A 72,089-nucleotide genomic window follows, 5' to 3' on the forward strand; every position below is an offset into this window, starting at 1 on the left:
AATGCTTGGTCTTCTATATCAAACTAGTTTATATAATTTTTTACACAAACATACTCGTATGAGAGTATATTATATACTTTTAGTATTCATAGTATAGTATATATACTTTTAGTATATTGTATTATATACTTTAGTATTCAAAAAAATATTTTACAGAAGTCTTTTTATTATAATTAATAACTTAAAAATGGACAACAACAAAGTTCTGAAAGATGACAATTGTAAAGTTAGTTTATTTTACAATGTTGTGTAGTTTATAAAAACTTAAATAAAGAACAGTACTAAAATTTTAGACTTGTTTTCTGTTTTTAGTGCATAGCTCGAAGTAAGTCGCAAATGAAAATTTTCTATTAAGTTGTAACCGAATATAAAAGAACATACTTTTTTTAAATAGTTTAATAAATCAACAGAATAAATCTACCCTTGGAGAGGATTTAGCTGTGTGCGAGCTTAAAACCTGTGGAAAGCGAGATATTAAAAGTAGTTTTTATGGAAAGAAAAGATTCTGTTCAAACACATGCGCTCATGCTTATTCAGCTAGCTGTCGCAAGAAAAAAGCAGAAAAGAAGGATGTTCAATCGAAAAAGGTAAGAAAATAGTTTTACTACTTTGAAGAAATTTGTTTGAGGTAATTATCTCGAAAAACGTAGGAGGAGATAGAATTTTATTAATTTCTATTTGTTCGCCATGTTAGTTTGCGCCTCCTCAAGCAAACTTTGACCGGCTATATCTCAAACGTTATTTTTAGTTTTAAAAATCTTTATAAAGTTTCAATTAGCTTAGTTAAAGTTCAAGAATAAAAAACTAAATACCTAATTCACATTTCCCCTAACCCACATTATATATATTTTAAGTTTTAAAATTATAACTACCACGAATTTCAGAAAGCTGATAGAAAAAGGGAAACGACAGCAACTGATGGTAGTAACTCACAAAGACCACCTATCAGCATGACTATATCTAGGGTTAGTTTAAATTCTAAAGTTGTCGTAAAACTAAAAAAATATCTAGAGACAGTTTTTCATGAAACCTTCTATTTTCCTGAATATTGTAGTTAACTGATTAGATGTGTATAATTACTGTTTTAATACTATTTCAATCGTAAAAACTTCTAGGTTGCTCGTAAAAAGTGGAAAGTGACAAGAATCGTTAGTGACATCCATTCAGATAGACAAAATGACGAACCAAAAAAGGCAACAACTTCAGCGGATGCACAGGTGATTTAAAAAAGTTGTTTCTGTGTTTGTAGTTGCCTCCGTTATATAAATAAAAACATACACCAGCAGTAACTAATAACTATAATTGAAAATAAATTCAATATATAAAATTTTCAAAATGCTGATTAGTTATTTTTTAAAGCTTATAGTTATTATTAGTTATTTAGTTTCGATACTTTAAATACTTATTATAAAAATAACTAAGTGTTTTCTTGATCCATTTTTCAGATTGGTAGAAGAAAAAGAAAAATAAAAGAAACAGATATTAGTAATTCAGTACAATCTACTACCGAAAAGGTAATTTAAAAACTATTTTATTTTTAGTTCACTTGATAACTAACTTTTTACTACTATTATTTTTTAACAGTTTTCTAATGACTAGTAAAACAATTTTTATTCATTCATTATCATTTATAACAAGATAATATCATTCATGCGTATAGTTACATACAACGAAAGACTTATAGTTTTAAGCAAACTAATGTAAACTAAACTATAGTATTTAAACTAAAACGAAAATCAAAAACAACAGCAAGAAAACGTTTATGCAACATGTGAGTGGCACAAATGTGGAGTGAGAAAACTCAGGAAAGATTTTATCGGAAAAAAGAGATTTTGCTCAACACAATGTGCACACGCGTTTTCAGGAAGCAGAGGGGGTAGAGGTGGAAAAGATAAAAAGAAAATTAAACGAGAAATAAAAATTGTAAAGAAAAGTGAACCACGATCAAGAGTAAAAAGGCAGCGATTAAATAAAAGAACATTGGCTGAAAACAACGCTACACAAGAAGTAGCAGAACAACTAAATATGGAAACAGTGGCTGATCAACAAGAAACAGCAGATCAAATTGAAACTCCTGCAGATAAGTAAGCTGCTTAATTTTTTGTTAGAACAAATTTTTTAAAACAATGTAGCTAAATTTAGAAGCTACTTATGTACATTAAATATATACTATAATACTGTATATATATATATATATATTTAAGTTTTAACAAGGTTTTCTATTAACTCACGTAAAACAAAAATCTTTAAAATTTTATTTTTGCATATAGTTTTTTTTTTACATTAAAAGCCTAAAAGAGTATACAACGACTTTTCCTTAACTTATATTTACCTTTTGACTTTTTTCCAGTGAGAACGACCATTACCAAAGACAATATCCTGATTTACCAAGAAAATCTGTTTTCTGGAAAGAAGTATTTCACAATGGATTTCATGGTGGTGATTATTACAATGATTATTTAGATGGGCATTGTCATGAAATTCTTGATCGAATTTATATGGTCCTTACACAAAAATTTTACAAGAACGCTTTCAAATCAGTCTTTGAGGTTAGTACAAAACTTAATGAAACATTTGATAAAAAATTGTTTATAAAACTGATTAAGCTAAAAATTATTTGCTTTTAACAGCCGCTCTTGAAAAGTATGAAGTCACATGAACCAGAACTCACTAAGGAAGAGTTGAAATTGCGAAAGTACGAAATATTCGATAGAATCGTCGTGGCAATGATAGGAGCCTTCAACAAATATGGTGTTGAGTGTTACAACTTGTTCAGCAACAACGGAACCCATCAACCAAATCCTGACTTTGACGAAAGCAAAAAGGATGATCTGGCTGATCAACTTTATTCACACCTTAGAGACGATCTCATTGATTTACTCGAAAACCAGCCAAGTGCAGACAAGCTCAGTTCAGATGAACTCTACAGATGCCTGCAAGGATTCACTGACCTTGTTGACAGTGATGCAATTTATCAGACTTCCATCATTATGAACATCATCAAAGGTATTATTAAAATTTATACAATATGTCTTTTTATAAAAATTAACTACACTTTTACTAATGTTTTATCAAATTTTGCATAGTCTATCATTTCAATATTATTATTGCATACACATAATATAAAAACCCGTTTAGCGGTGAAACTGAGTAACTATAATTTAGGTAGTAAACTACATTTTAAATATAAGAATCTTCAATTTGAATTGATTCCTGTGATAAACTTGTTTAAACCATATATCTCATCAGGTTACCAAATTCCTGCTGATCCAGTAAGACACCTTAAATTTGCAGTCGCCAGCATCTTGATGGAAAATTTCAAAAAACAAAGGTTCTTTGCAAAGCGCTCGAAACAAAAAACTACTGCTGTTTCTAAGAAAACCAGGAGTTCAGGATACCTGTCAGATTTCGCTGACGGGGATTGCTAACATGACTAAGTATTAATACTTTTAGCAACAAAAATATTTCCAAATTAGCATGAAGTTGTAGAATTAGTAATTTCTTAGTTTTTATAGTTTATAATACAAGTTTTTGTATAAATACTTTTTCTGAAAGACTTTCTATTGTCACGTAAAAATTGCTATAGTTTAAGTATTAACAACTAGTTTTCATAAAGTATGCGATGTTTTAATACTGGTTAGATTTTCTATTGTCTTATTTAGTGCTGGTGTGTTAATGTATCGATAAATAAAAATATAAAAACTCCACGGCATATTTCGTAAATTTATAAAATATCTATAAAAGAACATATTTCTAATATAATATAAAGTTTTAGTACAAGATCTTAAACTTTGAAATTTTACCTTGAAACATTTGATTAAATATCTTAAAATATAATTTAGAACTTCTTTTCAAAAAATTTCATTTAAAATGGAAGGTGTAAAACTGTTTAACCTATTGAGTTATCCTTATTGTAACTATAACTTCACTTAGTAAAAACTTACATATGTATTTGTTTTATGACCTCTAACCCTAAGTTTTATGCTAATAAAAATATTTAAGTTAAAGATTTCAAAGCATAAGCTTAATTGTTAGCTTTTGAATAACAACTTATTTCTAGCTAGCTGGGTACAAGATCGACCATTTCTTTTAAAGTTTTAACAATAAATTTCTAAAGAGCTTCACACTTAAGGAGCCTTTATACAATTAAGTCAAAAATTAATTTGAATTTATTACTTAACAATTGTTTCACGCTAGGCTAGAGTGATGATCACAAGTAAAAAAGTAATAAATTTTACTTTTTGTCTTTGTTTTTGTCTTCGTTTGTTTACTTTTTTTTTACTTGTGATCATCGCTTTAGCGTTAAACTTTTAATAAACTGGTAATAAACTCAATTTAACTTTTGTCTAAATCGACCACTTATATACAAAAAGATACTTATATTATTTTTTTTAGTATTTCATCACCATTTATTATGTATAAAAACTAAAGTTTCCGTTTTTAAAACGCGTGAAGTTTTTAAACCTGATTTAGCTAACCCATCTAACAAAAGTTAAGTTTATTAAAGTTTTGAAAATTTTTATTTTGTAGTTCTTATTAAAAGTCAGCAAACATATAATTATAAAAAGTTTTCTATAAGCTTTTTGTTGCTTTTTTTTTTGTTTTATACCACATAGACAATACTTCTTAAAAGCAAGTTTTAAAAAATTTTCAAAGTGAATTAACTAAAAATAATCAAAAGAAATAACTTAAACTAAAGAAGCATGAATCTATAAGTTAATTAAAAACAGTTCACTTGTACTAATTAGTCCTTAAACAAAGGCTACCTTTACACAAAACAAATTTCTACGTTTATCTGCTAAATGGTAGGAGTTTGCTCGCATAAACTTTTTATGACGCTTCCTAAGCGCTTGGTGACGTCATGCGATTTAATTTCGCGAACTGAAGCTACGATTTTGTAAAAATATATTTGCTAGAAAATAATATTTAATGAAAGATTTTTCTAGGTTATTATTTTCATCGTAATTTTGCATCAAGCTTAAGCTTGTTGAAGTTATTCAAGTCTTAAAATGTTCTCACCCTTTGCTTCAAATTAAAATTCGTAACTAAACATGCATTTAAAAAAAATACCGTTCTGAAGTAGAATTTAAAATTTTCAACAAATTTAGAAAACTAAATTTATATAGCTAAAGCTTAAAATACATAAACTGAATTAACTAACTATATTAAATATTTTGTTTGGTTTTTTAAGGTCACGAAGCTTTTTTTTTTCGTAAATAAATAGAAAATAATTTTTGAATAATTCTGTTATTAAATAGTAAACAATTTAAAAATTAAAGTAAAGTTGCTTATTACGATAATCTATGTTTTTAGTTACTTAAAATTCGAAATTTTTATTATTTTAAATGGTTTAGATAGATTGTATTTTTTTAGTAAACAGTAATGGTACGGATTTAAAAAGCTGATAAAACTAAATAATCTTAAAGCTTTATAAATGAAGTTGTGTTACTGTTTAAAATCTTAAAAACATTACAGAATGTGAAAATTTATTTTAAAACTTTGCTAAGTAAGCGTTATACAAGGCTCAAAATGTACACTAAATTGTTTTTTTTAAGGTTTTTGTCCTTAAACATAAGTTTATGTGAACCTTTATACAACATTTACAAAACAATTTTATAAAAAATTGAAAATCGGGTTTAGTTTGGTGGGCAGAGTTATATTTGTAATCTACTAAAATGAATTATCATTTCAGTAGATTACAAATATATGATAAATATAACATTCTTGTTAGAATTTTTTAGTGAGTAGAAGTCTTCTAAATTTCTTTATTTTTTTACAGTTCTTTTTTAAATCTTTATAACAAAACTTTTTTTTAATTACTTTTACACTTTTATAAACTTTTACTTATTATCAAACAAAACTATGCTTTGTATAAAATTTGTTTTAAAGATGTGAAGGAAAACATTAAGAAAAAGAAGCTATTAAACATTGTAAATGTCTTCAATTAAAAGTAATTTTTGTAATAATTATATTTGTTTCTTAATAGATTTTTTGTAGTTTAGTTTTGAGTTAGTTTATTTTTTACTTAAGTTATAATTGCGTTTAAAAATAATCATAACTTTAATTGGTATTGTATGATTACTATTGTATACTTTACTTTGTTTGCAGTGTTTAAATTTATACCAAGTTTTTTTGTTCTAGTTTATTTTTTGCTAACCTTACCGAAAATTTAATACAATTTTCGAACCAAATTTAGATGAAAAAATGAAGAAGTTAAATGTAATGTTTAAATTTAAGTCATTTAAGCAACTTAATAATGTAAAAAAGTATATATATTTAAAGCACAGCGTTAAACTTGGAATCATTTCATTAAAAACTTTTTGCACAATTATTTTTTTTAATATATAAACCTTAATTTATATGTTGAAGAAAACTAAAATTAAAGTGTCAAGTAATTGTATTGAATAAAGTAAAAACGAATCGAAGAACTTTATGCTAACACTAGAAGTTGGTTTAAAATTTGTATTAATAAGCATAACAATTACGTTTCTTGATAAAAATTTGTTTAAAAATAGTAAAGTTAGTAATTGAATTTTTAAAAATATTCTTGAGTTTTGGCAACTTGAAATTATCATGGACTGTGTGAAATTTTGCAAACATGAATTTAATAAAAGTTATAAACATTTAAATAATATAGAAACAAGAAATAGTTTTTACAGGTTTAATTTTCGAACACTAGATGAATTGTTGAATATTAACACACAAAATCTTATTTATTAATTTGGATGACAAAAGCTGCAAAATTTTAATGTTTGTTTTAATTTATTGAATTATAACTATTGAAAAATTAGTTTTTTTTGTAGTACTTGATTATGCCAATATTGCTAGATTTATTATACTTGAGCTTTGAGTTTGATTCCGTCTTTATACCTTTATACTTCACAAATTTTTATTTAATCATATGAAATTTCTTAATGATTCAAAAAAAATAAAGCAAAAAAAATATAATAGAGCTTTTTATTTAAACTAGAGTTTATTTTTAACGGTTTGAATTATTTTTTAAAAAATAAAAACTATTAACTTTTCAAAATGTAACCTACTTTTTGAAAACATTTAGATTATTACACTTTATCACTTCAAATCTACAGTATCTACAACAGTTTCAATTTTTGTTCATATATAATTACAATAATTAATTTTTCGTTTAAACCAACAACTTAGTGTAAAAACAACTTAAGATTTTACTTAAAGGGATTTAAAAAGAAGTAAGATATTTAAAATCAGACTTATTTACTACGATGTTTATAAACACATTTACTAAAGTTGATTGAGTTTTGTATATTTTAGCTATTAAATTTGAAACCTAGCTAAAATATACAAGTGTTTTGCTAATGAAAATGTAAAAACTTTGAAAGCTAATTTACGTATAAAAAACTTTAATTTCAAAAAAATAACTTTTAAATATTTATTTTAATAAAAACTTTCAATAAAGTATTTTAAGTTTTATGTCGCTTGTTATGATATGAATATACATACATTCTTTTTGTTTTCTAATAACTTGCTTTTTAGCTTAGTTTTATAACTACATACTTTTGACAACTTAAGCTATAATCTTGTTTAAGAATATAGAAAGTAGGCAGTCGTATTATGTTATTTTAACATTTAAAATTTTATAAATAAAAAATTACAGTGTATTTATATTATAAAACTGCAAACATATTTCTAAGTCGAGTAAAAAGTAAACCGTTACTACTTCCAAAAAGTTTAACATTCTTATAATTATAGCTTATACTTATTCTACTATCACCAACGTTTATAAGGTTGCTTAGATTTTATAATTTTACAATAAATGTTGTTAATAGCAATCTTTTAAAAGATCTTTACTTAATAAAACAAACAATAAAAAACAAACAAAAAAACATTTTCAAGTTTTCATGACTATATATGTAGAGATATGTTTATAAAAGTACTTTACAGGTACTTGTACGAATTACTATGTTGTATTTAATATTATTTGCTTTTTAACTACGCAAAAACAAATATAAAATGTGCAGTTAAAAAAGTGTACAGTTTTAATATAAATACTTGAAATACAAAACTTTTACAAAGATTTATAGTTGGAATTAAATAAAATTTATTGTTATATTATTTTCTCTTAATTTTTTCAAATTTACACGTGTTATGTATTTTAGTAGTATTAAACTTAATGTACTTATTTGAATTGTTGTACAAAAACTAATCTATAAGTAGTTGAATACTTAAAAATACTTTAGGTACTGTTTTGAAAGTCTTAATAAATATAAAATACGATAATTTTTTGTATAAAGATAGTACATCTGATAACTTTTAGTTTGGTTTGAGCTATGAATTTTGAATAGATTAAACATTTTATCACTTACTTAGTTATCATATTTATCACTTACAGATACTTAAAAACATTTTTGGAAAAAGTAACGGAAAAACACAAATCTGGTAAAAAACTGTATTTCTTACTACTTTTATGCTAACTTCGATAATTTGTTGTTCTTAAAAAACTTTAAATTATGCCTTATGCGAGTTAGAAACCAATCTCTCCAAGACGATTACTTTAAAAACTACCATCAAAAACGCCGAAGACCTTTTTTGCTTTTATTATCAACTCCAGAATATCTAGTGTAAGTTTCAAATCATGGCATTTCGGCCAATTTGGCTCCTAAATTTCTGTTTTGGACCCGATAGGGCCACTTTGCCCTGCTCTTAGGAAACCCTGTTTTAAACATTATTGAGTGAAGATAGCTTCATGAACAAGTTTTAAATTTATGTTTACTGAAGTTTACAATAGTTGTACCCTGTAGTATTTATTAAAAGTCAGCAAACATATAATTACAAAAAAACTTTCTATAACCTTATTGATTCTGTTTTTGTTTCATACCACATAGACAATACTTCTTAAAAGCAAGTTTAAAACACTTTTCCAAATGAGTTAACTAAAAATAATCGAAAGTAATATTTTAAACTAAAATAGTATGAATCTATAAGTTAGTTAAAAACATTTTAAATGTACAAATTCGTCCTTAAACACATGCCACCTTTATATAAAACAAATTTATACGTACAGCTCCTAGTTGGTAGGAGTTTGCTCGCGTAAACTTTTTATGACGTATTCTGAGCGCTACAGTGACGTCATGCGTTTTTATTTTGCGAATCGAAGCGTCGGTTTTGTACAAATATATTTGCGATAAAGTAATAAAGTTAAAAACTTTTCAAAGTCTATATTTTCAATATAATTTTGCAGCGAGCGTAAGCTTGTTAAAATTTTCATGTGATTCTCCCCCTGAATACTTTGTTTGCTCTAAATTAGAATGGGTAACTAAACATGCGTTTTGAAAAGTTATTCTTCAGTAGTAGAATTTTAATTTTTCAACAAACGTTAAAAAAAAAAAATAGAAATTTTTAATTTGTGTAACTAAAGTTTTAAATACACTGGTTTTGCAAATAGTACGCATTACTATGTTTACTTTATTTAGGCACATATGTATGATTAAATCTTATTTCAATAAACAAATAAATTTTGTATGTTTAAAACAGAAAGTTTTAAAATTGAAACCTGAATTAAACCTGAAAAATGTTTATTAGTTGATTTAAGAAAAGATTAAGATAGACTGTATTTTTTTTGTAAATAACAGTGGTACACTTTTAAAAAGCAGATAAAACTGTACAATTTTTAAAACTTTTAAAGAAAAGATTTGTTGCTGTTTAAAAACTTTAAAATATTACGGAGTGTGAAGAATTATTTTAAAACCTCGCTAATTAAGCGTTATAAAAAGCTCAAAATGGATACTAAAAAATAGAAAATAAAACTTAGTATTTTAAACACAAGTTTATATGACCTATTTAAAACATTTACAAAATTATTTTATTTAAAATATAAAATTGGGTTAAGTTAGTTTAAGTAAGTACAATTAATTTAATTCAGTAGATTACAAGAGTATAGCAAATGTAACATTCTCAATTGAGTTTTTTTTGTGGGTAGAAGCATTCTAAATTTATTTAGATTTTATAAAGTTTTTTAATTGCTTTTTAATGATATGTTACTTTAAAAACTTTTATTAAGTATTTAACAAAACTATGTTTTATAGAAATTAAATTATGTTTCTTGAAGATTCGACCAAACAACGTTAAAAAAATTGTATTAAATATTGTAAATGTCTTCATATAAAATGTACTTTTTATAAACAGATTAATTTTTAAATAAGTTTTTGTATTTAAGTTTTGTGTTATTTTGTTTTATATTTTAGTTATATATGCGTTTTAAAAAAACATAGTTAAATAAGTATTGAATAAATATAATTTTATTTTACTTTGTTTGCAGTAATCAAATTTATGCAGAGTTTTTTTTTTCTAGTTTATTTTTAACCAAGTAAACTAAAAAAAATATTATAATTTTTCAAAATCGAATTTAGATAAATACCTAAAGAAGTTAAATTGTTTCGTTTAAATATAAGTATTTAAACCATAATATAAACAAACTAAAAGCAAAGGTGATATGTTTATAGAGTATGTTTGATTCAAAAACATTTGGTTAAAATAATTTTTTGCCCAACTGGTTTTTGATAAAATAATGTATACAAACTTATACATTACTAAAAAGAAATGTAAAAATGTTAAGCTATTATTTTGAATCAAATAAAAACGAGACGAAGAATTTTATAGTAACAATAAGATTTGGCTTTAATTTGTATTAAAAATCATAATATTTACCTTTCCTGATAAAAATTTATTTAAAAATACTGAAGTAATATTTGAATTTTTAGAAAGTTTTGTTGCTTTCTTGCAACTTGAAATTATCATGGACTGTGTGAAATTTGTCAAACTTGTATTAAACAAAAAATCATAAACAATTAAGATATCGAGAGAATAAATTGTGTTTATGGGTTTAAATTTGGAACACTAGATGTATTATTGAGTATTAACACTCCACATAATAAATTTTGAAAAAAAAAAACAAACAGTTTAAAAATTTTTACACAATTATATTTAATTTTAAGTATGAATATAATTATTTTGTAAGTGTTTTTTGTGCTTCACTAAACCTATATTGCTAGATTCGTTAAATTTAAGCTTTAAATTTAGAATCCGTTTTTCTTTGTTGTACCTTTGCAATTTTTAGTTTAATAATAAATAATTGTACACAAATTTAAAGAGTAGTTATGCAGCAAAATACAATACAGCTTAATATTAAAAATTTTTTTTAACAATTTAAAACAGTTTCTGATTTAGTGAAACTTATCAATTTTTTTCTTGTTAACAAACTTGTTCAAAACGTTTAAGTTATAACACTTTATCGCCTTATAATAACACTACTTATATCAATTTCCTGTTTCGTAAATATATAAATATAAGTTTGAAAACTAATTCGAACAATCTGAAACTACTAGAAGGTTTAGTATACAGTAAATTTTTTACAATGGTATTAATTTTGTACTATGGTATTATTTTAATGTATTTTTGTTTAAACCAATAATCTAGCGCATTAAAATCTAAAAATAATTAACTTGATGTATTACTTACTTCAAATTATTTGAGTTTGATTACTTAAAACCAAACTTACATACTTCAATGTTTGTAAAAACTTTTACCGAGGTTTACTGAGTTTTATTTATTTTAGCTTAGCATGCAAACTATTTATAGATTAATATAAGATATTTAGATAATGAACTTTTGTTTAAAAGCTTCAAATTCTAACAAAGCGAATTGTAAATGTTATTACCAAAAAAACAACTTAAAGTGTTAATACATGCAAAAAAATAAAAGTGCGAAATTTTATTATAACTATAAATATATCTAATGGTGAAAAAAACTTCTAAACAAGTATATCGTAATTACTTTTAAACAAGACATATTTGTCTAATAAGAATTTATTTTTGAATGTTAGTCATAGGTATTTGTTAAATTCAACAAAACATTCAGAGTTTATTTTTTTATTTAGTGTGATTTGTAGCAGCCCTTTAAACAGTGTTGACTTAATTAAACAAACATTAAAACGCAAACAAAAACACATTGTAAGGTGTTCAAGATCATATTTTAGAGCTTGTGTTTATAAAAACATAAAACATATACTCATACGAAATACTATTTTGTATTTTCTAGAAGTGGTTTATAATTATACAAAATATAACAAAGTTTGTCAATTTCCAAAGGATTTGTACATTTTTGTTGTAAAATAAGCACTTTTCCGCCTAAACTTTTAAATTTAATATTTATTATGTTTAAAATAGGTATATGTACAACATAAGTTTTTTTCAAAACATATGTTGTTTAAAATTTGTAATAAAAAAGTTTTCTACGATATTTTGTTTAAACTTTTTGTTTCTAAATGTTTATGACTATTAATAGAAATAACTTTTTTTTAAATTATCAGTTAAGTGTACATAAACTATTTTCAAAGTAATTGAATGTTTTAAGTTATTTTAAATAATGTTTTGAAACTGTTAACAGAGCTAAAATTATGATAGAGTGTAGTAATTATTTCGTATGTCTGACAGTTTTGATAATTTTGGCCACTATTTCAACAGACTATATTTTTTATTTACTGTTTAATGATAGTTTAAAACTGAAAAAATTCAAGTTAAAAGCGTCGCAGAATATTTAACGGATTAATATAAATTTGATGATAAAATAGGTTTTTAAATTATATTTTATTTACTTGAGATTTTTGTTGCTGTTGATTTTAAACAACTTTAAATTATGCATTATACGAGTTGAGAATCACAATCTGCTAGTTTTAATTTTTAAAAGTTATTTTAAGTAAACTATACTGTATAAAGATTGTTTAAATTGCTTATTATAATTATTGCCGCTTGAAATGTTTGTAAAAATTGTATGCTATATGTGATACTGAATAACTGGTTAAAAGCGAGTTAATTGGTAATATTAAACTAAAGTACAAAAAAAAATTTAATTTTATAAATGTAATTTATGTAAATCCTTTTACAATCACGTAATACTTTAACCTTAAACAATAGGAATTTTATTTAATATAGTATATTTTCAAACAATACTTCATTTAGAATTTACTAGCTAATTGTCATATTATTTTTATAGGTATTAAAAACTATAAAGCATTTATCGTTGTTAATTAAATATTACCAAAATATCTCAAGTTAGGTCATGTTAATAAATTTAACACTTATCTGAATATTTTCTATTTTTGTTTTCTATGCTATTGTATATAGTAAAAATACTAACAATTTTTGTGTTATAATTTTACTGTTTACTATTTTGATTTATATAATTTTACGATCAGAATGACATAAGCCTTAAAAAACTTCTACAATTTATAAAACAACTTTGTTGACAAAGTATTTAATGTTTTTACCCCTCTATTTTTTTTAATTGTATTATCCTAATTAGATGAGTTATTAATGAAACTTCCCTCTTAAAATAGCTAGAATGCTAGATACTGAACTCGTTGAAAAGTCTTAAAAAGTTTAAGTTAAGTTTTTCTAGATTACCACTTGCCTTTAAATAGATATGCTTTTATGATAAAAACATCTAATACTGTTTTTAAACAAAAATTGAAAACTTTATATTCTTAAATTCTCGTTATAGTTTTTAATGACATTTAAACATGTTATAATGTTTAACAAGTTTCCTACAATTTAAAAACAATATTTTGAACTAAAGTTATTTGAACATTTTGTGTACTGTTACTATAGCTGTAAATGTTAGCAGTAACATATATTAATAAAAATATAAAAAATTTAAACTTTATAATGTTAAGTTGTATTTGATTTAACAACTAATAGACTAAATACTACTTTTTACATAATCTTGATTATTTACAAAATCCAAAACAGTGCTACAACAAAAATTTATAATCTTTTAAAATCATATAGCTATCGTAAGTTTTTTTGTATGAGGTTTAAATAAAACTTAATATAAGTCTCTTAGTTGTTATATTCTTCAACGTTTTTCAAAAACTTTTACAATACAAAAAGTATTTTCTACATATTTTTAAATAACCTTAATGAATTTACATTTAGATATTTATCCCAAACAATAGATAAACAGCAGAATAAAGCTTGGTATCTTTATGCAACTGTATATAATTATACTAACTAGACTCTAGAGAGTTGTATATTTCTAAGGTCATTGATATGTTTAAGATTTGTATTGTTGACTACTAACCAATGATAATCTTGTGATCAATGTCACAACAAATTTTGAAGTGACGTACCTGTCAAGAAAACAAAAAGTATTTTGAAAATTGTTAGAAATTATCTTCACTATAGCCTTTTTAAAGTAAGCTAAGTATTTTTTTAGGTATAGACCGTTTCTGTTTTTTCAGCTTTCTTTATTAACTTATATGGTAAGTAAAACACATCGTTTTTATGTTTTATAACAACTTATATAAATAAAACCATCTTGAAAAGTGTACAATAGTCTGCTTGTTTTACTCAATGCTATGTTTACTTATTTAGAAAAAATATATATTTTTAATTACTAATTGATCCAACATTATAATGTTAGTATAATAATATTTTCAGATTACTTATCAAAAAAGCAATTAATGCAAGTTTTAAAATATAAAAAGGTTTAAAATTTGTTTTACAAGACTAGTTTTAAAGATTAATGTGGATTATGTAACTGTTTCAGATTTTAGTAACATATTATATAAGAAATGTTTGTTACACTGTTTATACATAAATTAAACTAAATTAATTTCTTATTGTTTATAAGAGAAGGTCTAATCTATAATTTTTTAAATGAAACTACAATACAACTATAATTTTTTTAAATATGTTTTATATTTTTACTTGAACTAACATTAAGTAAATAAGTTTATTTACCGAAAACAAGGAAAAAAATAATGAAACAATTTTTAAAGTTATTACATACAGTTTAGATATAACTTTACTCAATATTATAAGCAAGATAAAATACTAATACTTACTAAACTTCGTTTAGTTTGTTTCAAGTTCATTTTAAAAGGTAGTTCAATTAATTTTAAAATAGTTATTCCAACTAGGTTAACAAGCATCATCTTAATTTGAATTATCTAAAGATCTATTCTTAACTTTAGACTAAAATCAACGTGTTTAATTTTTGTACAAATTTATGACACATCATTTTTCAAACAATTAAATAGAAATTTATATAAACAAGAAAATTAAATTTTAATCACTGTTTAGCAACTTCAAAATTATACGGAAAAAGTTAGAAATTTACCTGTTAATAAGAATATAAATCTCAAAGTAGAAACTAATAAATGAAATTGAATGTGTCAAAGACTTTTACTTTTTGAACGCTAGCTGTGGTATTCCTTATAGATAGTTTGTTTAAAATAGGTTTAGTAGCTTAAGTTAGATAGTAGATCATTTCTAAAAACATAAGATTTATACTTTTAGTAGTTTTCGAGGTATATTTGCAATTATACACATTAGAGCGCTCGAATTAATGTATGGAGATACAAATTTTTATTACAACTTGATGAGATTAAGATCTGTCCATCGAAACAATTCTTTAAAATTAAACAAACATTTTCACTTCTAATGTATTTTACTTTCATTAGTATGCAAAAACAGTCAAAGTTCAACTTTAATTAAAGAACATTAAGAACACAAGTCGTTAAAAGGCATTCGTGGTTTTCGACTTGATAACCAAAAAGTTCTTCGTGCACCAGGTCCTAGGACAAGATATTTCGACAAGATATTTCGAGGGTTTTTTGTCGTTTAATAAATTATAACTACAACAATATTACTACGCGCACGACTATTAAACTGAGATTAGATTCCAATTGAATAAGATTTAAATTGTAACTGAAGATCCCTTAAAGGGTGAAACTGAGTTTTACAAACAACATTTTGATTAATTAATGTTGTATACTGTGACTAGTATTTTTAGAATTTAGACTCAAAACATATTCCTACATTTATTACTGTTCACTTTGATCGAGTTTAATTTTTATTTTAAAGGCAGCAGACACCCCTGCTTCAGATATAAAAGAAGCAGTTTTAAATGATTTAATTGTTTACAAACTTTTTATTTGCTTCCAAATTACAGATTCTACTTGTAGAGCTAAATATTAAAATTTTAATACTTTAAAAGTTACGTCATAATGGTTTAAAGCAAAATCTTCAAATTGTACAACATTTTGAATTCATTATCATTTTGTTCCAGCTATAAGTAGTTGAGTAAACAATTGTATTTTGAATTTGTTCTATAAATGTTTTTTTGTTTGGTCTTTTATCTTTCAAATCTAAATACAGATTTTTTACCTTTTTTTTTTGTTTTACAGCTAATTCAAATTGGTTTAATTAAAACTACTAAGGTATTTATTTTCAATTTCAAACTGAAAACAAACCAAAAAGACCTGAACTCATTGTTTTGGCAAAATGTGATTTTGCATTGAAGGAAACAAATTTTGTAGATATGGTTTGCATTAGGTAAGAAGTTCTTTACATGTAGTGAGCGTTTTAAAAAATGTTTATTTTTTATATCAAATTTTAAGCATTCTCATAGAAACAAAATTTTCATCCAGACCGCAAAGAAATTTCAACTGCTCAACAGAAAGACACCTTAAGAACGTCTGAATCAGTTAAAAGTTTGTTACTAGGGAATTAGGAGTTTAGTTTGAGGCAATAGTAAACAAAGATATTGTCTCATTCATAATTAAATGGTTTAGTTGACTAAACAAGCTTTTTCAAAAGACCAACAATTGAGCTTTCTTGTAGATAATGTAAGAACTCTAAATCTAGTTCATTATTTAAGCAAGTTTAGCATCAAAAAAAAACTAAATTTTTTTTATTGTCCTAGTCTAGAAAATTTAATTTCTTGTTAAAGTATTTTCAGTTGAATCCCAACAATAGGCAATCATCTGGGTAAAATAATTGACATGTCATTTGAGGATCAAACTAAAAAAAAAATCTTTTATATTTAGGACCTTACATAAAATAAAGTTAAGCTAACCAAGGCTGTTAGAAAACTTATAATGAATATATTAACTTCATTTTTATCTTAATACTTTGTCTTTTACAAGCACAGCAAATACTGTTTGAGTTATAAATAACTTTAGAATTTAGTTTTAAACTCAACTAGTGCGACCAAACTTTAATAATTAAATTTTTGTTTTGTACTAAAAATTAAGACATAGATAGATCTTTGTTTGCTTTATTTACCTCAAAAAAGTTTTATTTTATATTTCACCATTTGTAATATAAGTTTCTTGTTCTAACATTTTAAGTTAAACTTTAACTAAGGCAATCATCTGGGTTAAATAATGACATGTCTTTGGAGAATAAACTAAAAAAAAACTTTCTTTCAAGAGAAAGTTAAGCTAACCAAGGCTGTTAGAAAACTTATAATGAATATATATTAACTTTATTTTTCTCTCAATACTTTGTCTTTTACAAGCACAGCAAATACTATTTGAGTTATAAATAGTTTCAGACTTTTTTAAACTCAACTAGTGAGATTAAACTTAGAATTTTAAATTTTTTTTGTACTAAAAATCAAGACATAAAAGGATCTTTATTTGCTTTATTTACCTCAAAAATGTTTTATTTTATATTTGACCATTTGCAATATTTGTGTTACTTAAAAAAAAGGTTTAAGCTCTTTGTTAAAGCAAAATGTGATTTTGAAGTTAATCTACAATCGATATCATTGAAAAAAGTGAAGTTTCTAATCTGAACTTTTAAAAGTCCGATATTAAAAAAAGTTTAGAGATAACCTTACTAATATTTACATTAGTTTGCAAATTAAATCTATTCAAAAAATTATCTATAAATTTAATTTTGAGTCAAAAACAACATATTTCTAAACTAACAAGAGAACCCGCATACATTTTTTCAAAAATTTTCTAAAATGCATAGACCAAAGAAACACACAACAAAAATATAAAACATTATTTTTGTCTATTATTCATTTTAAAGATGCTTGGGTTTTAGTTGATTGTGTTACAAGTTTGTAAGCATAAAACTTTTCGCCTTTCTTCATGGAACTGGAAACAAATTTATCAGAATATTTTTTTTGAAGTCATAAACTGTTGACTTTCTGTATGTACTAAAGCTGTACTGTGAGTATTTTAATCTTCATAAAATACTAAATTTTGTAACAAATTGTCACAGCATTCTTTATAAAACTAACAAATGTTTCCGTTTGTTGATAAGTTAACGCTCTTTAATTGGGCTAGGTAAACTCAAGAGATTCTAATCTAATAAAATTTTATATCATCATTTGACTTATTTGGTATAAAGTTTTTTTTTCAATTGTATTTCTAATAATTTGACCAACATTTTTTTTGCGTTTAAGATGGCATCTTGCTTTAACAAAAAGCTTAAATCTTTTTTTTTTTGGAAAGCCGCTAGCCAATGGTGTTTTAGAAATGTTTTGCTGTGACTTATTTATAAATTTTATATGACTAGAAATATCTAACATAACTTAGGTTTTGACGAAGTTTCAGTGTTCATCTTTTTGTAAATAAGGTTAATGCTAAAGACAATATCAAACAAAGGTTATTAATCGTCCATTATTAAGATGTCTAGCTGATAAAACAACTGTTTGTTACATAGTCTACAAGTTTTTTTTTAATATCAAACACTTTTGGAATATTTTTTGGAAAACACTTTAGCATCAAAAAAACTTTATGTTCTTTCATTTGTAACTGTCATTGTATGATAAAGTTTCAAATTCCATATCTCGTTTTACTTTTTTCAAATTTGTCTTTAATTCTAACAAAATTGCTTCTATAACGAAGTAATTGCACAAATTATAACAAAAAAAATCATTTTGTTCTTTCTTGGTGAAGCTTTTTACTTCTTTTTCTTCATTGAGAAGTTTGAAGCTTTTTTTTTTCATTTTTGCTTAACATTTTACTAAGTGTACAAAACCATTTGTTATAATATAACTTGCAGATGTTACTTTTACGCTTTCTTACATTTTTCAAGCATACTCATCTTTTATTTTTAAATTTAAGCTGTTTGTTAAATCAAAATATGATCTTTAAATCATACAACAAACACTGAAGTTTTTAATTCAGAATACGTAAAAAAGTATTTTAGTTTTTGCTTAAAATTTTCCTAACACTACAAAAACCATTTTTTATTATATATCTTGCCGATGTTACTTTTACTCTTTCTTGCTTAAACTTTTGGGCATAACAACTCATCTTTTTTTAACGTTTAAGCTCTTTGATAATGTAAAATGTTATTTCAAATTATTTAAGTACAGACGTTTAAACAAATTTTTTGTTCAGATTAAGTAAAAAATTTCAAAATCTCCACACTGGGAAACGTATGAAACCGTTGAAATTTTTGCCTAAAATATTAAAACTGATCTTTTGCCTAATTATTTTCCATACTCTGTTCCATATCAGATCAAGAGTACCACTATTAGTTAAGCAATACTAGTTTTTGTGATGATAACATTATAATTTCAACTTGCAAGGTTTTCCGTTGTCTTGTTGGAGATAGGCTGCTGAAGCAAGTGCAAGATAATAAGCTGCAACCTGTAATCTAAAACTTTTGGTGTTTTTGAACTTTCTTTTACTGAGGTGCTTATTTTTGATTAATAAAAATCTATTTAAAGCATATTTGTCCAATTAAGTTCGCCTAAACAAAGATTATAATGTTCAAAATTGTATATTAGTACAATAATTTTTGTACTTTGTTGTATGTATTATAAATTCATGCTATTAAAAGCTTTTATTTCATTTTTACAAGCATTTTGTTTAAGTAAGAAAATTAATATTATTACTAAAAATAATGCTTATGCTTTTTTGCATCTAGGCAAAATTGATTATAAAATTTATTTTTTTTGAAAATTTTCTCTATAAATGAATCATTATGTTTTGCATCTAGGCAAATTAATCATAAACTTTCTGCTACTGGAAAATTTTCTTCATAAATATATCATTTTCACATCTCATTCATGGCTTGACGTTACTAATAATACCTACTTAACTCAAAACATAATCCTTCTTCTTCAGAAGTGTATTTTCCTTTGCAACCTGTTGTAGTGAAGATTAATTTTATTTTGAATACATAATCATATAGCATCAGCCTGAAATAGTTTTCTGTATCTACTTAAATTTTCAAGTTTACACTTATTAGAAAAGAAAACTGTGTTTGGTAATACGTAGTTTACTTTCATCAACAATTACCTCAAAAGTGTTTTACTTACCATTTTACCACATGCAATTTATTGTTTGCTTGAAAAAAGTTTTTGAACCATGATTTAGCAAACTCAGATTTTGAAGTTAAACTCTTTACAAATACGCTTGAAGTTCTATTTGAATAAATGTTTAACTACGTCTTGTCTTAACAGACACCTCATAATTCAGAGCGTTTTTGAACTGTGTTTTTACGATCTTATATTTTCTCTATTAGTTGTTCAATGACACGTGTTGTTCATTTTTTGCTTAAATCATTTATATTAACAATAAGCTGCTTGTAGAGGCAACACTCCCCAAAAGCAAATGTCTTCTGATAGTGCGCAAAATTAACTCTTGTAGAACACTCTTTAAAATAGATCAATTTTTTAGATGATTGTAGGCTTTTAAAACAAGTAAGCTGATAAATAGCTCATGTTTTTACATTATTCTCATTTGCAATCTGAATTAGTTTTTCGATTTGAAGCTTATTTAATTTTTTGTCATTTATTTTCTTGATTTTGAGTACCTGAGAAGATAAAATATTGGTCTAGAAATTTTAGAGCAATTTTTTGTTTTTGTTCCATACCACGTCAAGAGAATAAAAAATAATTTTGTTCTTTTCTTGGTTAACCTTTTCACTTCTTCAAAGATAAACTTAAAGCAAATTTTATTTATTCTGCTTTTAGTTTTACCAAAACCATTTGTGATCATATTACTTGCAGATGTTACTTATTATTGCTTAAACTTTTAAGCACTGAAGTCAGCAGATACTGATGGCTCAGTATCTGCAAGACCCGTTAACTTATTTTTTGTCTTGAGCCCTTATTAGTCTTAATAATTTCTATTAGTATAGTAACCACTTAAATAATAACTTAGTTTACAAACAACTGGTTATAAGTTACACAACAAAGTTTAAAATACAATATTTAATAACAAATGTTATTTAAAAAATACGTATTAAATCAAGTGTAATTGTACAAAAAGTTAATAAAGCTAAAAATAATTTGGTACTTTCTTTAATAAGCAACAAAGTTTAATCTATAGTTTTGTACTTTCTTTTAAAGCAACAAATTTATAAAAGTTCAAACTATTAACTGAATTCCACTCCAAGATTCAATTCAAAGTTATAGAAAGTGATGTGTCATTCATCAGATTTGATCAGTAACTAACCGTTGCTACAACAAGAATGGCATTTTGTATTAAAAATTGCTCGTTAAGCAAACTTCATAGTGCTTTAACAAATTTGAACTTTGCAGTGTTACTACTACTTAATTTGTAAACTTATTTACTATTATTAGCGATTTCAAGCACAGCATAACAACTCATCTTTTTTTTTAAATTTAAGCTATTTGTTAAAGCGAAATGTGATTTTAAAATAATACAACTTTCACTGAAGTTTTAACCACTTTTAAATCAGAAAACGTAGAAAAGTATATTCCAAGATCTTCACAGTGGTGTAGTTGAAATTATTTTATTTTAAACTATTTATTAATATTAGTGGTCATCAAATTTTTTGTTTTTTATCTGATATTTTGTTTTATTAAAGTGAAAGATCTTTATATCGTCATTACATCCTGTGGACATCCGTTGTGTTGTTAATGCGTTGATTACATTTTAAACAGTCAAAAGAGTCTAAGGTGTAAAGGTAAAGTAACTAATAACTTTTTAAATCTTATAAACTTTAACTCTGAATTGGAAGTTATAACTCGAGAAGACCAAGAAGTTTTGTTGTACGTTCGCAAGTAAACGCGATTTGCTATGACCTGGTGACATATAAAAAAAAAAATCAAAAGTTTAACTTAAATCGAAATAAAATTTCACTTTTGTAGTAGACACACTAGTATTTAAACCTAGTAAAAACTAAACACACTAGTTTTTACATCTTATAATGTTTTATTAAAATCAGCTATTTTTGATGTAAGGGGAAGAAATCATGACATTCTTCTATCTCTGGATTGATCTCGTTTGTGCTCCAAAGTAGTTTAAAACTAAACTACTTGTGTATGTACTAATTAATATTATAGGAACATAAACAAATGTAAAATGTAAGGCTTACGTAGGCTAAAGCATAAGTAATTATTACGGCAAGAAAGATTCTTAGAAGTTTTGTTTAACTATAATGTTTGGTAAAAATATTTACTGATTTATTGTTACTGCGCGAGATGGTACTTCCGACTTGAACGAGTGGCAACACCCATTTTGAAGTTCCTAGTTTTCAGAGTTTCCAGAAACTTGTTTTAATTTTCAAACTCTACACTGAATACTTAATAAAAATTTGTATGTTTCAAGTTAAAGTGTCATTCTTAAATAATTGCTAATTATATTCATGTGACTATATGAAAATTCAAATCAAACAACAGTGCTGGATTTAATTTTAATATTAAGCTGTCTCGGTTGAAATAAATAAAACAAAAAAGCTTAAATTGTGTTTTTGTGCACCTTAAAAATTTGGTGCACACTAAAGTTTTGTGCACCTGAAAAAAAATATCGTGTACACTGGTTTAAGCAACCCACTTGTTTTTACGTATACATAACGGCAGTTGATTCTTTTAACCACAGCCTACCCACAGAAAACTTAGTTTTAAAGTTTTTTTACTAAATCAAGTGTAGTTTTCGTTAATTTATAATAAAATCAATCAGACTTTTCTAAAAAGTGAACTTTTTTCTAAAATTTATTCATTTTTACTAAAACATAATTTTGTTTGTTATATTAAAAAATTTTTTTAAAAGATTGTAGAAATAAATTTTAAGTGAAACTATTCTAAAGAAATGTACAATTTGAAAAGTATTATTAATTTTTTTTAGTTTTCAGGTGGTTTTAATTTATTTTAATTTTAGAAATTCATTGTTTTGTTTTATGAAGAAGTTGCAAATAATATTCTCAAAACATTTTATGCCATAAAATAATCTAAAGGAAAATAACAAATTTAAACCACTAAATTATATGTTAGTTTAAAGCAAAAAATCAAAACGTTTAAAATATAGAAGTTTAGTAATTCATTAACTTTTCCAATAAATCCGACTATCGTTTTTATTCAGTAATTTTTCAAACAATCCGCAGTACATATCGTAATCCGGCTTCTGATCAAACTTTAAACTTCTGACTTCTTTGAGGAAAAGTGCAAACTCTTTTGGCATTCCTTTGCAAATTTCCTCTGCTGGCTTCTCTTTGCATTCTATTAACAGCTTCTCTTTTTCCTCCTTGCTTATTTTGCTATTCCTTTCAACTGCATCCCAAGGCAGTTTACCAGTCAACAGTTCCACGAGGTTGTAGGCCAAAGACTCGAGATCGTCCTTTCGGCTTTGGTTTCTCAGTTTCAGGCTGTTCACTGACCTGAAAGCCAGGGTTCCGCGCGATTCACCGCTGTGCTCGTCTCTAACGTGCTCTCCGTCTTTCACGTAGAATGTTGAATACCCGAAATCAATCAGGTAGATCGTGTTTTGATCGAATAATCCTGTCATGAGGTTCTCAGATTTGATGTCGTTGTGAACGATGCCACAGCTGTGGACTTGATTCAGTATTTTCAACACTTGCAAGGCTACCTTCACCGTGGTCTTCAACGAAAACTTGTCCTTTCTCGTCTCTTCCCTTTCATCAAACAAGTCCTTTCCGAGTTTTTCGACAACAAAACTCTGCCTTTCTTCATGAACAAATCTAGGACCGATCTTTGGAATGCCGCGAACGTTTTCCTTTTGGAGAATTTTCAGGAACTCGTACTCCTGCAAAATATATTTGTCTTTGCTTTCAGCTAATGAAGTCTTGACCACGACATGTTTGTTTTTATAAGTGGCGTTGTACACACAGCCGCACCCTCCTTCTTGTAACAACTCTTTCACTACTAAATCTTCTTTGTCAAACAAAATTGGTTTTTCCAATTCTTTTTCCGAATCTTCTTTCGACGTTTTGCTGGTTTCTTCGTCGGAGTTTCGTGGTACTAAGTGTTTTTCTTCGTTTTGTTTCATAGCTTTATTATAGATTACTATCTTTAAAAAAAAAACTTAAAATTATTTAGTGAATTATATTGCTGTAATTGAATATCAAATTTTATTTAAAAATCAAATTTAAAATCAGCTTTATTGAGAATAGCTATCGCTTTACATTTTATAAAGATAAGTGTGCATATATTTGTATTCAAAAAACTAGAAAAATAGGTTATACAAGAACTTTATAACAGCAACGTTTATATTTTAAAACAATCATTTTATACTTCCTAGCAGGACGTAGTTAGCTCAAAAAAGTTACGAATCTGCAAAAATTAAAACATCTGAAATAACTCGTGATAACTTCCTAGCGGGAAAACAGCAATTTAAACTACCTCTAATGTTATTGAATTTTATCTGAAAAATTTCACTTATGTTAATACATCAAAAATGGAATGTTGAGGTACGAGTAATAACTGTATACAAGACAATTTAATTTGCTCCACACCCCCTATGACTCTTTATGTCTTGCCACTTGTGTAAACCAAGAAAACATTCATTACACGGTAGGAATTTTTATAGGTAGTTTTAAATATTGGGTACTTTCAATTGCAGCAAATTTGCAAAAAAAAAGTACTAAATACTTTGATGACGTCATTAACTTTACTTTGGGTAGTTTTGAAGCTTAAACTTGTAAAAAAACAAAATTGCTGTCTAAGCCTATGACAAATTCACTTTTTTAATTTTATAAAATATAAAAATAATCATACCTGAAATAAAACAATAGAATAATACTTAACATTTCCCTATGTTAACAAAATTATAGAAATATTTTTTGTTAACTTAAAGTTACAATTTTAAATTCAAACACAAATTAAAAAAAATGATTTAAAAATTTTTCTTTTATAGTTTATTGATGAATTTAATTCATAAAAAATTTTGAACTAATTATACATAAGTTATGTACTTCAATAAAAGCTACCTTTTTGTAGTTTAAAATAAAGTTAACAGGGTGGCCACCAAACCTAAATGCTTATGGGAATCTTGGAATGTTATAAAAAAACCTAGAATGACTTGAAATTCTGATCACTTATTTTGTCTAGAAAAGTAAATAAGACTTGAATTTAAAAAAATATATTAAATTTTGAAAATTGAAAGAAGTTTCAAAAAAGCTTTAGGAGCCACCTTGGGTACAAGGAGGGTGTAGATCACTTTTATTACAAGTTGATCTCACTTTATGAAATTCAATCTAAATTACATCTATCTTTATACAAGTTTTTTATACCAAAACAAATTTTTGATATAAAACATTAAAATAGGAGAGTACAATAGGTTTTTACTTCATCTTTTACTATTTTTTAAATATTGAAAGGAATACTTCCTTAAAACTTGAGCAGGATTGCCAGAACACCTGGAATCTAGAAACTTGACAGTTTAAACAAAAACTGGAAAAACCTTGAACTTTTGAAATTAAATAAATTGATAGAATCTAGTGTTTAAAAATAATCATCAAAAATTCTGTAATTTTAAACTACTTCTACATGTAAAATAATAAAACTTTTATAAAATATGATAACTTAAAGTCATCAATAATCTATAAAAGAAAAATTTTCAAAGTCAATAGCTTAAACTGTGGTTAAATTTAAAATTGCAACTTACACAAAAAATATCAAGGTTGAAAATTATATCTTTCCCTTATTTTGTTAACATAGTGAAATGTTTAATATTGTTTTATTTCAGATAAAATTATCTTTATATTTAGAAAAATAAACAAAGTGAATTTATCATAGGCCTAGACAGCAAATTTATTTTTTTTACAAAGTTTAGCCTTAATAACTTAATAAAGTAAAGTTAATGACATCATCAAAATATTGGGTACTTTTTTTTTTTGAAAAATTGAGGTAATTAAAAGTACCCAACACTTAAAACTACCCATAAAAAGTTAAAAAGTCCAACCCTGGCTAAAATTAGTATAAAAAATCACCATTTAACTCAAAAACACTTATACTGTTTTGAAAATCAAACATTTAACGTAGTCAAAAGTAACAACAAGTTAAGCAAATTTTTGTAACATAAAATTGTATGATTTTGATTTTTGAAGCTACAGCTTCCTTTAGAATCAATTTTGCATTACAGCTTTTTAACAAAAAAAAAACTTTAACGCCCTAAATCTTACAATTTGGATGTATTTAATTTGTTCAATTTTTTTACGACACTAAAAATGCTAAAGAGTACATATATGTTAAAATTATCTCTCAGGAGTGCAAAATTAAGCATAAATGAAAACTAAAAGCTAATACAGCAGAGTCTTTTCAAGCTGAAATTAAAGCAAGTTTTTCGCACATAAGTATACGTTTCTGTGGATTTGCAGAAACCTACCAAGCTACGCTGCTTCCTAGTATTATATCCGAAAATCAGAAATGTTAAAAAAGTTTTTTAGATTGTTTTTAAATTTCGAGTTCCTACTTAGAGAGGTTATTAAAAGCTTATCATAGCTTAAAAGCTTATTTAAAAATTAAAAATTAATTGACGTTAAATAAAAGACTTTATTTTTCAACTAACATATTATAAATTAGTGAAATAATTTTAAGTGTTTAATGAACGTATAAGAAGTTGTAATAGTAATGGGACAAATTTTGTGATTTGGATTTTGTTAACAGGTGTTTTAAATTTTGTTGCCGAATTCAAATAAAGTAGGGAAATGTCATTAAAAATTGTTTTATTGAAGGGATCAGATTACAAGGTCTGTTTATAACAATATTAGAACTCCTACTAATTAAATACCTACATAGAAAGCACCATACTAAAAATCATGCGGTATTCTACTTTTACATAATCCAGTATTCAAGTATTCTTGTAAAGCAAATAAAAGTTAAATAAAAAAAGATATTTAAAAAACTAACATTTCTGGTGTTATTACATAAAATTGAACAGTTAGTAGTAAAAATAATGTTTTAAGGTTATAGTGTGGAGGATAACCACACCAAAAAGTATAATTTAATTTAAGCTTAACTTAGAACTTAATGCTACTTGAAGGTATGCTATACTACTTAAATAAAAAAGGCATGAACCTTGTTAATTATATTTTATATTAAAGAACATATCAAACACTAAAAAAAAACATAAAGAAAACCTTAAATATGATCGTATATTTTATATAAGAGTTTAATTTAAGTGGAGTAAACTACAAGAATGTATAACTAAATTTAGAATTAACTATTTTAAATGAAAACAAAAAAAAAATAATTATAATTAATGAACATTATTAGAAATACAACTTAACCAGAAATATTATAATAACAAATAAGTTCAGTTCTGGAACTACATCTGGATGGTATTGACTAAAATATCACTGCAAACATGCTTTATCTGGTTTATAAAACTATATCTTAATAATGTAAACTTGCTTTAGATAAACTTGCTTTCTGGTTGACTGATTCTATGTTATTTGATATTCAACTAAATGAAACAGCTGTTAAACTGAATTTCCATTACAATGTTTCATTTTAATCATTCCATTATACTTCTTTTTCCTGCCATTTTCAAAGAGAAACTCACTCTAACCTTATTGCTCGAAGAGAATCACAGTTAACTTTTCTTCTTCCTTTTTGCCAGGAGAATGGTGAGGAAAAGCAACTTTTATAGTCAAACAAAGCGACCTCTCCTAGTTGTAAAGTAACAGCAGAAAAACTTAAAAATTTATAAAACATCCAAAATTTTAAAGTAGTCTTAATAATAAATAAACAGGAAATATCTGATTTAATAGTAATAAGAACTTTTTTTTCCAAAAATGATTTTAATGCCCTCACATCTCACAAAACTAATATTACTTAAATTTTTTAAAAGCTTTTTCAGAATACTTAATTAGCAACAATATCCAATTACTATGCAAAAAAATAACATCAACATTATAGTGGAAACAAATTTTTCAACTAAAAATATCACATAGTATCATGCCTATGCAAACCCCCTTGATACAAATTCTTGAAAAGTTTTAGAGTGTTACTGGTCTTTGCAGTCTTAGTTACTAATAAACATTGTCTTTTCTACAATTCTGTTAGTATTCAAGAGTCTTACAAAAATTTAACATGACTTACTGTGACTTATAAGTGGTCACCATTTAGTGACTTATTTGTACTTATACATTGTCAATACTATTGTGAGTTATTAAGACATATATTTTGTCAGTTCTATTATGACTTTGTGGACTAAATTTTATCAGTTCTATAGTTACTTTGTGGACTTTAAATTTGTCAGTTTTATTTTGACTTTATTGTACTAAAACTTTTTAGTTCAATAGTAGTTTTGTGGACTTACACTGGGACAATACCCTTTGTTGTTTACATTTTAATCTCCCCCTTAATATCTTTATCAATATAACCTCTTACTGCCTGATGGTTTTACAACCCCCTATGTCTTTCTGGTTATGGTTAAACTTCAAGGGCTTCAATTTTAAAATAGTAAATATGAGTATTGCGTCTTAAAAATTAAATTCAGTCTTTATTTTAAAACTTTTTTATATCTACTGTTAAATAATATGCACTACGAAATAAAAGTGTCAAACACTTATAAGAATGTGAGATAAAATTGCAACAGCTGTTTTAATAATAAAAGGTTTTATAAACAAGTAAAATTTGTTTGGATTTAATACTGTCTTGGTCTTATTTAATTCTTACTTGAAAGGATGGTGATTCTTTACCTTGAAGACGCCATGTAGGGTTATAGTTTAGTGTACAACTACTTTCAAAACCATAACTAAGGTTAAAATTTGATTTATAACTAAACGATACTACACTAATTTTAAAAATTAGACATGACTTTAGTTGGTTATTATTTGTATTTAAGTACATATCAAGAACTAAAAACAAAGAACATGTAGAGAAAACTTAAAATATGATCAAAACTCTTACACAAGGATTAAATTTAACAGGAATAAACTATACCAATGTATAAATAAAATAAGAATTAACTACTCTGAATTAAAATTAAAAAAATCATTCGTGAGTAATAGACATTATTAACAATTAACTTAGCAAAAAAAGTATAATTACATGTAAGTTCAGATTAGAATTCATCTGGAAGGTCTTGACTAGAATATCACTGCAATCACACTGTGGCTTGTTTATACAGCTATATCTTAAAATGTAATCTTTCTTCAGTTAACTTGCATTTTAGTTGTCTGATTTTTTCATTTTTGATGTTCAACTAATTGAAACAGCATTGCGACTGGTATTCCATTACAATTTTAATTTTTTAAACAAAGAACTTAATTCACACAAATTTTAATTTATTTTTATTTTTTCCCTTACTACTTATTACAGACTTACAATTTGAAAATCCGATTTGCAATGAAATATTGAATTTTTTTTCTTAAACTAATAAATTATTAACCCTATTATAGTGTCAATTCTTAAAACAGAAGTAAGGGCACCTAAACTGAGTTCTAGGTAGGTGTGATTGTTGTAGAAAGTTTTTGTTACGACAAAGTGTAATAACGAGATTATCATTTTATAATATCCATCAAACATGGGTCATATTGTATAAAAATATTAAATAATCTGTTTACTTTCTGTGCTAAACTTTAAAAAAAAAATACTAAAATTTAAAAGGATATTTGCAGGAAACAAGCATTATAAAACAAAAAAAAATCTATTTATCTAAAAATTTTCTCCCGCCAGTTATACAAAAACAAAAAAAAATATTGAAAATTTTAAACACAACTTTTTTCCTTTCATAGACAAAATGTTTGAAAAATTTAATAATAAAAACCTGACTTTTTTTTATGTTGTGTACATGATATAGTTTATAACTAAATCTCATAAACATATCTTTTTTCACTACTTATAGAGCTTAAAGCTTTCAACAATTAACTAAACACCAAAGCAAAAAAACTAATAAATCAATTTAGAAAGTTAGAAATGAAATAAATGTACTTTTATAAATTTTATTTTTTCATCAATAAACAACAGAGTTAACATTTTACAAAAAAACCTAATTAATACTTGAAACTTAAAACTGAATTCACACTACATAATTAAAATCATGCTATGAAACTTGTTTTGAAAACTAAATTTAGTTTTTAATGTTTTAATTATTAGAACAGATTGTAAAACTTAAAAAAAGTTAAATTTGGTTTTGTTCATTAAACATGACAAGCCTGGTTCTTAGTATACAGATAAATAATCACTCATCCATGTCGGTTCAATTAGATTTATAAACGTTTATGTACTTTAACAACTGCAATAAATATTAGCAGAGTTACAAGAATTCCACAAATAAAAAGTTCTGAACACTGAGTAAAGGTTTTTTTTTTAATTTGTTATGCTTAAGTAGTTGCGTGGCAGATTTTCTGGAGAAATCTCGCAACTATTAAGCAGAGAATTTTTGACTTTATTTTTAACTTTTATAGTTTAGATTTCTATGCAGCACGTTTTAAAAGATAAAAAAAAAAGATAATTTGAAAACTCGATTATAAATTAATCCAATGTTTCTGCCTAGTTTTTTGCATTATATTTCAGGTTTTATAATATATAGATTGTGTACAACTAGCTACCATATCACTCAACACTATAGTAAATTGCAATGCACATTATATTTGTTGTTGAAAATCACTTTGGGTGCAGAGAAGAAAATATCAAAGTTTTTTGAAATTATAAACTTTTGTTTATTGCACCAAAACTTCGTTTTTATTTTTTAAACAGCTACATCAACTACTAAGTATTTTAAGTTGAAATTAGCTTTTAGCTTACGTTCTTTATAACTTGTTTTTATACTTTATGTTTGAAAGTTTTAAACAAACTTCATATCTATTTTATTTCTATTTTACTCAGTCTATTACTACAAAGTATTTATTCACTAATAGTAAATATATTTTATGAAGCATAAAAGAAACTTTTTTAACAAAGTTTATTTAAGTATATTTTTTTTTCCTAATTTAGTTAGTATAAAAAAAAGTTGTAACTTAAACTTTATTTGTATTCAAAGTTGATACAAGTCAAGTTTGTTACACAAAAGTATCTAAGTTTTTAACTTTAAATTAATTTGCAGTCTTCAGTGTTTTTTTTATCTGTTTAAGTTTTGAGTTTATGGAATATTGATATAAAAATAAACGAAATTTCAATTGTTTCTATGCTCATGACTTATTTAAATATTAATTTTGAAGACGAAATAAAATAAAAAATAATCAATACTACGCTTTAAAATAAGCTTCAGTTCAGACATTGATTTCATCCTTTTGATCCAAAGTTTAATGCGATACTTTGATATTAACATTATGTTGAATATTTTAAACACTTCATTGTCGTAAAATTTATTTTAAGTATTCTGAAATTATTTGGACTAAAATACGCAGAAATAGTTTGCCTTTTAATAACAATCATAATAGCATGAAGTGCAAACTAAAGCTACTTATGGTAGATATACATTTAGCGGCTATTGAAGCAAGATCAACAATATATTTTTTAAACTTGAGTTTAGACTTTAAACTTATCACAATATTGCTTTTGCAATCTATAATTGAAGTTTAAAATTTCAGAGTGTATTTATTTTATCTTTTCGTTTAATGTAAACTGCCACATATAACTAATTTATAAGGTTCTATTAGTTTATTGAAAGTTTTTTGAGGATCTAAATCTGAAAATGTTTTAAACTAAAGTAACAAGCAAAAAAAGTTTGTAAATTTTTCTAAACTTCAATTTGATTTTTTCTATCTATTGATGCCGTAGAAAATTCACAAACACAAAATTCACTGTGTCCTGAACTAATTTAAGCATTTTTATAAATTTTTTATCCAGTTTTACATAACTTTTTCATTTAAACGGACAGCAATGTTATTTTAAACGCAATTTGAAACATAAAAATAGTTTAAATATTTTTATAATTTATAGTTTATGGTCGAAAAAACATTTTTAAAGAATTTTTCGCATTTAATAATAGTAGTGTTAAGGAATGTGTTTTAATTTAAGTGGGGTATCCTGTTGTAACTTACAATACAAGTAATTAATGATAAAATTGTTCTTTAATTACTGAATACTTTTTTCTTAAAAATTAGCTACAGCTTTTTCTGTTGAAGTATTTACAATTCTTTTATTCATATTGACTAAAATATAAATAATTTGATAAAAAATTATCTTTAAAAATTAAATTAATTTTTTTTTTATTCTGAAGTTTTTAATATTTAAAATTTTATAATATTTTTGTTAACAAGTTTTAATGAATGTATGAACCTTAAATGAACAGATCAATGTGTAATTTTATAAATTATCAAGATGTAAAGATAAATATATAAAATATTGAAGTTTGTAACCCGCATAATTGTACAAATTATACTGTTTTTGTAATAATTTTTTTTTTGTGGTAACTTTTTTTTGAAATTTGATGTGTTTTTGACAAAATTTTCACATAACAGCATTTACTAAATTATCAAACATTTGCGTCAAAATTTCAAATTGTATACTTTTATTCCCCTTTTGTTATTTGTGTCTACTGTACTTCAATTTTTGTTTAATTAGAACACAGCTCTTAAAACAAAAAGAAAAACAGCTCTTAAGCTCCATTTAAGTTATCAATAAAACAAATCTGATCAATATTTTTTAGGTATTTTATTTAATTTTTAGCAGCTAAGATTTGCAAATTTAATGTACTTGAAAAAATAAAAACACGATATGAAATATCGACGCACTAAAGTTTGAATTATAATAAAATGAATTCTTCTTAATTGAGCTAATAATTTTTTCGTTGAAATTACATACTTTTGTAAATACGAAATAAGTGAATGTAAACTGCTCTTAGATAAAGCTGTTTGGGTCTAATTACAAAACACCACTATAAGTGTTTTTTTTCACATAAGTGTCATTTTTTGACTACAAATACGTCTTTTAGTCGCCGGGCGAAGTTTACTAAAATACTCGCTTGCTGGCCCTTAAAAGAGTCTTGGCAGACCTAGGCAATAAATAAAAGTTTAACAGTTCTAAAAACTTTGATAAAAGTAACGTTGATAGTTTTGATAACTTTTTGTATTCTTCTTCTAATATAAGTAGTACACGTCATTATATTTAAAAGATTCGATAGAATTTTAAGTTAAGCTATTTTTTTAACATTATAAAAAACACCTATTATTGTAGTTTATTGAACGACAAAAAAACGCTCAAAATATTTGGTCCTAGGATCCGGTGCACGAAGAACCTTTCGGTTATCGAGTTGCACAACACTCGAATACCTTTCAACGTCTTTTCCAGGACGTATTACATAAAACACGAAAAGCATTAAATTTTCGTCTTTTTAAATAAAATAATTTCAATAAATTAACATCTGTTAAAAACGGTTTTTCCATACTGTTAGAGTATTTAAATAATAAATATACTTCATTAGCAAGTTTTATAAAGTACCTAGGCATATATCTGCCATCAGTAACTTAATTTGTTTACATCTTTGCTTTTCAGCAGCCTATAATTTGTTTTAAAGATTTATGTCAGTATACATGTCGTTTCTGCGCATTCTAGTCCGAATGATTTCCATTCAAACTTCAAGCATTTTTTAAAAAACTACAAAAACTATATCAAAAATTTATAGCGTCGAAAAAGATATTTTAAACAATAAAATTCAGCTTGTAACAATTTTTAAAATAAGTATCATAAATATAGTGAAATCATTTAGAGGAAGTTAAGGTACCTATGATCAAAATACTAAAACATAAAATGTATTCACACTTTTATTTAAACTTATTTAAGTGCTGCAGTAGTTATGACACAAATAAAAAAAATTAAAACATTTACTATATGTTAATAAAAAAAGTTTAAAATAGTTAAAAGACTAAATAATTTAAGTAATTACTAAGTCTTAGTTTATTAAAAATTTAAGAAACATAGTCTTTTTTAAACTTTGTAAGAAACTTTACTTACATCAAATAGTCCTACACTTTATATTTTACAAACAAACTTTAAAAAAACATCTGTTATAATTATTTAAAAATAATTACTGTAATCAATTTTCAAGCCTTCAGATAAACTTCATACGCAGTCTTTATCGTTTGAATCTAAAATTAGTTTCAAATGCATTTTTGATTTTCTTTTTGTAGTTTTGCAGAAAATCGCTTGAAGTTTCTGCAACTGTGAGAACTTAGATGCATAGTAACATTTTGCATATTGATTGCAATCTTAAACATATAATTTACTACCAAGAACACAAAATATGTAAACAAGTTAAGTTTGCTGATAGCAGATATACGTCTGGGTTGGGCAATTTTCTCTACAAAATCAGGTTAAAGATATTATTAAAGCGTTAAACTTGGCGTTTATACTTAGCGTGAAATTGCATTGACTATCCTTAATTCAACTTTAATTTTTCATTGCAGTCCTATTGATAACTTTATTTTTACTTTATACTTAGTACTTTGTTTTTATTTTTATTGTTTACTTAATTAAAAATTATAAACTTTATAGTATTTATGAGATTTAACTTATACAATAAAGGTATCGAGTAGTTATATACGCTAAGTAATTCCTGAACATTCTGTAAAACATTTTGCATAATTGTTTTTCTTTGTAAAATGGTCGAACCATTTTTAATTTTTAGTTTTTTAGTTTAAGCTATTTTCCTATTTTATTTTTTTGTTAAGTTACGCGTTTTACTTATAAATCATTACAAACTGTTGCTTCAAATACTGTTATAGCTTTATTTTCTTTATTTCAATTGACAAGCGATCAAAAAATAAAGGTTTATTTTAGAAGTTTTTCAGAGCTACTAGTTACTCTTTCCTAATTTACTCAGAAACTTAATAACTGAAATTTTGTATATAAACTTTTAATTGAAATCGAGATGATTTAAAAGCAAAAAAAAAGGGGGATTTAATAACTGAATATGAAAAAATATTTTAATGTAATATTTAAACTATTTTATTGTAAAATTTACTTTTACTTTTTTCGTCAAAAAAACCAACATTGAATTCGAGGTATTTGAGCGGTTTTAGATTTTTACTTTTACTTTTTCCGTCGAAAAACCAAAGGTCGAAGTGCGGAAAAATGCTTTTATTTCAATAAAAATTTTACTTTTTTCCGACGAAAGTCCACGTTGGAAAAGGCCTATACTTGATTTTTACTTTTTTTCGGGACGAAATCGGTTCCGAAAATCGACCTTCTCAGACGAAAACCGGTGTTTTAGGGTCCCCACGGGACCCCGAGATTGGGTTTTCGCGCGCCATTCCCGGACAAAACTTTCCCAGGCAATCGTCCGGATCGTCGAACCGCGCTGGACCCAATTATCTTTTTGAACTTTTTTAAAATGGTCAAAAACTCAAATCAAAAAACTCTTTTTTCAAAACCTCATAAATTCTCAATTTTTCGAGTTAAAATTGAATAAAGCCCATTTTCGCCCTCTACGGGCTCTGAACTTACGGAAAACGGCCTTTTTCGACTTATTATTTTTACTTTTTTCAAAGTAAAACCAATGATGAATCGAGGTATTTGAGCGGTTTTCGATTTTTACTTTTACTTTTTTCGTCGAAAAACCAACATTGAATTACGGTATGTAAGCTTATTTAGATTTTTACTTTTACTTTTTCCGTCGAAAAACCAAAGGTCGAAGTGCGGAAAAATGCTTTTATTTCAATAAAACTTTTACTTTTTTCCGACGAAAGTCCACGTTGGAAAAGGCCTATACTGGATTTTTACTTTTTTTTCGGGACGAAATCGGTTCCGAAAATCGACCTTCTCAGACGAAAACCGGTGTTTTAGGGTCCCCACGGGACCCCGAGATTGGGTTTTCGCGCGCCATTCCCGGACAAAATTTTCCAGGCAAATTAATAATAAATAAATATTTTAATAAAAAAATATTTTATTGTAAAATTTAAAACTTAAATTATTTTACAGCTAAAAATTAAAAATTAGTAACTAATTTAATGTATTTAAATAAATTACTTTAGCAAATCTATTCTGAATTTTAACTACTATACGCTTTTGTAAATAGAATATGTGTCAGAAAATTTAACACACAATAAGATGTTTAAAAAGCTGAATGAACTAATGATATTTATTTTAAATAAATAGAAACTCAGAAGCCAAACTAAAAGTTTTAACGTTTTAAATAAAAAAATTTAAATAAAATTGAAAGCATTCAGGTCAAAAATCTAAGCTTAAGATGTAGTTTAGAAATTACTTACTAATAAAGTACTAGTTTCTGCGATTTAATGTTTTAACCTGTGTAAGTAAACATTTGATATATGGTGCATATTTTAAAACATAAAATATTAGATATGCTTAGTTTAATCCAAAAATAAACGCTAGAAAACTAATTCTTTAAAGCTAGATGATGTTCAAAACTTATTAGCCTGCATTAATCATTTTTACGACAAAGTAAAAACTAAGTTGAAGTAAATTTTTCTATTAATCTTTCATCATAGAGTGGTATACATTCCTTAAGAATAACTTAAAACTAGGTTGTGGTAAAATATTCAATTAAATTTCTAGATACAATGACATATGCTTATGTAAGGACAATTTAAAACCAAATAGTCATCAAAACTATCAAAGTACAATTGAACAAAGTGTTTTGAACATTTTCTACCTCCGACAAAGATTTTGCTTTCTTTTCGGAAAAATAGCTTTATCAGATGATGGCTTTTAATTTTAAGTTAGTAATTTAATTTAGGTAGTTTTTAATTACTTTTACATATATTAAACATTTTACTTCATATACTTTATAAACAAATCTGATATCTATTTTGAATATAAGTTATTGTAAAATCGTTAAAAAAAATTCGTTATAAAACCAAGTTTCTTAAAACTATTTTCTGATGTGTGAATTATAGTTACAAAATGTCTTAAAGTCTAACTAAGTAAATATTTTGTTTGTTTAAGTTATTTAATTTTTTACAAGCTATACTCAACATTTTTTACTTACTTGTTTTAAGGAAAAGTTAATTAACTTTCCATGTGGTGAAAATTCAATTATATATTAGTACGATATAAATTTTACCTAAAAAACAGTATGAATTATATAATATTAGCATGGTAGGTTATATTAAAACTCTTTTATTTTAGTTTTTAGTACAAAAATTTTTATTGGGAAGCAAAACACACTTAGTTTAACAAACTTTGCTTAGTTAACTTGATTATTTTGATCTTTAATATGATAAGTTTTAATGACATAACTTTATAGCGAAGATCATGAAAAACTTCAAAACGTCTTTTTTTCGTCTTACAAAGTATTTACAGTAATTCGCTTCAAGTTAGTGAAAGCACATATTAGTGCTGTGACACATAAAGTGTTCAAAAGATTTTCCAAAAAACTTTTTACTATAATAAACACTACGTAAATAAATCTTTCTTTTTTTATTTGTACTCTATATTATTTCTAGTATCCTTCCAGTTGTCAATTAAATTTTTTTTTATTTTAAACATAGGTTGTTATTTTTTACCTTGAGCAATATTATACCTTTTACATTTTTAAAAGACGAAAACACAAAACAAAAGTTAACAAAAATAATTTGTTTTTTCAAATAAATATTTTAAGCATGAATAAAGTGTCTGTTAAAAGTAATGATTGTGTAACTGAGTACTTAACTTTAAGTTGTTATAAAGTTTAAAAAAAGTTAAATGGTAAAACTTTTTTTTCTGAAACGATTAAAGTATTATAAATATTACTATTATATTTTATACTAGTCGGAAAATTTATAGTTTAAGGCTGTAAGTTGAATTAAATACAGTTAGATTTAAAACTATAAAATTATTCAAAATAAAAATACTTTAAGCAAATGTACTTGCAATAACAAAAGTTGTAGTAGAGTACCGACTGAAAATGTTGTCTTTAAAGCAAGATTTGTTTCAAACATCTGTGTTAATTACCTTTTAGCTCAACTTTAAACTCTTTTTTTATACTAAGTATGACATAAAAGCTGCTAAAGTGTAAACAAAACAGAAAAATTTGAAAAACAAAAATTTTCTAAGAAAAGAGTTACATGAAAGTAAAATAAGTTATAAAAACAAAGTTTCCAAACAGATGTTAATTGTTATGTCATAAGTGCTTGAGATAAGCTAACTCCTTAAAAACAAAAGTGCTAGAAAAAAAAAATAATTAAACTAGTATTGTAAATTTAATAGTAACAAGCTAAATCAAAAAAGTTATGTATGGAAACATTTTTAGTTATCTTCAGTTTGCTGTATGTTGTAGTTTAACATATTCTGTACTGCAAAAGTAACCGAAAAAAAGTTTGATTATGTTGCTAATAGTTTTGTTTTTTTATTTTCTCGAAACTTTGATACATAACTGTACTTTGTTTAACTATTAGTTTAAACAAAACACTATATAAATCAAAACGCTATCTTGAAAGAAAATTTTTTTACAAGTTTTAAACAAAAGCTTCGGTTCTCTTAGTATTTAAAATACTTTATTAAGTTCTACAAGATAAAGGAATAATTTTGAAAAATGTTTAGCAGCAAACACGCAATTTATGAAAATAATTTTTATTTTATAACTTAAAATGAAAAATATATTGTTAAGATTTTTTAAATATTATTTCTTTCAGACATTAAATATTTATTAGATATATTTTTTCTTTTATAATACAATCCGTTTGTTAAAACAAAAAGTATTACAAAGAAATAAGAACTTTACTACTCCTAGTAATTTATAAACGGTTGTCAAACAATGTAAATGGATATTTTTGTCAATTAAAGCGTAAATTCCAGTAAAGTTAAGTAAAAAAGTTTAAAATATCATTACGTAGAAAAGCTATCTAATATCTATAAAAATTCATTTCTTTTAGTAAATACTACTTGCTTTTACAAGTACACTTAATAGTAAGGTTAGATTAATGTATAGGTAAATGTTGTGTTTACAAAAGTCATTGTATTCCGATTTTTGTTTTTGACGCTTAATGAAACGTCTATGTATGATGTGGCTACTCTAAAAGTTTTGAAATCTCTCTCAAAAGATACCTTCTTATTAACTTCTCTCATTTTGCGTTTTACTTTTTTAATTCAATTTTAAAGCTTAACCAGTGCATGATTTTAATATTCAAGCTTGCAAATACAGCAAAAAACAGTAGACGTTTAGAATTTGAATTTAATAATGGTTCATTTAGAAATCAAAAAATGTCTAAAAACTAAAAATAACAAACGCAACAAGAAACTATCATTTAAGAAGAAACAAGAAATAAGTCAATTGTTGAGTAAATTAAATGCAGTAACTCCAAGTTGTAACAAAAGTAAAAATGTCAAAAGCACAGATGTAGTATTTAAAGCAGTAGAGTACATCAATCAGTTACATAAAAAGATTGCAGAAAAGAAAGGTTTAGAAGCATTGCAACAAATACAGACGAATGCGAGGAAAAAAGCACTTCGTCAACTGATGTCAATAAAAAGTAGAACAAAGAATATTAGTCATGTAAGCAAATAGATTATTATTGTTAGTAAAACTAAAGTTTATTTAAGAAACTTATTTCTTTAATTATTTAGAATTAATTTTTGGTTTAATAATTTCAAACGTTTTAATTGACATTTTAATTTATTGAAATACAAATTTTTTAAAAAATCAATATTAAAATCTAGTTTTTAAATATTGAAGTAGCTATGTTTGCTAGTAAAACTTTAGTTCAACGCAACATGTAATAATTGTTTGAACTCTTTTTTTGTTACAGAAAAACTCAAAAGAAAAGTTGTAACAGCTGTTCACGAAATAACGAACACCTTAGCAACACAAAAGAAAACTAGAGATGAAAGCTTTGTTGGAAAAAAAAAGAAATAAGTCTTGAAAGAGTTGTTTTGATAGTAAATCCTCCATATAAAGCGTGCCTTTTATTTTATCTAAATATTTATAAAGCGTTATATTATTACTCTAACCATTTCTTTAAACATTGAATTTATTTCGTTTTTTGGTTATTAGTGACTTTACAAAGCATTTTTTTAATACTTCTTTTCTATTTGTCTTAGGATTAACTAGATATCGGCTACCATATTTTCATCTTTTTTTAGTTATTTAACAATACAAAACTTGTTTCAAAGTTTAAAACATATGCTTTAATGTTTAAAAGTTTGATAGATTTTCATCGATAAATATTATTAATTTTTATTTATATGCTTAGTCAGAGACTTATGACTTAAAAACTGTTATATACTTAAAATAATATATAATTACAAAATGCTTATCCAGTTTTTTGGTTTCATTTTATACCTTCAAAATGTCTTTATTCAATTTTACCACATATCTTTATATTTTTTTTTATCCTTTAGATGTTTCATTAAATTAAATACATTTACTATTTGTATAAATTTATTGCATTTTCAAACATAAAGCATCAACTATACAAACTAAGTTTATGATGCTTTAAAAATACTGTTTGTAGAATATGACAGAAAATTTTAACTTTAAGTAAGAATTTTGATAGTATTTTGAAGTGCCAATTATTTATAAACTATTGTTTATGAGTAGTTTTTAATATTTTTTATTAGTTTTTTTTATTATTATGTGAAATATAAAAACTTACTTATTATCCACTTACTTATATAAATAAAATAAAACATCTCTTAATATTTTTGAATAACTGTACTTTCAATAAAAATATAGTTATAAGATTCCAAAATTTAATTTTATTGTTATATATAAAAAACTAAAATTAATTTTGAGTAAGTATCACACAAATATTATTTAAAATCAGTAAGTTGTTAAAACAATATTAAACTAAGAAAAATATACATTATAATGCAGTGTTGAATTGGCACACGTTAAACAAAACCTCAAATGCTGAGTTTTATTTTTATAAAAAAAAAACAATGTGGGAGGTAAAAGTTTGAAAGTTTGAAAGTTCAAAGTACTTAAATCAAAGCATAAAATGTTATGTAGAAACTTTTTTGTCTCTAATGTATTGAAAGTCAATCTTCTTCAGAAAAACTCATTAATTTTTTTATTTAAAGTTTAGTATATTTGAACAAAAACAATAACTTATCGTGACTATCAACTAAATCTTGAAGCTAATTTAGACTCTTTGTTTTTAATCTTGTTGGAAAAATGTAAATTCAATCTAAGTTATAAGTTTTACGTCTATTTTAAGTAATACTTGTTGAAGAAGGTTGTTAAGACGTTAAAATTAAAATTAAAATTTAAGTTTGCTTCCATTAAAAAGTGTTTAAACATATTAATTATGCTACTATCAAGTTACAAACATTTTAATTAGAAGCAGATGTGTCATATAACTTAAAACTAAAACTAATTTTTGCAAATATAAAGACAAAATATAAGAAACTACTAACAAAATATTTTTCAACTTCTGTTGTACGTAATAAAAATGATTGTTTGTACTAAAATAAGAAGGTATAGTCTTGATAGTTAAGTTATTCATTCATACAAAATACTATAACCTTTACTGTGTCTATTCAGTGTTTGTGAATGTTTAAAAACTAGTTACAGTAGCTGATTTTAATCAAAATAAGATTTATTATTATACATCTTAATTCGATTGACAACATTCTAGTATTAAGATAATCAGTTCAGATAATACTTTAAGTAGAAAAAAAGTTTGTAAAATTTTATCAAACATAGTTGACAAACAAAACATTACATTGATTTTAAAAATTTAAAATACATTATATATATGAATTATATACAAATACAGACAAGAAGTTGTTAATTCTATAACAAAACTATTTCCTTAAGCTTAGCTTAAAAGCAAAACAAAAAACTAGAAAATAAAGTAAACAGAACAAAAGGGGTTGATCTTGATTTATAGACTTTGTACATCTGTTTTTCAACGTTTTATGGGAAAATTTTATAAATTATTAGCTTTATCAAAAATCACTGCCGCGCCTGGACGTTAATTTCTAACCATTTTATCGAAATGACATTTATCCTACAGAAAGCAAGTATAGAAAAAAATAAATACAAATAACCCGAGGCTTTAAACTTGAATTACAGATTATCGTCTCAATTTTCTGATAAACCTAATTCATATGCACTCACGATCCGATTATATTGCGATTGAATATTACCACGCCCTGATATATGCATGATACTAGTAATTTAATTTGTATGTATTATACGTATCTGCAAATCGTCTGCAAATGCAATTTTATTTTGCATTCAAGTAAGGGTATCATGATTGTTCGTAGAATGAATTTCAAAACTGTTAAAGACAAACTGAAACGTAATTATATTTAACCAGTTGTACTAAATACAAATCGTTGAAAATCTCAGTAACAGCCACTTTAAATATTTGCCCTAATCACTTTTTAACCTGAAAATACAAGCAACTATTCTTATTCAGGAAGAATTCAGAAACACTCAGACTGGTGAAATGTAAATAAAAATAAAAAATTACTCGAAAAACGGGAGTTTGACGACAAACCTTACAAATAATTAAACTAATAATATGTTATAAAATTAAAGTTTACAATTGTTTCGTCTTAAAAGTTCGAGTTTAAATAAAAAGAAAAGCATAATTATACTTGTCAAACAAATAAGTGTGCTAAAAGTAGTTTTAACTACTAACTTTACTATTTGAAATTAAAAATAAAATCGAAACCACTTTGCGAGAAAAACTAAAGTTTGAAAGTTCAAATTGATCTTATCAAAGCAATGAAGCGTTGTTAATCATGTTTGATGTATACAAATAGAAGTTGGTGTTGTTGATTCTAGCAATTCAGCTTTTTTTTTTACCTTTTAAGAATTGCTTTAAGTGTTTTACTGAAAGCTTGTATTTAAAATCTTAACCAGTAATATATTGAATTTTAAAAATCCAAATAAAAATTAAGTCACTTAATTAAGATATTTTTACAAATAAAGTGTTTTAGATAGAGTCAGTAAGATTTTATAAAGTTTGAAATACTTAAAATGAGTTTTTTTTTTGAAAAAAAATGAGTCTTAAGTTTAAAGGAGCAGTAAAAGCTTATTGTTGCACGTTTCAAGTATTAAATTATAAATTAATGCTTCATTGCTACTAAACCGGCTGTGCAGATTAAATCCAGAATTTTTTTGCGATGCATTTACTTTTTCTTTTTTTTTTTGATATTTTTGCAATGTGTAAAAGATATTGATATATTTACTTAACATATGCTAGTAAAGTGTTAGGTTGATTAACTTACGGATTTTAACAAACAAATATTTATTAAGACAAAACGAATAGTTTCAAAGATGTCGAACAACATGCTTCAACCGTACAGTTAAAACTTATCATACAAAAAGTTTATACATAAAACAAAACGTTTTGAATACAGTAGAGTTTTTAAACAACAGTATTGATCATAGTTTAAATTGAAAGCGGTATAAAAAATCTAAAGCAATGTAGTTATATGTATGTAATTAGTTTTACTTTTCGTAGTATGTATGGGAAATTTTGTACGCATTATTTGATAATATCTTTAAGTTATATCGCGTTTTAACATATAAACGCTATTATACGGTTTCACCGAAATTTATTTGAAAATACAAGCAAACAAAAACAAACAAATATCCTTAGGCTTTAAATTGAATACAGATTGTCAAAACAATTTTCTGATAGTTTTTAGGATTCACGTCTAATGCAATAAGAATATGATTAAAATCTTACTTCGTAAATAACATAGCCACACCCAAACATATATCTGTTGTTTGTAATTTAATTTGTTTACACTTTTTTATGTTCATTTGTGTATGTTTCTCGATCAAAACAGCTATTGCTTTTGTAAATTAAGCAACTTTAACTGAGTTTTAAAAACCTAAGGTTAACCTAATTACTTAGTTACAAAAGCTTAATCGTTTTTCAATCTTACAAGCAACTATTATAAACACCTGTCCTAATTACTTCTTAACTTAAAAATTACAAGCAAATTATTCTTATGCAAGATAAAACATCAAATTACACAAGCCGCTAAAGTGTAAATAAAAAAGAAAAATTGTTCACGAAAAGGGAATTTTTGACAAATAAACATTATCAGCAAATTACAAATGATGTAAATAATAACTAATGAAAACAAAACATTCAATCGTTACATCATTAAGTACGTTTTTCTTAATAAAAAATATAAACTAAAGCGTATACCTGTAATGTTAATAAGTGTTATAAATATTCATTTCTAGCATTGTACTCAAACACATCATCAAACTAAAAGTTAATGAATATTCTAAGACAATTTCAGTAGTTAAATAATCTGTTTAAAACTATAAAAAAAGTAAAATCACTTTGGGAGGTAAATTTAAAGTTTGAAAGTTCAAACTGCTCTAACCAAAAGAATGAGATGTTGTTAATCATGTTTGTATACGACCACACAAATAGTATATGACAATTCAGTTTTTCTTTCAAAAAATTCAGTTTTATAGTAAATATTTAATTAAAACTTGAATCAGAAAAATACTTAACTTTATTTAATCATGTAATCAATTACCAGCTAAAATCCTTTAAAACAAGTAAAGTGTTTTGGATTTAATTTACTAATAATTAATTTAAATGCTAAAGGTTTAATTTTACAGTTTTTGAAAGCCAATAAAAAAATTTTTGTAAAAGTAAAACCAGAAATTTTTGAGCTTATTTAAGATTTATGATTTGTCTTGCATGTTTTGTTTGTAGCTTTAAGGATCAAATATTTTTATTTTTTTTTTTGGAAGTAATAATCACAAAATATTTTTGTAAACTAGTTTATTAAGCTTGCAATAATCTTTTATTTTTTAATTGAAACCAAAAATAATTCGTACAGCTATCGAAGCTTGTATCTGTTAATACAGATTTTATATCTCAAACAGTCTATCAAATCGACAGCAAACAATACAATCAAAATACTTCTTAGAAATATATAATTTAAATTTTTAATTTAAAAAACATGAAATATTTCATTTATTTTATGTTTAAACGAACTATTCTGTAATTATAAATGCAAAACTGAAGTTTTAAATGCATACTGTATTAAAATTTGTTTTTTTTTTTGTTTAAAAAAAAAGGATTTTTAAAGCAAGCTTAATTTAAAGCTTCAGCAATGACCTAAAAGTATAACCATAAGTATACTTTCTTCATTGTATAAGAATTTTTTTTTTCACATTTAATAATATCAAAAATTAATACCGCACCCAGGCGTATATCTGTTTTTATGTACTTTCCTTGATCCTAATCATGAAACAAACTTACAAATAAAACTAAACTTGGATTTTAGCTTATAATTTTTATGATAAGTCTAATGTTCAAGGCTAATGCAATGAATTGTACATTTAATCAGATTTTTAAAAGGAGTATCACCACACCTAGTTATATGTATAATACAAGCCAGCTAAATTGGTCCATTTTTTTTGACTTTTTACACATTTAAGCATAGTAAATTTCAGCACACAAGTTTAGATGTATTTTCAAAAAACTTCAAATTAATTTATTTAAATAATAACGTTACAAAATCCATAGGTAGGACGTTTAATAGACAAAATAAAATTAAAATAAAACAAAAAAGTTAAATACACTGTTAAGAATAAATTAATAACTTTAATAGTTCAAAGTTGTTAGTTGTAAAAAAATTAGTTAAATTATTTTGAAGTTTAAGAAAAAATTATTTAACTAGGAGTACAATTTAAAGTTAGAGATAATTGTCTTAAAAGTGCTCAAAAAATGAACGTAAAACATCTTTATTGTAACTTTTATTTTGTATTAAATTGTGGTCTTTAAAATAGAACTACCAAATGGAAATTACTATTTTTAAACTGACACCACTTTGATCTCTCAAGTAGTCATTAAAAACTTCTGTCCTAATTATTTTTTAACTTGAAAATTACAAGTAATTTTTTCAAAAAATACGAAACTTAAAAGCACACAAGCCGCTAAAATGTAAATAAAAGTAGAAAATTACTCAAAATACGGGAATTTTTGAAGGAAAAACTTATAAAAAACAAAGCTAAATGTTAAGATAACACCGACTGTCAGCTATACCGTCATAAAGAAACGTGTGACATTCAAGAAACACATATATACATACAAATAGCCCTCATACAAATATATATACTACCAGGGGCGTAGCGTGGGGAGGGACACTGGCGCATGCGTGCCACCCAAAAAAAGAAAAGAAGTAAAAAGACAGAATGTAATATATTTATTCTTTATTGTTAATTTTTTTGCTTAATTCGCCTTTTTTCAACTATGCTTATCTAGGATTGAAAAAGTTAAATGAAATTTTGAATACCAATTAGTGACAAGTTAGGAAAATTACCCAATATACTGATTCGGTGCGCAAACGAAAGTGCGCACCGATGTTGATGAAAAACTCCATTAGGATAATTTTATAACTTCATTAACTTCATAAGAATTTAGACTCAAAAAGTACGCAACTAATTAGTGCACCGCTGTAGTATAACCTTATGGCAGATTTTTCTACAAAAATACGTCACGCTTAAAGGAAAGTTAAACAATTTTACAAGTTTTTTTTATGTTACAATAAATGTTAAGACTACTGCTAGTTTTCTGAACTAAATTTTTGTTAACATACAAGAAAAAACGTGTCGGCCTGAAAAAATAAACTTTGTTTGTGATTTTTATCTTGAACAAATACAATCAGATGAATTTAAAAAGTATACTTTTAACTAATTTACAAAGTTGTAATAAATTGTAATAACAGTTATAAAGTTGGTCTATTTTAACGTTTGTGTAACTTTATTTAACTTATGTGTAATGAGGTGTTGTTATCACTGTTGTATTGTATATTTTAGATATTGATATTTTTTATATAGATGTTATTAAAACAGATACTTTCGTTTTATTGAATATATTCATTTTTAAAGATATAAAGTTTACTGTAAGTAGTAAAAACAGTTTTTATTTAGTAAGTTTACATTTGTGCAAGTATAAGTAATTTTTATGAAATTTATACTTTTTTTGAATTGTTTAATTTGTAATGTATAAGTGTTTTTAAAACAGTTACTTCGAACTTATTTTACTTAATGAATTTAATTGAATTATATTACTTATAAAAAGATCTTTTTATAGCTAATTACAAAAGTTTTAATTTAGAGGATTTTTTGAGAAAGAAATTTGCGCACCCCTTGACCAAAATACCACGCTACACCACTGATATATACATAAAGTCACGACAGCGGTAAAGCAGAGAAACGTCGGGAGTTTATTAAACTATTTGCGTACATAATCAGTTGGCTTGGTTTTTCACCGAACTGTGCTTTTTGATCTTTTAAGATTGAATTTTACGTTAATATCATGAAATTATAACTGAATAAACACTGTCGTACCTATTAAAAAATAATAAATGACATTTAAATAAAGTATGTTTTCCGATGCATTGATAAATAATTGGGTAAATAGTGGTAACTACTTTTCAAATAAAAAGTTAGTAAGCTTTATTGTATTTTATTTTATTTTATAACATTTCTATGACGTAATAATAATCTGTGACGTAATAATCTTCTGTAGCGCAATAATGTTGTTCGAAATAATAATGCTTTGTGATGTAAAATTGTTCAGTGAAGTAACTAATCATGTTAATTTCGTTAAAACTTTGGTATAAAAGTTTGTACAATCATAATTCCTTTCGCTATTCAAGTATTTTAGAAAATTTTACTCTATCCAATATTTTTTTCAAAAAGTCTTTAGGTTTTAATTACATGAATTAAAATAAGCTATTATGTTAATCATTCTCAATATTTACTATAACTTCTTGCGGTTAGCACATACTTTCACTGTAATATGCATATAAAGTTTATTTAAAGCTATTACCTAACCTTAATTAACCAAAAGTTATTTTCGCTTGCTTTTGTTAATAAAAACATAGATGGCAGGTATTTTAGTTTACTTTGTTATTTTTTATTATATGTTGTTGTCGACTTAAATAGTTAAAATGAAACTTTAGGTGTGATGTTTATAAATTATAAAAATAAGTTCTACAAGTTTTAAAAAGTTTAAAAACTTTAGTTCTACAGTTATCACTTTTTTTTTCTAATTTCCAAAAGTATTGTAATCATTTACACTCTTTTACTTGTTTTTATGAGTATCATTTTGTTATACAACGTTTGGTTATCATCTTTTAATAAAGATCATTATTTCTATAAAAATATAATTAACCAAAAATTAGATCAACACATTTTAAAGTGTTTAACCACATTTAGTTTTTAAAACCAACTAGCATTAACACATATATTTTGTATTTTTATTGAAATTTTGTTTATTGTTTTTACAAAACAAAAAATCCAATCTTATTAACAAGCATGATTTAAACTATATCGTTATTATTCAAAAAAGTATGTGTCGAAAAAGAAACCTTTGTTTAAAATTTTATGCTTAAAAAATAAATAACAAATCTATTTTACATAAAAACTAGAGAAACATTTTAAATAACATATTTATGTAGTTGTTTGTCTTAAATTAAAAAGATTGCTCAATTTACTAAAATGTAAAGAAACCTGGTTGTAAATTAAATATTTAATTTACACATCTTTGTATAATCATATATTTATAAAATAGGTTGTTTCTTATTACCTTACTGTCTGCTAATGTTTGCTACTCTTTGTAAATTATTTTCAATAAAATTATTTGTTACATATATTTATAAATAAGCATGAAATGTTTTACCTTTACTTTTTATAAGGTTTAAATTAAACTTAAGAAATAAAATATTTAAAATGTGTCTACAATTTTAGCTTGAAACTTTGCTTTAGTTTTTTTGTTTAAAAACATTTTTGTTTTATTTTGTATTATGTAAGTTAGTGTTAAATCAATTGATATCTTTTATTAATTTTTCCTATAAACTAATGCTGTAAGATAGTTTTGAAGTTAATTTACAGCTTTTAATAAATAATTAAATATTAATTTTAGGCACACTTAACTAAAGTCTAATTTTATACTCTGAATGTTAAAGTTAGTTATACAAGATGAACAACATTTATACGTTGCTTCAAAAATTCCAAAACTTCAACGGAATATACGGAAAGGATGGTGCATAATAGTATTTCACATATTTATTTTGTAAATAATTGTTTAAAAGCGCGTGGTGAACTGAATAGTTACGTCACTATGCGCTTTACAGTGCTTATAATGAAAATTCATTTTTTTTTTAGAAAAAATTTTGTTTGTTTATATCAAAAACTTTGGGTCTAAATTTTTCGATCTATCTTTAAATAAATTTTTTCACAATAGTATTACAACACAATGAAAGTTTTGTAATAACTATTATCTTGACTCTATAGACTTTAAACTGGAATTAAGTAAAATTAGTATTCAAAGATAAGTAAAAATTTGATTTCAATTAAACTGCTTTTAAAACTAGAACTTTACACTTTTATACATTTTTATATAAAACAAGTAAAGTTGTTTACAAAACTAAACCACAATACTTTCTCAATTTAGAATAGAACTTTTACTTTAGTCTAGTTGTTTACTATTGTAAAAAGTTGTTTAATTATAACAAATGCAGAAACTTAAGTACTTGAGATAAACGCTTAACAGTTTTCAACCTTTGTATGTTTATATTATAAAACTTAAATTATACGCCATATAATTATACTGGGACACGTTCAAAATCCACCCGCAATCAAAATCCACCCGCGATCAAAATCCACCCGATCAAAATCCACCCGATCAAAATCCACCCGATCAAAATCCACCCGAGTCAAAATCCACCCGATCAAAATCCACCCGGGTCAAAATCCACCCGATCAAAATCTACCCGGTTCAAAATCCACCCGATCAAAATCCACCCGGGTCAAAATCCACCCGATCAAAATCCATCCGAGTCAAAATCCACCCGAGTCAAAATCCACCCGTTCAAAATCAACCCGGTTCAAAATCCACCCGATTAAAATCAACCCGGTTCAAAATCCACCCGATTAAAATCAACCCGATCAAAATCAACCCGAGTCAAAATCCACCCGAGTCAAAATCCACCCGTTCAAAATCAACCCGGTTCAAAATCCACCCGATCAAAATCAACCCGGTTCAAAATCCACCCGATTAAAATCAACCCGATCAAAATTAACCCGAGTCAAAATCCACCCGAGTCAAAATCCACCCGATCAAATTCCACCCGGTTCAAAATCCACCCGGTTCAAAATCCACCCGATAAAAATCAACCCGAGTTCATTTTTTTTCGAAATAAGAATTAATTTCTAATAGAATTTTGTAATATTGAATAAAGTTATATGTTTAAACAACTATTGGTATAAAAAAGAGTAAGTATTTATAAAGAAAGAAATTTTAATTTATTTAATAAAATAATTAAAAAAATTAGTTAAACAATATAATTAAACAGCATTAAAAAAAAATTCATAGTAGCTTTACAAGTTTTTAAAATGTTTATAATTTATTAATGTTAGCAGTGTTGGTGTTACTTTTAAAAAAAGAAGTTAAAAAAAAATAAAAAAGAATTACGCTCAGTTTCAATTCATTTAAACTTCCTTCTAATTTAATTTCCCAAAGTCAATCATAATTAAATAAAAATATTTACTAAGGATAACTCATAGTAAATTAAAATATCAAAACTATAGAAGTTTATAAATTAGAAGAATCTTTAATAACATTTATTAAGCTAAAGAAAATTACAAAAATCAAATACCAAATAATGTAAATTTATGGAAAATATTAATTAAATGTTACAAAAAGAAAATTAAAATATTAATCTAAAGTTTTTGAGCTTTTTTTTTTGATGTAAAAAGTTTTGTGTTTTGTGCTTTACTTAAATTTCAAAATAGTATTACATACAATATTTTATTATATAAAAAATTTCAACTAACAGTGTTTATAAAAAAAATAAAATATAGATAAAGAATAATATAAAATTGCTACGTGATAATAAAATAAAAATCCTTTGTTAAATTTGGAAAAACTATCACCTATTAATTATATTTTAAACATTATTGTTTTCGACGTGGAAAAGACGTTAAAAGATATTTTTGGTGTGCGACTCGATAACTTTAAGGTATGTTCGTGCAAGAGGACTTAGGACCAAATATTTTGAGCGCTTTTATTTGTCGTTTAGTAAACAATTTATTGACGTTTCTTTTATTAGTAATTTCTAAAAACAGAACATAAATTTTAATATAAAAATACGAAAACTAATTTACTAAAAATATAAATGAGGAATATGTAAGAAATCAATAACTGTTTTAAAACAATTTTATTGTTTTCTATCTAATTTTTGTTACAAATATTTTTTAGTTATTTTTTTTAATTTATACAATAATTTTAGCTGCTATTATCGTTTTTTCAAACTGTTTAAGTTAATTGAATTTTATTTTATTAAATGTTTTTTTTATAAACCATCTATTTTTGAAAAAACTAAAAATTGTTTCGTCTAAAGTAACTAAAGTTATAAGTTATTTTTAATTAGATAACAACTTAATTTGCTAGTTTTTAACTAATAGTACAAATTAAAAAGCTAAACATTTCTCTATGAATTATAAAGTCCTTTACATAAAACAGATATCGACTCTACAATTCATTGAGTTTGCTCAAATAGCTTGTAAATTGCAACTAAAAAAGTTAGTAGTTAGACTTGAGCTAGGGAAATTATATACTTTAGAATTGTAGTAGTAAACAAATAAGTTGAGTTTTTTAGAAATGACACTATATTTATAACAAATATTACAAAAAAAAAACTTATAACATTTTTAATTTATTATTAAAATGTTCTATTTTTACATAGGTTCATTAAAAAAAGTATGTTGTAAAGTTTAAATTCAAGTATAAGTTATTTTTATGAATTTTTGTACCAGACTGTATCAACTTAAACAATCGTATTATTAATTTTATTAATAGGTTAAGGCCAGTTTTGAAAGTGATTAATTGAGTGGTTTTATAAAATTTAATCTCTTTTGGTTAACGTTTAAATTTTAAATTTAAAATTTTCTAATCTAAAACTTTTAATTTACATGCGATAAATTTTCTTGAATTAATTTCCGACAATTTAAGTTAAAAGCTATAACTGCATGTTTTTAATTAATTAGTTGTAAACGTTTTATGTTTTTTTATAAATATAAAGTTGCATAGAAACTGTAATTAAGTAAGATAAATTATTATTTACTGTTCAATATTATATTGTTAATTGATATTTTTTAATTCATAGAAATGGAAATGTTATTATTTACCACTATTTTTTTTAAATATAATCTTCATATAAAAAAAGTCCATTTGTTAAAACTTAAGAAATTTTAAGTAATTTAATTAAAAATTAAACAATATTAAAATTAAACAAAATTTTATATTGGTTATAACGAATTTAAACGGTAAAGACAACTATTGTTATAACAAATTGTTTAGTAGACAAATTAACTTTAAAAGCGTGAAAATTTTGTCTAACAATAAAACCGAAAATTAATAAATATTTAATTTAAAGTTAATATTGAAAAATCTTTAAATGGCAATACAGTAAAGGTAACTATCTAAAGTAAATTAGTGACCTTTTCTTAACAAAGAGAACTTTTATAGATAAATATCTTGTTAAGACCTTTCACATAAAAAAATTATATTAAAAAAAACACAAACTAAATGAATTTCAAACGTTTGCCTTTTACTTTTTTGTAATTAAAAGTAACGAAGATGCAGTTGGATTTAATCAGAGTCGGCAGACAATTGTTTATCTCGGGCCAAATTTCATGTTTCAATTTTTTCCGCGAGCCGTTGTTTTATTCAATTTTTGTTTTTAATCTGTTTTAGTCACGTTTATCTACTTAAAGGGATCAGGCCTGGCATATTTAAAATGTATATTTTTTTCTAAAGTCGAAAACTATTTTTTTTTAAAACTTGTGTCATATTATTATTTCTATCATTATTTACAAGGTGTAGATCATTAAAAACAGGTGTAGATCATTATGTACACTTTTTATAATCAATTTCTATTATTTTATTTGTATTTTCTTTTTAGTAGTTAAAAAAAATCTTTTTTTATTTAATGCACAGCATATCACGTATTTAAAATTTTAGTGATTTTGTTAAACTAGTTAAAATATAAACAAATATTAATACTTTCATTTTAAACAGTGTAAGTTTTTCTTTTAAAACCTTTAAATACCTTAATAATCTATCTAAAGTTTTTCGGGTTGCAACTTTTTGAAACAAAAAAAGTACAACAGTTACTTCAACCCAATCACCGTGTTTTTAAAAGTTAAAAACATGTAAAATTGCCAATTAAAAAAACTTTGCAATATTATATAAGTAATTTATCCAAGTACGTAAGCTTTTGTTGTTTAAAAGGAAAAGTAAAGTCTAAACTTTAAAGAAAAACTTCTAGATTTACTAACTGTCTTTTTTCACATCTAAGGCTTAAGCATAATAAATGATTTTTAAATGATATTCAGAAACTTAAAAACAAATTATTATAATTTCTTTTTCTTTTTTGAAAATTTCAATTTAAATTTTGTTTTGTTTAGTTGACCAAATTTACATGCTCGAGGTCCACATATTTACACTTCGAGGGCCGCAGTTTGCTGACCCCTAAATTAAATGGATTAATTTGTAGTATAAATGGTAGCTTTCACTTGTAATACTCAGTTTTTATAAAAATTATATCGTGTGACGTATTTGTTTAAAAACTACTTAAAAGTTCTAAATTATTAAAGTTTATACCTAGAAACAGTAAATTATAATTGATTGTCGTGTAATTGTGATTGAGATAATACAAGATTATTTTTTCTGGCACATCCTTTAGTTTTCTAAAAGTTTTAACATAGTCATATTTGTATAGTAAAACTTTAATTTATTTATCCTGACGTTGTTAAACTTTTATTAGCTCTTATAGTTATACTTATATCAAAAACAACAGTACCTTTAAAAGCTGCTTGCCGGCTGTAGCTATTCAAAATTATATTCAGTAATCAAAAAAACAAAAATATTTTTGTCAAAAATTCCTTATAATAAGCAAAAATACCAAATAACAACTCAAAAAACCTCACAAAATAAGTTCAATCTGTAGTACAGTTTTTATATTCTTAAGTCAATTTATAAGGGACAAAAATACAAGATTTTATAAGTGTTTTTAAATAAAACTTGTTTAAGATTGGAACTTTAGAGTGGTGAGATTTGTTTAAATGATACTTGATTTAAAAAGAAATAAATAAACAAGGTGCTTGTTTCGATTCGGTTATATTTTGACTTTGGCTGATTTTGTGTCGGTAGAATTTTGACTCGGGTTGATTTTAACTCGGATGAATTTTGATCGGGTGGATTTTGACTCGGGTGGATTTTGATCGGGTGGATTTTGACTCGGGTTGATTTTGATCGGGTGGATTTTAAACCTGGTGGATTTTGATCGGGTGGATTTTGAAACGGGTGGATTAAGAGTTGGGTTGATTTTGATCGGGTGGATTTTGAACCGGGTGGATTTTGATCGGGTGGATTTTGAACTGGGTGGATTTTGATCGGGTGGATTTTGATCGGGTGGATTTTGAAACGGGTGGATTTAGAGTCGGGTTGATTTTGATCGGGTGGATTTTGAACCGGGTGGATTTTAATCGGGTGGATTTTGACTCGGATGGATTTTGATCGGGTGGATTTTGATCGGATGGATTTTGAACCGGGTTGATTTTGATCGGGTGGATTTTGACTCGGGTGGATTTTGATCGGGTAGATTTTGACTCGGGTGGATTTTGATCGGGTGGATTTTGATCGGGTGGATTTTGAACTGGATGGATTTTGATCGGGTGGATTTTGAATGCGGGTGGATTTTGATCGGGTGGATTTTGAACGCGGGTGGATTTTGATAGTATACCAATTATACTACTTTTTAATTTAAAAGATGAATCGTAGTTAATACTTTTGACTAAACTTTATTAGAATTTTAGTAAAAAATGACTTTGAAATAGGGCAGCATAACAACTTTTGTGTTAAAGTTTTCAAGATATCTTTATTCTTAACTTTACAAATATAGATAGCGTTTGAAAAGTTGATAGGTTAAAAAGTAATTTAAACTAACATTAAGTAATTTTTTATAATGATGTACACTAATTTTACTTCAATACAAAAGCCATAATAATTATACAACTGTTTACTTATTTTAATTTTACGAAAACATCAGCGAAAGTCTATAGAGTCTAAGCCTAGATAGACTTTCGTATGCGAGAAGACATGCTGAAGTTATCATAAGGTTTTATCATACCAATTCTATCATGAGACCTTTGGTAAGCTGAAACTGTAGGTTTCATGCTTATTAAGACTCATCTGTCAGGTGAAACCGGAAAATTTGCAGTCGTCAATCTACAAACGGCTCTGTTCCGATGAAATTTTTCCTGACACACCACTTGCTATCGATTCTTCTGCAGTGAATTTCTCAAACTCTTCTATCCTGTTACGTGTTAGACCCAAAGATGAAAAATTGTCACTGTTTATGAACAGGTCAATATCTTTTCTTTTTGCGCGGTTAGTTCTATCCCGGTTATGGTATGCCTCCAAGGCTAGTTAAAAAAGAAGATCAGGTTCAGGTCTCTTACTGCAACCTGCGTTGATTCACTCTGACGTCATCGTTGGGAGGAAATCACCACTGTCAACGTAACTACGTCTCTGACGCACATCTACGTCATCACTGTCTACGTAATTATGTCTCTGACGCGCATTACGTCACCACTGTCTACGTAATTATGTCCCTAACTCGCATTTACGTCATCACTGTTTACGTAATTATGTCTCTGATGCGCATCTACGTCATCATTGTCTACGTAATTACGTCACTGACGTCTAGGATCTCACTGGGTTGAGGGTCAAAAGAGAAACTGCGCAGATTGTCTCTGACGTAATTACTGGGCATGTTGTAAATACTAAATAGTAATTACTGGCAGTGACTACGTCAGGAGGGCTTTGAATCTGACCTGCTTGTGTTGCGGCGGTATCGTAGTTTACCCATGTTTTGTTGCAAATTGTAGTTAAACCTGCGCCTTTGGAGAATTTCAGTTCTGTCAGGATTTTTCAAGAGTCTATCAAGTTTAAAGTCTTTTCCAGGACTAGATAAGATACCATAACGTGAAAAATAAAACATTCAATCGAAAGATGTTAAGGTATATCGACAAACACAACTTTTTAGAGTTTTTGCTAGCTGGCAAGTTTCAGCAAAAACAAATTTCTAGACATTGTGGTGTGGAAATAAAATATAGTTTGGGCAGATTTTGAACTAGTCATACAGTACACGAAGGTCGAAACAAAAGCATGCTGACTTACGTAAATTTTTTATGATTTACAGTTGACGAGTATAATAATTCTAAAGTGTTAATATATTTGTAGAATAGAAAAATAAACTGTTTCAAAGGTTGCTATTTTTGTAGATTAACACTAGTGTACGTTTCAAAATAGTTTGAGCTAACATGAATAAAAAGTTTAAGCGTTCACAAGATTTTAGTTAAAATGCCTTTGATTTTTATTTTCTATGTAAAACTTAATTTATGCCCAGCTTAAGAGGATACAATAACTAAAAGATAATACGTGAAAGTTTATGCATAAAAGTTATTTGAGTTAGTATGTTTTTGTAAGAATTGGTGTTTTTGTTAGAACAAAAATAGTGATGCAATAAGCATCCTTTTAGCATCATTGATAGCCTGTAAACGGTTTAAGGTTGTCTCTTGTAACGTAACTGATAAACAATACAAATCATGTTAAGTTAGTACTTTTACATGGTCTACTATAAGTGTAACACAGGGGACCTATCAAAGTGTAATTTTACATGTGTTAATTAAGAAAATAATGCTGACTTATAAGTGTAACTTAAAGTGTGACTAGCAGAAAACTCAATTTTGTTTCAATGCAATTTAAGGGTGGTTTAACAGCATGTTATATAAGTTTTAATTTCTATAACTTCAGATTTTGCTTTTACGTCGTTGTACCAAACAGTTAAAAATTAAAATTGGAACAATAATATTCTTATTTTAACAAATGGAATTTAATCCTAAGAAATTATTTTAAAGTTAATAATTAGTTATTAAAAATTATAAAAAGGCTAAGCGACTCTGAGAAGCTAAAATACCCACGAAGACACTTGGTGCAAAATGTCAAGTATGCATAAAGAGAAACTTTTGCACAAAAGGACAACTTTGCACGAGTGACAAATTTGCACGTGAATAAAATCAAATAAAAACAATAAATAAAGCAAAATAAATAGAATAAAAATCAATTAATGAATTATAATTACCTACTTAGGGTAACGGTTAGGGTTAACAGTGAAAGAGAAAAAAGAGAAAAAATAGTAAAAATAATTAGATTTACATACCAAAGGTAAGGTTTAGGGGTAACACTAATAGTAAAAAAATATAAATAAGTAAAAAAAAAGTTTCAATCTATACAAAAATATCCGTTTGTGCATTTTTAATACCAACCTTATTAATTTATCGGTTTTAAAAAAGCTATGAGCCAGCAAAATTCAATTTATTATCAGTTCATCTGAAAACTAAAAATTTACTCCGTGTACAAAACAAAGTTTTACCGTTTTCAAGAAAGATGTTCATTATAAATAGTTTTAACCAGAAGTATGCTTAAAACGTGTAGAAATAGAGTATTACCTGAGCTACAACATATTTTCAAACAACTTTTTTTGTTTTTTTTAACCGCTAAAAAAACAAAGATTTTCAAATGAAGTTTTGTTCTAAGCATTTGATGAAGATCTTTTTAAACTTAAAGAAAAATTAATATTAAGGTTTTAAGTGTTTTCATTATTTTTAAACAACTGGAAGCTATATACTTGAAATTATTTATTTCATATTAGTTCATTTCAAATTAGACAACAAAACAAATTAATTTGAAACAAATAGTATATTGGTTTTTATCTTAGTAAAATAAATCTTTAAAGTTGAATAACATCAATATAGCTCCAATAATTAGTAAGCTAGTAAATTTGGCACTTCGAAAAGGTAGATACTCTAGTTGTTTAAAATTAGCAAAAGTACTACCAATAATCAAGTCAGGATTGAAAACAGTTTCTGGAAATTACAGGCCAATATCACTTTTATCAAACAAAAATAAGATGATTGAAAAAGCTACATATTGTCGCTTGTACAACTTTTTTACTAAGTTTAATGCCCTTAACACTTCTCAGTTTGAATTTAGAGAGGGTCATTCAACTACCCTAGATTTATTAGAGTATGTAGAAAGTACACTGCTCTTTTTTGATGATGGTAATGCTGTTTGCGCAGTTTTATTAGACCTGAGTAAGGCATTTGACTGTGTAGACAGAAAAATTTTGTTAAACAAGTTAGAGTATTATGAAATAAGAGGGCAAATGCTCAAACTATTGGAGTCATACCTATCTGGAAGAAAACAGTTAATAGATTTTGCTGGGTATGTATCGACTTGTAAAAGTATAGACATAGGAGTACCACAAGGCTTAGTTTTGGGTCCATTATTATTTTTAGTTTATATCATTAATTTACAAAACAATACAACTCTAACAGTCTTGAACTTTGCAGATGACACCCTGTTATACACTACCCTAAAGAAAATCACCTATTAACAAAATAATATATACTTAAATTCACACTTAGAATATGTATCGAAATGGTTAATCAAGATCATGCTAAAACTTAATGTAAATAAAACTAGGTATATGCTCTCTACTCTTGTAAACCAGAAGTATGGAAAGACATAAATTTTGGTAAAAAATAGGTAATTCATCTACATTAAAATTAGAAAATTATAAGTATCTCGGTGTTACAATTGATAGTAACCTAAATTGGTTTGACCCTATTGAAACAGTAAAAACTAAGTTATTGAAGACAATTGGTATTTTATACAAAACTAGGTACTTTTCAAATCATTTTTTTTGTATCATATCTTTAACTCACTTTTGATGAGTCATGTAAGATATGGTCTGTTGTGTTGGGGTAGGGCGAGTAAAACTAAAATTAATGAGATTAATAAACTCATAAATAGAGCATTAAGGTGCATTCTTTTTAAGGGTTAGAACGAAAGTGTTAACAGTATAAGAATAGAAAAGAAAGTATAAAATGATGAAAACATGTTTAAGTATGAGTCAGGAGTGTTTATGCACATGTTTAAAAGAGATACTTTGCCAGTTAACTTTAAGCCTTACTTTACAAGAGTATATGAAATTTACAATTATTCAACAAGATTTTCGGAAACAAATTATTATATCTCTAAAGTAAATAGTATTTATGGTTCTACAACCTTATCTTATCGTGGATGTAAAGTATGGTATGATATTCCAAGAAAGCTAAAAGATCAGAGCTACTTTGGAGCTTTTCAATCTGGACTAAAAATTGTTTTACTTAAAAATCAATCAGATATAATGCTAACTCAATTTTCTCTTTGTTTTTTAACAACTTAGATAAACTTTTGGTATTGGTGTATTTGCAATCTATTCTTTGGCTAATTGATGGTCTTTTGACTGGGTGAGAACAATATTTGCTTGGTTTTGTATTTCTTTTTTAATTTGGGATTTAGTGTTAATGTTTTGTCTCCATTGACTATGTGGCTAATAAAAAGGTTTGCTTAGTTTTTATTTAACTTAACTAAATTCTAATATTTATTCATGAGTTAGATGAATAGAGTTTTTTTACAGAGGTACAATATAATATTCAACTTTTTAAACAATTTTAGAATTTCTTTGCTTGTTAGTCTATTAATATTATCATTTAAAAAAAAACAGCTAATGAGTCCACTATACAATTAATAAATGTTTTTGAGTACGTACAGTATTATTTGATGTTGTAACTAAGATACTATTATGATTTTTTTAATTTTTAAACAATAGAAAAAACGAACTCTTTATCCAGTGTCAAGTATATAATATAAGTTATTTTTTACTTTGAAAGTAGTTTTTTATGTAAAGTTATTTAGATATTTGTTAAGTTGTTTTTATGTGAAGTTTATTAGATATTTTTAAGCTTTCTTCAAAATATATTGTACATTAAAAAGTATGATTTCATCTTAGGTAGATATTTACATTGCCTTAAGTTTTTACAACATTTATAGTTATGCGAATTAGCAGTCATAATTGAGCATTAACATATACTTAAAGTACTCTATATTTGATTTATTTTATTTCTTTTAATAAAATTAAGCACATACAAAAAAACTTTACAGATATTTTTAAAGTACAGTATGATTTATAGTTTTTGTTTTATACTGTTTTTGTTCTTGTTTTCATATTTAGAGATGAAATATATGTTTTTTTCACTGCATTTCTATGACTTCTCCCTTTTTATGTTATTATGGAACATTATATTGCATTTTTCGTGGTTGTTCTTGTAAAAAGAGTAACAAGAAAAATGTGAACATACATGATCGTAAAAATTGAAATCTAGTGGGAGGAGACGGTGTGGTGCCCATGGTAGTTTCCATAGTCAATTTTGGCAGAAATGGGTATAAAAAAGAGTGCATACCAATTTTTTCTTTAAAATATATTTTTGTGTTGAGTTAATTTAAATAATGATATAAATATTTTACGTTAAAAAAAAATAATAATAATTAATAATATTATTGATTTCTTTGATCTTAAATTTCTTTTTTATTGTTTTAATTATAACTGCTTAAAAGTAGTTATAAAATAAATGGTGTGAAGTTCGATGGCTAAAAGGTCTTTCTACACACCAATCCATTGACCATAGTTGTGAGCGTTCACATTTTCTTTCTTTCTTTTAACTGGTTCATAAGCAAATGTTGTTTATAATATTACAAAACTTAAGTTGTATATTATACATAGTTGTATCATATAGATTTTACATTTTTAATTTTCTACTTTGAAAAAATATAAGGAATTATTTTACTAATGCAGTTATTGTTTGCAGAACCTAAAATTAAGTTAAACAATCAGTTACTTAAGGTTTATTGTAAAAAAATAAAACTTCAGACAAAAAATAAAATAGCCGTAGAATAAACACAGATTAAATTCCCATGTTGTTTTCATGACACTTGTTGAGCTCTCTTTAACTGGTCAATTCCATGTTCGTCCAATTTTTTTTTTTTAATTTTTTTATGGCTACATTTTGATGTGTTACCTGTTTTGATTGACACTATTAACATTGAATTGTTATTTTACAAGAATGTTTATGTGAGTTTTACTATATAAACATAAAAATTGCTTATAGTACTAATAAAAAAAATGTACAGGTTGTTTATAACTATGAAAATACTAGTTTGAAAAGCTTATGATTTAAACAGCTAATACATACTCAATAGTGTCATAATTATCATATTTGGTTATTGTTATGAATAAGTAAATCCTAGAAATTTAGAGTAAAAAATGTAGGTGTCACTACTTTATACATTTTTTTCTGCAAAGAAAATAGTTCTGTTTACATGTTATATATATCAAGGTTTTGTTATCCAGGTATTTTTTACATTATAAATAAAAAAAACCTAACCAATGAAATTTACTATAATTTTGGTGAAGAAATGCAAAAAAAAAAAGGTATTAAATGTGTTGATCTCTACCGCTTTTGTTCTTTATAAGGAAATGATTTGGAAAAAGGTTTGCTTTCATTGATTTTTCTAATTACCATCGTCACCCATCACCTTTAGTCTCGGTAAGCCGTCCTCGATTGACTCGGAACTGTTCGGTTGAGAATTTCGGTTTGAAACTGGGTGGGTGTAACTCAAATAACAAAGTCATGTTTTTCCTGGGTAGCTTCAGATTTCCACTACTTTTTTCGAATAGCTTGAACAACATTTTTATATTTGCTGAATCAGCAAACATTTTTGTAATATGTATTCTATATTATTTTTTATTTTAATATCAAAAATTTAATTTTTGATTTATTTTTTTATGTTTGGGTAAGGTGAGTTAGGGCTAAAGGTATAGATATAAAAAAATTGTATAAAATATGCTTAATAAAAATGTTGCTGATTCAGCAAATATGCAAACGATTTGAATGATTTTCAAGCGACTAAAAAGCAGTGGTGGAAATTTTAAGCTACTTAGTTTTTCCCGCTACTTTTCTCCTGACGTTTTCTATTTAGCAAATTATGTGTTCTTTTCATGCCTCAAGTGTTTTATAACATATTTATTCAAACATAAGAACTAAAGTTAATCAGGCATAAATTCTTATTTTCATTCATTAGCATTCTAGCCTAAAGCTAAAAGCTTATAATTTATACATAAAAATAGTTCTATTGTAACTTAATGCTTGAGGGGTGATTTCTATTATTTCCTCATTGTATTTATTGTAATAAAAGACTATAAGCTGATATCGTATTAAATTACCAATGTTGCATCAGTTGTTTTATTTCATATAATCTAGTCTAGTTAAACACTTTTTAATTTTCCTATTAAAAGAGCCTGGTATGGTATCATCCAAACTATTTTACTTATAATTATTTTTGTTAACTAGATTTCTGTTTTGTTCTAATTTTTGCATATTATTATTTCATGAGACAAATAATAAAGAAGAAATATTTAATTCAAAATACTTATCACCAGTTTTTTTACAACAGAAATTCTTACTAAAAAATTATTACTGGTTTATATAAAATATAATGATAAGACTAAAAATCATAAATTTTTTAAATTTAGTCAATTTGTTATTTGGGGTCTTCAAATGAAGGTGTCAATAAAACTGTTACTAGTTTTTTTTGTTTAAATTTTTATACAAGCAACATAATTAATAAGAATTTTAGTGGATAAAAGATGGTGCATGATCTGTAAAATATTATTTTTGTATATAAAGTATCAAAAGTTTTTGCTTACAACTTGTTATCAATAGTTTGTAATAGAAGTTATAAAATTCATCTTCGAGTAATGTTCAATCTTCTTTTTAAAACTTTGCAACTATGTTCGTAGAAAATTTAATTTTTTAATATGTAACAAATTAAAATAAAATTATTGTTAAAAATAGCAATTTTGTGCTAAGTGTATGAGCTTTATCTGTATGAAAATCTACTCTAAAAAGTTTGTTAATGTTTTAAGTACCTTAAATGAACCCTGATCAGTAATTAAAACTTTATTAGATTCATACTAAAAGCCATTTTAGTCCATCATAAGTTTTTTTAGAAAACTTTTATGTAAAAGAAAAAAAATCAGAACACTTAAATATTTAATTTTTGTTAGTTTTTTGTAGTTAAAACATCTTACTGCATTAATTTATCTTTAATGAATTTTAATAAATACTGTTTTATTGTAAGTTTTTTATATTTAATATGGTACTGTTCCGAACAAAACTTTAAATAATTATACAATTCTGAACAATCTTTGTTTTAAATAACATAAAGAGACTCTGTTTTCAATTTATTTTAACTATAATTTGTTTTAAAATCAGTAAACTCAATCATACTGTGGTAGCTAGAATTTTTTATAATTTACTTTTATTCTAATTTGGAAAATAAATATTTGTTACTGTTAAGTTTAAAATAAAACTACAATCACATTTTTGTCTAAGCCTGACTTAAATTGTAGTTTGAGAACCAAATATATTGTTACATTTAAGATTTAAATTAAACTACAAATCCATTTTTGTTTTGGCCTTACCTAAATTGTAGCTTGAGAAATAAATATTTTTACTCTTAAGTGTAAACTTTAATTTCAAATACATTTTTGATATGTGTTGTATTTTAAATATAATATTGTATCTTAGCGCTTGAGGGGTAATTTCTATTATTTCCTCATTGTATTTATTGTAAAAAAACACTCTAAGCTGATATCGTATTATATTACCAATGTTGCATCAGTTATTTTATTTGATATAATCTAGTGAAGTTATTTACTTTTTAATTTTTCTCTTAAAAGAGCCTGGTATGGTATCATCCAAACTATTTTACTTATTATTATATTTGTTAACTAGATTTCTGTTCTAATTTTTGCATGTTAAATTTCATGAGACAAATAATATAAAAGAAATATTTAATTCAAAATACTTATCACCAGTTGTTTCACAATAAAAATTCTTACCTAAGTGGTGTTACTGGTTTATAAAAATATAATGAGAAGACTAAATATAATAAATATTTTAAACTTAACAATTTGTTATTTGGGGTTTTAACACGAAGGTGTTAACAAAACTGATACTAGTTTTTTGTTTAAATTTTATATAAACCACAACATTTAATAAGAAGTTTAGTTGATAAAAGATGGTTTTCGCACGTTGCTTGTGGTTGGTCTGATGGACCAGGTTGGCTACGGCGCGAAGAGTGTGGGTCAACACCCCTTTTGTTGATCCCTCTGTCAATGTTACGTTGGCTACAGCGAGTTTCGGGGTTGTTGACCTTGTCTAAAGTATGATGTATGTTCTCTTTAGAGAACATACTATCCTTTTTGGGGGGCTTGGATCTATTACTCATTATGCTATACCAAGAGTTAGGTGTGGCCCACTAGTTTATTTTAAATTGGTTAAAGTTGATTTGTAAATTTCAGAGATTATTAAGAGCACCAAAAGCAGCTTGCTTCTTAATTAATTATCCACAACAAAGCTTATTTATTCAATTTTATGTAACCAAATTACAGATAATTTTAATATAATTAACTATTAACACCAATGTTTATTTATTTAAATTTATGCAAAACCAAAAGTACAATTAACTTCAATTTAATTTTATCAACAGCAGAGTTTATTTATTCAAATTTATGCAAACCAAAAGTACAATTAACTTCAATTTAATTTTATCAACAGCAGAGTTTATTTATTCAAATTTATGCAAACCACAGTAAAATTAACTTCAATTTAACTTTATTAGAAATTACAATTTAAGAGACAGAACTAAAAAATAAGAGATTAATAACAATACTCACAATTTAGCACATAGGAAGTTCAACTTGAGCTGCCACAAATCTAATAATTCAAATCTAAGGCGGCAATTTAGAAAGTTAACAAATTAATACAAAAAACCCCTAATTAGAGAAAACTCTTTTGCTGAATTTAATTTATAGCCAGAGGCGTTACATGGTGCATAATCTGTTAAATATTATTATTTTTTTAAAGTATTAAAAGTTTTTGCTTACAGCTTGTTATCAATAGTTTGTTATAGAAGTTTGTTTTAAAATTTATCCTCGAGTAATGTTCAATTTTCGTTTTGAAACTTAGCAACAATGTTCGTAAAAAGTTTAAATTTTTTTCCATATAATAGATTGTAAAAAAAATTATTATTTAAACTAGCATTTTTGTGCTAAGTGTAAGTGCTTTATATGTATGAAAACCTACTCTAAAAAGTTTGTTAATGTTTTCAGTACCTTTAAAGAACCCTGATCAGTAATTAAAACTTTATCGGGTTTTTACTAAAAGCCATTTTAGTGCGTAAAAGAATTTTCTAGATATCTTCTATGTAAATGAAAAAAAATCCAAAAACTTAAATATTTAGTTTTTTTTTTTTTTTTGTAGTTAAAACATTTCTCTGCATAAATTTATCTTTAGTAAATTTTTTAAATACTGTTTCATTGTAAAATTTTTATATTTAATAAGGTACTGTTCCAGACAAAACTTAAACTAATTAAACAATTGTGAACAATCTTTGTGTTAAATAACATAATGAGACTCTGTTTTTAATTTATTTTAACTATAACTGATTTTAAAATCTGTTAACTTAATCATATTGTGGTAGCTAGAATTTTTTATGATTTAATTTTGTTCTAATTTGGAAAGCAAATATTTGTTACTGTTAAGTTAAAAATGAAACTACAATCACATATTTGTCTTAGCCTGACTTAAATTGTAGTTTGAGAACCAAATATATTGTTACAGTTAAAATTCAAATTAAACTACAAATACATTTTTATTTTGGCCTTACCTAAATTGTAGTTTAAGAAATAAATGTTTGTACTCTTAAATGTATAAGAAAACTTCAAATACATTTTTGTTTTAGCCTTACTTAAATTGTAGTTTGAGAACCAAATATTTGGTACTGTTAAGATTTAAATTAAACTACAAATACATTTTTGTTTTGGCCTTACCTAAATTGTAGTTTGAGAAATAAATATTTGTACTCTTAAGTGTAAAATATAATTTCAAATACATTTTTGTTTTAACCTTAATTAAATTGTAGTTTGAGAACCAAATGTTTGTTACTGTTAAATTTAAAATAGAAATACAAATAAATTTTTGTTTTAGCCATATGAAAGGTTTTCAAATAAGTTGTAAAGATTTTTTGGTTTAGTCCTTTTTAATTAGATTAAAATATACTAACAAAAATTAGCAATGGTACAAAAGTTTAAAAATTGTTTCAATTAACTACTAAATTTAGTTTTTAAAGCAATAGAAAGATTTCAGTTTAACATTTTAAACTTTTTCTTATGTAGTATTAGTTTTATTTTTAAAATTTAAACTTGTATGAATATCCAAAAAATAAAAACTAAGCTGTGTATTTTATATTGAAAAAAAGTGTTACTACATTACTTATGTGTTTAGAAACACTCAATTTGTTTTCGTCAATAATTTTTTAGTAAAATATTTGTCATTAACAAACTAATACACATAATAGTGTGATCAGAATGATATTCAAGTACATAAAGCTTTCTTTTATTTTTCCAATTTTTTTAATGTAAATACTTTTAATAAATCTCCCTTATATATGTTTTTATATGTAAATGCCAATCAATTTTTTTAGTAAATGTGGGCAAAAAGTATTTTTTTGTTTTTAGTGCTTGAAATATAAAATAAAGATATCAAGATATACAAATATCATAGACTTTGTTTTTTACAAAATAAAAAAAAAAGTCTTTTTTAATATCATTTTTAGTTATTATTATAACATAGCATGTATACCAGGGTTTCCTAAAGTGGGCCAAGGAGCAGCAAAGGGACCAAGGTGGGCCAAAGTTTGAAACTTACACTGGACATTTTGGAGTTGCTGAAGAAGAGGTAAAGTCTCTGGTGTTTTTAATGGTAGTTTTTTGAGTAATTATGTTGGAGGAGTTTTTTAAGAGGTCTATTTGAAAAAAAAGGTTTTGAAACCGTGCTTTATAGACCACCTTTGCTTTTCACCACCAACTCAGGAATTTCTAGAGTAATTTTTAAATTATTGCCTTATATGGCCCTATGGCTCCTTTGCTGTTTATGGACTCTAAAATTCTGTAAATGAACCAAAGGGAGCCATTTTTGTTTTGAAAAATCCTGTTTTAGAATGATTTTTTGTTGCCTACCCCTGAAAAATCAGTAAATAGAAACAAAGAAGTTTAGGATTTTTACTGACAACTTTTCTTTATCTGAAACATTTCATATGTTAAAAGTTTTTTTCTTGTGCCTTATAAACAGGCTTTTTATTTTTGAATTTAAAAGATGATAAAATTACTAGCATAAGTCAATGTTATTATCATTCAAAAAAAAGCTCAGGGAGCACCACGAATAAAATTAATAATCAACTCTAAGAAAATTTTTTATAACTTGTTTTGTAATGCCATAATAGTTTTATAGTGTATGATGTAAAATAATACCCTTTATTTAAATCAGGGTTGCCACTTTACCTGAAATCCTAAAAAAAACCTGGAATTTGACAATTTAGACAAAAAAAAATTCTAGAAAAACCTGGAGTTTAGAAAATTTTGAAAAAAACCTGGAATTTTGAACAAAAATGATTAAAAAAAAACTTAGAAAAACCTGAATTTTAACAGTTTTCACATGTTCAGTAGTAAAACTTTGTTATTTGTGGATCATAAAATTTTGTAATTAAACCTTTATTCATTTAAAATACAAAGCAGTTAAGGTTTGGGTTAAATTTAAGCAGGTTTTAATTTTTTTCAATAATACTTTTATTTTAATACTTAATTTAATTATTCTAACTTTTATATTTCTAAACTTTATTTTCAACTTTAAAATAACCATGTCTTATTGTTAAGATTGACTCTTTTTTTGTTTACTTAGTTAACTTTTTCATAGTGACATTTTAAACTTTATAGTTAAAGTCAAAAAGTTAACTTATAATACATAACTTCACTATATAAAAAAATCTAAATGCAAAAAAGATTAAAATTATAACTATACAAAAAGTTTGAAAGCACACTATAGAAATATAAATAAAAAAGAAGGTTAAATTTAAGTAGCACACGTCTAGTAAAACTTAAATATTTATTGTTTGATTTAAAGGATAACTATTTCAGACTTTAAATCTCCTAAGACCATTTTTGCTCTTCATCTGCGACTCAGGAATATCTAGTGTAAGTTTCTAAACCACCATTGAAAACACCTGAGACCTTTTTTTTTGCTTTTTATCTGCAACTCGAGAATATCTAGTGTAAGTTTCAAATTATGACCTCATGGCCCCCATTTGGCTCCTTTACTGGTATGGCCGCAAGGGGACCACTTGGTCCACTTTGGGGTACCCTGCTTTACACTCACTAATTAAATAACTTAACTATATTAACAAAATAAACACTTTTTAAATAATTAATAAAAATAGACGATCAACTGGACATATAAAAATCAAATTCGGAAAATCCAAATAATTTTTTTTTATAAAGAATATAACTTGAAAAACTTATGTATATTTAAAAGAAATTATTGATAAGTATAAAGATATTATTTATTTTTACAAGCGATTTTTTATTTTTAGAAAAATTTTAAATACTTTTTATTATATTGCTGAAATAAGTTAAAAATATAACTTTTTTCAATAATTTTTTTTGACATTAGAAATTTCGGTATAAGATTAGTCTTGTACATATAGATTATTTCTAAACACATGTTTATAATTTTTTATACATTTTTTTGTTTTTGAGATGTTGTCCCTTAAATATTTTGTTTAATTTGAATTGTTGGAACTTGAATTGTCACGTAACCGGTCAAATATAAAAATAATAAGCTTTTGTTAATCTTTATTCATTTATTTAAGTTAACACTAATTTAAATTTTATACTTTTAAGGGTTAAAAAGAAAAATAGAAATAGTAGCGTTCTTATAGTAATGGCATGTATCATTAAAAAAAAGTTTTTCTTAATATTAGCTTGTAACTCACTGTTATTAATATTTTCAAAAACTAAAAGTGTTTTGTTAATCTATGGTTTTACTTGATTATAACAGTAACTAACTGTATTTTATAGATTTTTATAGAGTTTACAGTTTAATTAGCAAAACATGAGCGACTTTTTGGATTTGGATCTTTCAACTTATGAAAAGTTTCTACGTTGCTATTATTTTCATGTGAAGAATCATCCTAAGAAAGTGTATATGTTAGTTAAAACTTCTACATTTATTGAGTATTTCACAACAATATTAATATGAAATTTCTGTTATTTTTGTTATTGATTTGTTAAGTTTTAAATTTTGTTAAGTTTTATTTTTGTTATTGATAATTTAACATACATAATCTACAAAAAGCTATATACCAGTAAGATTTTTTTTTCTGTTGATTTTAGTTTGTTCTTTCAGCAGCTTATTAACAACATTTTAAAGGTTTTTCAGCAACGACTCTACCTACACCCATGCAAACAAACGTGCAGTTCATATTCCCAATTTTAAACTTGAGTTAGAAAATGCTAGACAGGTGAGTTTTTATACTAATTAAAATAAATTGACAAAAAAAAAAACAATATTCCCAGGTATATATGTCAATAAACTAACTATTAAACTGTATAAGGTTTTTTAATTAAAATCAGCACAAAATGTTATGCTTTACACAATGATTTGGTTATGATTTTTTTCATAACTATTTTAACTAGTAATTCTAACAATTAACTGAAGATTTTAGAACAGGGGTCGGAAAACTGCGGCCTGCGAGCCAAATGCGGCCCTTAAATCAAAATCTGCGGCCCGCGAGCTCCTTTTCTGCAAAAAATATACATTTAAAATATAATAAAAACTCTATTTTTTCTAATAAAAACTTACATTTAGGCTCTTAATTCAATAAATACTTTTTATTAATGGTCTAATAATACTTAAATTGTTATATTTCTAATCTTAATAATGTTTTTCTACTGATTACTAGAATTTTTTTAGATAAATGCGGCCCTTAAAGGGTTTTTTCTATAAAGGTTCAACAGTATTTAAAAACAAGCATCAGCTTTATGTTTAGCTCAATTTGAAAAATAAAGTTTTTTTCATAGTATTCAGTAAAAAGCAATTTTTTTTGCCGATACACTTACTGTCATTCTAATACAAACATAAAATAAATTTCAATTTATTTTATTCCTTTTTATAAATGCTGTTTACTTACTGATAACTTAGATGTAGTATATAACAAAAATGGCTTAAAACAGTTTTTATAGGTATTTTTTAAATACATTTCGGAAAAAGTAGGGGTTTTAAAAGCTTTCTTTGGTTGAGGGAAAGATTTAGAATATAACTTATTAACTTGATGTTTCAATTAAATTTAAACTTGCTAATTAACAAGTTACTTTATTAATTACGTTACATACTGTACTTTTTCTGAGTTGAATTTATAGTCTACAAACAATTCTAAAAATATTTTTCCTAGAGTTTTAAATAAGTAATATTTTTTTTTTACTTAAATATGATCTAAAACTCTTATATATTAATATACTAAAAAAACTCGTGCCAATTAAATACAATATTTAAAAGCAACTTATTTTTAATGAAACTGAATCATATATACTCAAAAGGAACTGAGTCGTGTTAATAACTTCAACGTTGAAAACATGGAGTACGGAATTAATGATGCAAGCGATGTAGGTACAAGCAAACATGTTTTTGTGACCGGTACAATCACCAATAACAACAATGATCGGGAGTTTTTTCAGAGTTTTGTGCTGGCTCCACGGGATGAAAAAGGCAACTTGTGCATCAAGTCATCTTTTTTCAAGTTTGTGGACAGCGTCAGATGGTCTGGTGAGAAAGAGTGCGATGCAGTGACCAGCCAAAAAAGCTCTGATGAAGTTGAGAAAAGTACGGCAGAGGAAATGATTTATGAACACCAAGTAAGCTGTACAAACGTAGTGTCTGAAACAAATACTACAACTACTACATTGGAAAGTTTAGACTCCTCCATTGTCAAAATTGGAGCCATCGTTATTGATGAAGTAAGTATGAAATTGTTAAAACAATTTGTAAAAAATGAGTTAACAATAAGGTGCAAGTTACGTTGTGCGCTTTAATCAAACCATTTGGTATTACATAATTCGTACAAGATTTTTTTTGTTTAATATAACATACTATGCATGTTTTAAAAACCTGCATTTTTTACTACCGTTTGCAAAATACATGCTTTGTTTCACAGGCTAGTGCTGCCGAAAAAGGTGCGAACGACCATGCCGAAGGTGAAACTTCCACTGCTGCCGAAAGTTCTGCCGAAACTCTCATAGCTTCCGAACCTACTTTCGCGGATGAGCAGAAAATCCACATCACGAAGCTGAGCAGAAAGGTGACTGAGGAGCAGCTGAGGAGCCACTTTGAAAAGTACGGAGAAGTGTTGAAGGTGGAAGTTGTTGAGAGCAAGCAGAGCAGGAGTTCCGAGGATGGTTACAACTTTGGTCGGGTGACGTTCCAGGACAAGATGACGGTGAACGCAGTGCTGGCTGATAAAGTTAGTTTCTTTGTAATGTTTCTTCTATCTAAATAATCTAATTTAAATCAGAATTAAAATTATATTTCACTTGTTTGTTTAGTAATAGCTAGTAAAACAAAAGTTCGTAAAACTTATTAGTTAAAATAATATTTTCTGTTTATTTTACAAACCAATTCAAGTTTATTCAAGTTTTTTTAATTTTACAACTAAACAAAAACCTGAAACTTTAATAAAGGATGCAGCATCCCAGATCTCAGATGAAAAGATCCGAATTTTTCCCTTCAACAGCAACCACAAGAATTACAGAAATAAGAAGAATCACAACAGAACCGGCATGGCGTACAATGGTAAACGGAGGAATCGTAATGCGAGACCACAACAATATTAGTAAAAAAAAAAAAGAGCCACAACATAACTTGAATCTACCAAAAAAAAAACACTAAAAAAACACTGATTTTACTAAAGTTAATAGTTATTTTTCTCAAGTTAATTTTAATCGTTGTGGTTTCTTGCAAAGCTAGTGTTTTATGTAGACAATTTCAAAAAATCAGGAGCTTTATTCATTTGTATTTAACTGCCTGTTTGCGAAAGAATATACAATGTGAATTTTGTTGTCTCATTAAATCCTGATTTTCATATTTGAAACACTGGTCGTTTTTGTTTACTAAGTTTTGGTAGTTTATATAACATTATTATAATTTTAAAGTATTTGGCTTTAGAAAAATTAAGTAAAAGTTTTATATAAACAAACTAACAGTTTACTTTCAAAAATATACAATTGAATTATAAATTGTACTATTATTTAATTCTAACTTTCCTAAAAAAAATAAACTGTGCTCTAATAATAATAGAATGTAG

At 25.5% G+C, this 72,089-nt stretch overlaps 1 protein-coding gene across 1 annotated transcript; it reads right to left on the reverse strand.

Annotated features, from left to right (window-relative positions):
* Nucleotides 1-23,074: 23,074 nt before the first annotated feature.
* LOC145843288 (casein kinase I gamma-like) lies at nucleotides 23,075-24,037 on the reverse strand. The gene has a single exon (XM_082950752.1). The coding sequence runs from the start codon at nucleotides 24,035-24,037 to the stop codon at nucleotides 23,075-23,077; it is 963 nt and encodes a 320-aa protein (XP_082806878.1).
* Nucleotides 24,038-72,089: the final 48,052 nt, after the last annotated feature.

This window comes from Thalia democratica, chromosome 8 (genome assembly GCF_965202585.1).
Source record: "Thalia democratica chromosome 8, ktThaDemo2.hap1.1, whole genome shotgun sequence".
In the NCBI taxonomy this organism is placed as follows: Eukaryota; Metazoa; Chordata; class Thaliacea; order Salpida; family Salpidae; genus Thalia; species Thalia democratica.

Coding starts and splice junctions, on each gene's coding strand:
- LOC145843288 (XM_082950752.1), bottom strand. CDS start 24,037: ATGAAACAAAACGAAGAAAAACACTTAGTACCACGAAACTCCGACGAA.